The sequence below is a fragment of the Argopecten irradians genome, chromosome 11 (genome assembly GCF_041381155.1).
Source record: "Argopecten irradians isolate NY chromosome 11, Ai_NY, whole genome shotgun sequence".
In the NCBI taxonomy this organism is placed as follows: domain Eukaryota; kingdom Metazoa; phylum Mollusca; class Bivalvia; order Pectinida; family Pectinidae; genus Argopecten; species Argopecten irradians.
Window position 1 is genome coordinate 41,690,277 of NC_091144.1, and position 51,312 is coordinate 41,741,588.

The following is a 51,312-nucleotide window of genomic DNA, read 5'->3' on the forward strand; positions in this document are numbered from 1 at the left end:
AAGTATGCCGGGTGTACATTATAGTGATGTGTAATTATAGTAAGTATGCCGGGTGTACATTATAGTGATGTGTAATTATAGTAAGTATGCCGGGTGTACATTATAGTGATGTGTAATTATAGTAAGTATGCCGGGTGTACATTATAGTGATGTGTAATTATAGTAAGTATGCCGGGTGTACATTATAGTGATGTGTAATTATAGTAAGTATGCCGGGTGTACATTATAGTGATGTGTAATTATAGTAAGTATGCCGGGTGTACATTATAGTGATGTGTAATTATAGTAAGTATGCCGGGTGTACATTATAGTGATGTGTAATTATAGTAAGTATGCCGGGTGTACATTATAGTGATGTGTAATTATAGTAAGTATGCCGGGTGTACATTATAGTGATGTGTAATTATAGTAAGTATGCCGGGTGTACATTATAGTGATGTGTAATTATAGTAAGTATGCCGGGTGTACATTATAGTGATGTGTAATTATAGTAAGTATGCCGGGTGTACATTATAGTGATGTGTAATTATAGTAAGTATGCCGGGTGTACATTATAGTGATGTGTAATTATAGTAAGTATGCCGGGTGTACATTATAGTGATGTGTAATTATAGTAAGTATGCCGGGTGTACATTATAGTGATGTGTAATTATAGTAAGTATGCCGGGTGTACATTATAGTGATGTGTAATTATAGTAAGTATGCCGGGTGTACATTATAGTGATGTGTAATTATAGTAAGTATGCCGGGTGTACATTATAGTGATGTGTAATTATAGTAAGTATGCCGGGTGTACATTATAGTGATGTGTAATTATAGTAAGTATGCCGGGTGTACATTATAGTGATGTGTAATTATAGTAAGTATGCCGGGTGTACATTATAGTGATGTGTAATTATAGTAAGTATGCCGGGTGTACATTATAGTGATGTGTAATTATAGTAAGTATGCCGGGTGTACATTATAGTGATGTGTAATTATAGTAAGTATGCCGGGTGTACATTATAGTGATGTGTAATTATAGTAAGTATGCCGGGTGTACATTATAGTGATGTGTAATTATAGTAAGTATGCCGGGTGTACATTATAGTGATGTGTAATTATAGTAAGTATGCCGGGTGTACATTATAGTGATGTGTAATTATAGTAAGTATGCCGGGTGTACATTATAGTGATGTGTAATTATAGTAAGTATGCCGGGTGTACATTATAGTGATGTGTAATTATAGTAAGTATGCCGGGTGTACATTATAGTGATGTGTAATTATAGTAAGTATGCCGGGTGTACATTATAGTGATGTGTAATTTATAGTAAGTATGCCGGGTGTACATTATAGTGATGTGTAATTATAGTAAGTATGCCGGGTGTACATTATAGTGATGTGTAATTATAGTAAGTATGCCGGGTGTACATTATAGTGATGTGTAATTATAGTAAGTATGCCGGGTGTACATTATAGTGATGTGTAATTATAGTAAGTATGCCGGGTGTACATTATAGTGATGTGTAATTATAGTAAGTATGCCGGGTGTACATTATAGTGATGTGTAATTATAGTAAGTATGCCGGGTGTACATTATAGTGATGTGTAATTATAGTAAGTATGCCGGGTGTACATTATAGTGATGTGTAATTATAGTAAGTATGCCGGGTGTACATTATAGTGATGTGTAATTATAGTAAGTATGCCGGGTGTACATTATAGTGATGTGTAATTATAGTAAGTATGCCGGGTGTACATTATAGTGATGTGTAATTATAGTAAGTATGCCGGGTGTACATTATAGTGATGTGTAATTATAGTAAGTATGCCGGTGTACATTATAGTGATGTGTAATTATAGTAAGTATGCCGGTGTACATTATAGTGATGTGTAATTATAGTAAGTATGCCGGGTGTACATTATAGTGATGTGTAATTATAGTAAGTATGCCGGGTGTACATTATAGTGATGTGTAATTATAGTAAGTATGCCGGGTGTACATTATAGTGATGTGTAATTATAGTAAGTATGCCGGGTGTACATTATAGTGATGTGTAATTATAGTAAGTATGCCGGGTGTACATTATAGTGATGTGTAATTATAGTAAGTATGCCGGGTGTACATTATAGTGATGTGTAATTATAGTAAGTATGCCGGGTGTACATTATAGTGATGTGTAATTATAGTAAGTATGCCGGGTGTACATTATAGTGATGTGTAATTATAGTAAGTATGCCGGGTGTACATTATAGTGATGTGTAATTATAGTAAGTATGCCGGGTGTACATTATAGTGATGTGTAATTATAGTAAGTATGCCGGGTGTACATTATAGTGATGTGTAATTATAGTAAGTATGCGGGTGTACATTATAGTGATGTGTAATTATAGTAAGTATGCCGGGTGTACATTATAGTGATGTGTAATTATAGTAAGTATGCCGGGTGTACATTATAGTGATGTGTAATTATAGTAAGTATGCCGGGTGTACATTATAGTGATGTGTAATTATAGTAAGTATGCCGGGTGTACATTATAGTGATGTGTAATTATAGTAAGTATGCCGGGTGTACATTATAGTGATGTGTAATTATAGTAAGTATGCCGGGTGTACATTTATAGTGATGTGTAATTATTGTAAGTATGCCGGGTGTACATTATAGTGATGTGTAATTATAGTAAGTATGCCGGGTGTACATTATAGTGATGTGTAATTATAGTAAGTATGCCGGGTGTACATTATAGTGATGTGTAATTATAGTAAGTATGCCGGGTGTACATTATAGTGATGTGTAATATTAGTAAGTATGCCGGGTGTACATTTAGTGATGTAATTATAGTAAGTATGCCGGGTGTACATTATAGTGATGTGTAATTATAGTAAGTATGCCGGGTGTACATTATAGTGATGGTGTAATTATAGTAAGTATGCCGGGTGTACATTATAGTGATGTGTAATTATAGTAAGTATGCCGGGTGTACATTATAGTGATGTGTAATTATAGTAAGTATGCCGGGTGTACATTATAGTGATGTGTAATTATAGTAAGTATGCCGGGTGTTATTATAGTGATGTGTAATTATAGTAAGTATGCCGGGTGTACATTATAGTGATGTGTAATTATATAGTAAGTATGCCGGGTGTACATTATAGTGATGTGTAATTATAGTAAGTATGCCGGGTGTACATTAGTGTATGTATTATTTGACAGACCATTAAGTAATGTGTATTATTTGATAGACCATTAAGTAATGTGTATTATTTGACAGACTATTAAGTGATGTGTATTATTTGACAGACCATTAAGTGAAGTGTATTATTTGACAGACCATTAAGTGTGTGTATTATTTGTATTATTTGAGACAGACCATTAAGTGAGTGTGTATTATTTGACAGACCATTAAGTGATGTGTATTATTTGACAGACCATTAAGTGATGTGTATTATTTGACAGACCATTAAGTAATGTGTATTATTTGACAGACCATTAAGTGATGTGTATTATTACAGACCATACGGGAGTCGGGATCTTTATTACACGGAGGACAATGATGACTCTGGGTCTCTGATGGACAGTGTTGCCACAGTGGAGAGTACACACACAGGTAAATACATCTAACGTGTTGTTTTCTCTCATCTTGGGTATAACATTTTAAACAATTTCCACAGATGGTGGTTGTCTTTATGAAGTCACGCAATTTCAATCTGTTCAATACAAATTAACTAGGCACCAACCCCTAAGTTTCTGATAAGACTTTCTCAGCAGAGTTCTGGATCATCTCTCCTAGCTAGTTTAAAACTTAGAATCTAGAATCATGCAGACATGAAGTAGAGATGTAGAGACAAAAATATTCAAAACAAATTTAAGTGTGTTTTTTTTCAATATTCTAGAGACTGGTGGCCAACCTAAGTGCAAATATGATATATTTATATAAAATTGTGTTATTTTTTTGTACAGCATACTCTGAAATGCTTTGTTCCGTTTGCATACAATGTCATGTAGAAAGTTTTAAAGGATGAACAATTCTTAGCTATAGAATAGATTGGAAGAGCCTGATAGGATCTAACATTCTTTTCATGACCATGTCTCCTACATTTGTTTTCCTATGACCTGCTACATCTTTGTATTTCTCTGCCTAGATAATCTTGTTTATTTTATGTCTGACGGTATGTATATCTAGTTTGAGTTAAGTTTTCCTTTTTCATGTCAATCCCAAAAATATTTTATTATTCAAACATTGATGTCATGATTTTTTAATTTCATCAGAGTATTAATGAAATTTTGATCGTAAACTGTGTGAATCTGCTGCAAAATACAACAGTGGATTCCCACAAAAGTTTACAAACAAAATTTAATATTTCATAGCGCGATGAAATTAAAAATTAGTGACATCAATGTTTATGATAAATTTTCCAGACTTTTTAGCTCGCCTACTCGAAGAATAGGGGGAGCTAATGTTGTCACCCCGGTGTCGGCTTCGGCGTCAGCGTTGGCGTCCCATTTCACGTTAAAGTTTTTGAGCAAGTTTCTGTTTCGTCAATTGTTTAAGCTTAAGTCATCATAAATGTTTATGATTTTATTTTCCTAATGTGTATAGATGCTGAACGTGATTATACAACCAATTTGGGGCCCTTTCGGGGGTTTTTGAGTCTGTTAATTTGTCATATTTCCATGTTTAAATAGTAAATACTTGAACATCAACTTCTTCTGAATAGGCGAGTTTTGCTGTTCTCCAACAGCTCTTGTTGATAAAATAATATAGTTTTTACTACGATTCCATTGATTTTCCAAGGGATTATTTTTCCAAATCAATACGCAACATCACTGTTTCTATGGCCTCAGGTTAACGTCGGGTTTCCATTTTCAAAATTAACAGATTGAAAGTTATAGATATGTGTATAATTATAAGTCCAAGATATCATTTTAATATCTATCCATATAGGCCCTGGTTGACCTCCTGGGGCCAGAGGGGTGGCGCCAAAAGGGGCAAAATCATTAAAAAAAACTTCTGAATTCACAGATGTAATGGAATCAAATACTCTTCAGAAATTAAAAGGTCAGATTGATAAAATCACAGACTGACTTCAAGGGCCTGATGGACCAATATATAGTGTTTATATATATGTCTTTGTTTCCTTCTGTATCCAAACTCAGATGACCATTACATTGAAGCCCATGGGCCTCTTTTTTTTCATCATGATTGTAGTATGAGAAAATAATTCAGGCAATCAGAAAGTCAGATTTAGTATAAAACAAAGGAAAATTTATTATAGTGGTATTAAGAAAAGAGTCAGCCAATCAGAAAGTCAAAGGTGGTGTTCAAGTTATGTTAAAAATCCCATAGAAACTGCCCACAGTCCAATTTTCTTGAAACTTTGCATATTGTAAGTACTACCATTTGTCCCTTTAAAATGACACTTCTTTTTCCTTTTGTGATTTTAAAAAGGCCCAAAGGGCCTGAATTCTTTGTAGTCATTTTCATTAAAACTACCTGCACAAACATGCCAAAAAAGGTTAGCCTTTGTTAAATATTCTACATTTTGTATTCATAAATCATTTGATTAGATTGTATACTTTGTATTTAAGTCATTTCTTTTAGATTTTTAACGGAAAATTTTGTTTGAAATAAAACTAACACTTTTTGGAAAAAACGAAAACGAAACTTTGCTCTTTGTCATCTTATTTCACCCTGTTACTGGTTTTGTCCACAATTTTACCCCCATTTAAAAATACTCCCATGACATTTCCTGTCTATGTGTAAATCAGGTTCAAAATTAAAATCTTGGAAAACTGTTTTTGAGTGACTTCAAAATAGAGAGTGCATGTAGTAACGGAACACTTCTTTGTTAGTATACCTAGTTATACATTTCCAGTTTATGATTCCAGAGTCCGATATAAGTAAAAATCGGTGTACAGTAATAATTTTTGATACTTAATATCATGGTAACACCTTTTAAAATATTGGTTGCCATGGTAACAGAACGGAGGCCTCTGATTGGCTGAAATTTAAATGATGTCAGAATTAAGTGAACATTGGTATATCTGTGTTACAAGGTATGCTGAATAACATGGTAACACTTTCAAAAAGATCAGTTGCCATGGAAACAAAAGGAGGCCTACGATTGGTTGAAATTTAGATATTGTCAGATTTTAGTGAAAATTGGTATATATGGGTTATAAAATATGCTGAATAACATGGAGTCCCTTTTTAGACGATTGGTTGCCATGGAAACAAAATGGAGGTCTCTGATTGGATGAAATTTAGATATTATCAGATATTAGTGAAAATTGGTACATATGGGTTATGGGGTAGGCCGAATGAGAAAGTAACAGTTTTAAATACATTGTTGCCATTGTTTCGAAATAAAAGCCATCTGATTGCTCAAAATTAAGATTGTAGCCTTTGTGGTGCTGGTATTATTTTTAAATTATACATACTTTATTTGAAATTCAAATGTACCTCTGTTTCCCTCTTTAATCGTTTTTAATTCAATTTAAAATAGTTTCTATCTACATAAGAGAGATGGATAATCTTAATTTGTATCTTTTGAGTTTAAGTTGCTGACGAAAAATATATTTCTTTCCAATAATTATTTGATTTCTGATATGAAAAGAGAAACTATTTGTTTCACCCAAGAGCATATCTAGTTGTTAGGTTTTTTTATACTGGTAGGGAAGATGCATGAATAGAAATGCAATAATTTTAGAGTACATATGTTAACTAACAAAAATTTTTATCACTAACTGTTGTTTTATTATGGTGTCTATGATCAATTTGAAATTTATGGTCAACTAGGGCAACTATTGATTTTTTTTAGAAAATTCTCGTCGCTACATTTCAGCCTATGAAATGCTGTTTTCCCGGATTTCAATTTTTTTGAAAAAGTATCTGTTATAAGATTATACCTAAAGCATGTTTTTAAAATGGTTTAAAAGAGTGGACAAAATCGATAACATGCCAAATATTTCGAGCAAACCCAATATCCTCAATTTTTTATCCTGACAAAAATCTGAGGTTTTTTTGCTTCAAAATCAATTTGTCGTAAAAATAATTCATAAATATCATTATAAATGGATATGAAATAAAGAATGAAGTATATTTTATTAACAAAAATAATTAAAAAATAAAAATTATGTTCCAAAGATGGACACAAGGGGTCCCCTTGCCACATACCCAAAGTAATTTTAGAAAATATCATTTCAGGCCCTTTTTAAAAACATACAAAATAAATAAACAGCACATAAAAAGTAGTTATTTACCTAGACCTTTAACACTGCAAAATTTGAAAAAATCGACACGTGGGCGGATTTTGCAACCCCACCTTTAGTATGAAAACAAAGGAAAATTAATTATTTCTGTTGTTAGTTTGGCATGAGAGTTTCGAATCTTTAATGGATTATTTTTATTAGTGTTGTAGTTTTTGCAGTTGTTTACTGTAGAATATGTGTTGTTTGTACTACAGACAGGAACTGGGACCATAGTGACGACACCTTTAAATATCTCCATGACGACCAGACTAATCCTGGCGGTACTCATTTTAGCTACCCCACAGATTATAATTACAACAACAAATATAATGTTTATACATCAGATTCACATAACTTATTTAGCAGGTCTGGGGCCGATTATCACAGTAAATATGATAGTCATAAATATAATCATGATTACTATGTTAATGGGAAACGTGAGATTGTTAGTGATATTCATGCTGAGACAGATGGTAAATCACACAGCACAGAGAGGAAGGAATTTCAAAGAGATTATCGCAAAATTGATTATACTTCTGATTATATGAGAAAATATCGGAAAAGTTATCAGAATGGTCTTGGTCGTCATGGAGATCACAGGGAATGTCCTAATGGTTTCCAACGCAATGGTGGACAAATTACATGGAAGGATTTACGAGGTATCCATATGTTGGACGTGATGAAAGGCCTTACATTTCAATAATGCTACACATCATTGTAATTAACATCTTTGTAATTAACATCGTTTTATTTTGATTTTAGCTTCTTAAAATTGTGAAATAATGTATGTTGGAAAAGTTACTGAATAATACTTACATAAGAACAAGAGTTAAATGCTAGGTAATGGTTTTTTTTTGATGTTTTGTAAAGGAAATGGATCATGTGTGAATATTCCTACAAGTTAATGATTTGTCTGTATAACCAGTACTTCTTTATTGTATATTGTCTTTTTATGTTTTGTGTAAAAAAAACGATATCCACTCTTAGACTAATGCATTGATATCAAAATTTGTGTTTATAATGATTATTTTAAGGCTTTAGGAGTTGTTATTTCAAGGCTTCAGAAGTTCTTTTAATGCTTCAGAAGTTGCTATTTCAAGGCACCAGAAGTTACTATTTTAAGGCTTCAGAAATTGCTATTTTAAGGCAGAAGTTGCTATTTTACAGCAGCAAAAGTTGCTATTTTAAGGCTTCAGAAGTTACTATTTTAAGGTTTCAAAAGTTATTACAGTCGAAACTTGTTATCTCAAAATCAGTTGACTCGAAATTCCAGTTGAGTCGAATTAATTTTGAAGTCCCTTTTTTTCCTTCTTTGTATATGTATTTTAAGATCGGATGACTCAAATTTCGATAACTCGAAACTCTGGTGGAGTCAAAGTCAATTTCCTGGTCCCTAAAACGGATTTTCAACGAAAAAAATAGTTGCTATCTCGAATCTAATTTCAGTCAAAATTTCAAATTAAAAAAAAAAAATTGCGTAAATATAACATGTATACAAACAATTGAAATTCCCTTGTGTTTTGTCGTAACACATGATGGTTTACCTGCACATATCACGATCGGTATACGCAGGACAATGACTGCTAATTATGAATTAATAATTTGGTAATCCTCTCAAGTCTGGCTTCCTAATTAGTGTCACTTTACAATTGTGACTTACCTGTACATAGACATGACGCATGTTTACACAATCACACACAGCATGGCTCGATCAGCGTGGCTGATAATAGAATATTGATAGTGCAAAATAATTCAACAAACCATCAATGTTTAACTGTATTTTAATGCTTCAGAAGTTGCTATTTCAAGACTTTAGATGGAAGTTGCTATTTGAAGGCTTCAGAAGTTGCTATTTGAAGGCTTCAGAAGTTGCTATTTTACGGCAGCAGAAGTTGTTATTTTAAGGCTTCAGAAGTTGTTATTCAAGGCTTCAGAAGTTGCTATTTTAAGGCTTCAGAAGTTGTTGTTTTAAGGCAGTAGAAGTTGTTATTTTAAGGCAGTAGTTGCTATTTTAAGGCAGCAGAAGTTTCTATTTTAAGGCAGTAGAAGTTGTTATTTTAAGGCAGTAGAAGTTGTTATTTTAAGGCAGTAGAAGTTGTTATTTTAAGGCAGTAGAAGTTTTTATTTTAAGGCAGTAGAAGTTTCTATTTTAAGGCAGTAGAAGTTGTTATTTTAAGGCAGTAGAAGTTGCTATTTTAAGGCAGTAGAAGTTGTTATTTTAAGGCAGTAAAAGTTGTTATTTTTAGGCAGTAGAAGTTGTTATTTTAAGGCAGTAGAAGTTGTTATTTTAAGGCAGTAGAAGTTTTTTATTCTAAGGCAGTAGAAGTTGTTTATTTTAAGGCAGTAGAGAAGTTTTTTATTTTAAGGCAGTAGAAGTTTTATTTTTAAGGCAGTAGAAGTTTCTATTTTAAGGCAGTAGAAGTTGTTATTTTAAGGCAGTAGAAGTTGTTATTTTAAGGCTGTAGAAGTTGCTATTTTAAGGCAGTAGAAGTTGCTATTTTAAGGCAGTAGAAGTTGTTATTTTAAGGCAGTAGAAGTTGCTATTTTAAGGCAGTAGAAGTTGTTATTATTTTAAGGCAGCAGAATTTGTTTTATTTTAAGGCAGTAAGAAATTGCTATTTTAAGGCATTTTAAGGCAGCAGAAATTGCTATTTTAAGGCAGCAGAAGTTGATCAGACAAATATTTCAGTGAGATCCTCTATTATGATCATTTACAGTCTGTAGCTGTATAATCTTGTGTTCAATTCTTTAAGCTTTAAATGTCATACTATCAATATTTGCTCTATCTTCTGGGCCATATTTATGTGTGGTTAGTCCTGTTGGACCTGTATAATAAAAGTACCAGGTGTGTTTTTGTACATAATCCTATTTTGTGCATGAATGTGATGTTCTGCAATTAATATATCTAATTATGAAAAAAGTCAGTTAGCCCAGCTGTTTGTGTACCATCCTGCTGTCCACAGTATGTGTATGTACTTGTCAATGTGGCTGCTGCATGCTAGAAAGGGATGAAAAACTTCATTTAATTTGTTTGATTAACTTTCATTTTGGCAAAATTTGCTTTGTCAAACTAACTTTAACAATATGATTATGTGATATTTTGTTGAATGGTTCAAGGTGACTTTAGTACAGATAGATCATGACAATGATTAGCCTTTCATTAAACATTGATGTCACTATTTTCTAATTTCAAAATTAATTTCATAACCGGATAAAATTGAAAAATAGTGACATCAATGCTTATGATTAACTACTTGATAAAATGAAATACTTTCCAATATACGAATCCATTGATTTTCCAATGGATTATTTTTTCCAATTCAATATACGACGTCAATGTCTCTATTGTGACGTCACGATAATGTCAGGTTTTTCCGCCAATCTCTGATTTTTAGCCCACCATCATCAGATGGTGGGCTATTCAAATCGTCCTGCGTCCGTGGTCTGTGGTCCGTCGTCCGTCTGTAAACAATGCTTGTTATCACTATTTCTTAAAAACTACTGCAGGGATTTTGTTCAAACTTCACATGAAGGGTCCCCTTGGTCCATATTTGTGCCATACAGATTTTGTGGCTGATCGGAAAAACAAGATGGCCGTCAGGCAGCCATCTTTGATTTTGGCAGTTGAAGTTTGTTATCAATATTTCTTGAGAACTACTGAATGGATTTTGTTCAAACTTCGCATGGAGATTACCCTTGGTCCTTAGTTGTACCATACAGACTTTGAGGCTGATCGGAAAAACAAGATGGCCGCCAGGCAGCCATCTTTGATTTTGGCAGTTGAAGTTTGTTATCGATATTTCTTGAGAACTACTGGAGGGATTTTGTTCTAACTTCACATGGAGGTTACCCTTGGTCCCTACTTGTGCCATACAGATTTTGAGGCTTATCGAAAAAACAAGATGGCCGCCGTACAGCCATCTTTGATTTTGGCAGTTGAAGTTTGTTATCGATATTTCTTGAGAACTACTGAAGGGATTTTGTTCAAACTTCATATGGAGGGTACCCTTGGTCCCTAGTTGTGCCATACAGATTTTGAGGCTGATCGGAAAAACAAGATGGCCGCCAGGCAGCCGTCTTTGATTTTGGCAGTTGAAGTTTGTTATTGATATTTCTTGAGAACTACTGAAGGGATTTTGTCAAACTTCACATGGAGGTTACCCTTAAGCTTGGTCCCTAGTTGTGTCATACAGATTTTGAGGCTGATAGGAAAAACAAGATGGCCGCCAGGTGGCCATCTTGGATTTTGATAGTTAAGGTTTGATATCCCTATTTCTCAAAAAGTGCTGAAGAGATCTTTCTCAAATTTAATATGTAGGTTCCCCTAGGGCCCTAGTTGTGCATATTGGATTTTTGGACCAATCAGTATACAAGATGGCCACCAGGCCGCCATCTTGGATTTTGATAGTTAAAGTTTGTTTTCACTATTTTCTCAGATAGTACTAAAGGGATCTGTCTCAAATTTCATATGTAGGTTCCCCTAGGGACCTAGTTGTGCATATTGCATTTTGGGACCGAACGGTCAACAAGATGGCCGCCAGGCAGCCATCTTGGATTTTGTTATTCAAAGTTTGTTATCGCTATTTCTCAGAAAGTACTGAAGGGATCTGTCTCAAAATTCATATGTAGGTTCCCCTAGGGCCCTAGTTGTGCATATTGGGATTTGGGACCGATCAGTCAACAAGATTGCTGCCAGGCAGCCATCTTGGATTTTGATATTCAAAATTTGTGTTATCGCTATTTCTCAGAAAGTATTGAATGGATCTTTCTCAAATTTCACATGTAGGTTCCCCTTGGGCCCTAGTTGTGCATATCTAAGGAGTCATCTTGGATTTTTAATTTTGATAGTTGAAGTTTGTTACCGCTATTTCTCAAAAGGTACTGAAGCGATCTGTCTCAAATTTTATATGTAGTATGTTTGAAAAAGTTTAAAAAGTAGAGAAAAGATCCATCTTTCCTTTGTCAGATATAGATCATTCTTTGGTGGGCGCCAAGATCCCTCTGGGATCTCTTGTTTCTTAATACAAGAAAAAGAATCGACTGATCAGAAAAGTCTTATTTATTATGAAAACCAAAAAAAAAAAAAAAAAAATCATTGTGATTTAAAAATTGGCAGAATATTGATATGTTGAGATAATCTATTCATTTGGTTAAAGTTGTAAACACAATTCTTTTCAGGTATTCTATCTTGATCATAGAATCTCACATTTAATTTGCATCAATAAAAAAAATTATAGTCAGAAATTATTCATGATAAAATGATAAATGATGCATGTTTGTAAATCTGATACACTAATTGAACTGAAGTTTTGTTTTTTCCTCAGAATCAAGAAAAAATGAGAAAAGGATGATAACCTTCAGCGATATCAAGAGTTTTCTGTTAATGTTACAGGTTCTGACGATGCCATCGCTCCGTCATTCCCTCCTCATTGTCTGGGATCCCGACCAGACGCACCCCAGACCGGCGGAGTTTACAGTAGTGATAAGGGACTGTCCACTATAGAGGAGAAGTCAGTGGTGGTAAGTTTTACATGCCTAGTCACATGTTTCTACATGCCCAGTAACATGTTTCTATATCCCCAGTCACATGTTTCTACATACCCAGTCACATGTTTCTACATGCCCAGTCACATGTTTCTACATGCCCAGTCACATGTTTCTACATGCCCAGTCACATGTTTCTACATGCCCAGTCACATGTTTCTACATGCCCAGTCACATGTTTCTACATGCCCAGTCACATGTTTCTACATGCCCAGTCACATGTTTCTACATGCCCAGTCACATGTTTCTACATGCCCAGTCACATGTTTCTACATGTCCAGTCACATGTTTCTACATGTCCAGTCACATGTTTCTACATGCCCAGTCACATGTTTCTACATGCCCAGTCACATGTTTCTACATGCCCAGTCACATGTTTCTACATGCCCAGTCACATGTTTCTACATGCCCAGTCACATGTTTCTACATGCCCAGTCACATGTTTCTACATACCCAGTCACATGTTTCTACATGCCCAGTCACATGTTTCTACATGCCCAGTCACATGTTTCTACACCCCAAGTCACATGTTTCTACATCTTCAGTCACATGTTTCTACATCCTCAGTCACCTGTTTCTTCATCCCCAGTCACATGTTTCTACATCCCCAGTCACATGTTTCTACACCCCAAGTCACATGTTTCTACATCCTCAGTCACATGTTTCTACATCCCCTGTCACATGTTTCTACATCCTCAGTCACATGTTTCTACATCCCCTGTCACATATTTCTACATCCCCAGTCACATGTTTCTACACCCCAAGTCACATGTTTCTACATCCCCAGCCACATGTTTCTACACCCAAAGTCACATGTTTCTACACCCCAGTCACATGTTTCTACACATCCCCAGTCACATGTTTCTACACCCCAAGTCACATGTTTCTACATCCTCAGTCACATGTTTCTACATCCCCTGTCACATGTTTCTACATCCTCAGTCACATGTTTCTACATCCCCTGTCACATGTTTCTACATCCCCAGTCACATGTTTCTACACCCCAAGTCACATGTTTCTACATCCCCAGTCACATGGTTCTACACCCCAAGTCACATGTTTCTACACCCCAGCCACATGTTTCTACACCCCAAGTCACATGTTTCTACATCCCCAGCCACATGTTTCTACATCCCCTGTCACATGTTTCTACATCCCCAGTCACATGTTTCTACACCCCAAGTCACATGTTTCTACATCCCCAGTCACATGTTTCTACACCCCAAGTCACATGTTTCTACACCCCAGTCACATGTTTCTTCACCCCAAGTCACATGTTTCTACATCCCCAGTCACATGTTTCGACACCCCAAGTCACATGTTTCTACATCCTCAGTCACATGTTTCTACATCCCCTGTCACATGTTTCTACATCCTCAGTCACATGTTTCTACATCCCCTGTCACATGTTTCTACATGCCCAGTCACATGTTTCTACATGCCCAGTCACATGTTTCTACACCCCAAGTCACATGTTTCTACATCACCAGTCACATGTTTCTACATCCCAAGTCACATGTTTCTACATCCTCAGTCACATGTTTCTACATCCCCAGTCATCACATATTTCCACCAACAAGTTTGTATACAGTCCTTTAACTTGTTTCACCAAAGTTGTAAAAACAAACTATTGTTGGTTATAATTTTGTAACATGAATACAAGGAAATCTTTGAGATCTTATTTCTTGAATGTATTGATAAAATTTGTTGACAGGATGATAAGTCTTGGACTGACAGTGGCTTAGACCGACCATCCTCTCAGTCTGGCAATTCAAAGGGAGACGGCACTGTCTCAACAGAACGTCATCCAGACAGTGGCCTTGACCTTCACTCCGGTCGCTTGGGACAACAGGAGAGTGTACAGTACAGGAGCTCAAGGTCTTCTGCTGAATTACGTTCACGGAGTGATCTGCCCTTGAAAGATCAAGGGTATCGAGGAAGTTACAATCCCTCCAGATTAACCTCAGAAAGTTGGCACAGGGAAGAAAGTGATTTCCGTAGTGACCGATTAGCAAGTGATACAGGTTATAAGTATAGAAGTATTGGACCAGACGACTCTGAGTTTACGCGACACAAGGACAGAACTCGCACAGAAAGTATGGATGATCCACTATCAGCCACTACTAGATCTGATCCTGGCGATATCTTCACTCCGTGTCCAGGACGGGTGGGCGATCTTTCAATGTACCCATTGGACAGGCACTCAGAGGGACGCAACTACTATCAACAAGAGCATGTCGGCCCCACAAGGTCAAGGTCAAAGTCAGAGACCGATCTTATTGCTATCAGTCCAGAGAGTCATAGAAACTCTTCACCAGTTCACAACACCAAGTTAATGGAGTTGTCATGCCAACCGTCCCCAATTTTCTCTCATCACACAACAATGGATTCTCCAGCGATTGTCGGTGCAAGAGGAAGTCCAAAGCCAGGCCAAGCCCAAGACCACATGGCCAAGTATATGGAAGAGAGGCTACAGCAGAGGTCATTAGAACGAGGAAAGGACTATAGAGAGCTAGAGAAAATTGATCCTTTGGACAAGGAAATTGATTACAATCCTAGATTAAGGTCAAGGTCACTGGAGCCAGGAGAAGACTATAGGGACCTTGATGTGAGAGACATTTATCAGAGACCGTCTGCTAGAGAGCACTCCGATATCTACCGGAGCAGGCGGGAGACTGCACGCGACATCTCAGGTATGGATGATATATACAAAACAAGGGCAGATACTGTGCCAGTAGAATATGTTACTGAAGCTGAACGGAGGCGATTAATGAGTCCATCTTGGGCAAATAGTAACCGTGCTGATGGCAAAGTTGATGTAACAGCTACTTACTGTGATAAAACTGGACAACCACTGGACCATGGTTACAGTCCGGGAGCTGATCGTCCACTGGAACCAGGCCTTAAAGCCCAACCATTGGAGCCAGGACCAGATTTTGCTGAGGTGATGGGTTCAGACCATACTAGTTCACGGAAGTCTGCTTACTTGGGTCAGGATGGAGAGAGTCAGTTTAAAGAACTGGAACAGGTAATAATTCACCTATACAAACAGTCATTATAATCAATATTCAAAAGCTTATAACATATAGTGATTCAACAAACAGAGGATTACAATCTTATCAAACACATACATAGATTTTTTTTCTCTGCTGAGTAACACACAAATTCTTTTAAAGTAGCGTCAGTTGTAAAGTAGCGTCAGTTGTAAAATAGTGTCAGTTGTAAAGTAGTGTAAGTTGTAAAGTAAAGTAGTGTCAGTTTTGAAATTATGGCATATAACATTGAAAGCTTGTTCAATCTAAAGGACTCAATATGATAAATATATTTGATTTAACATAGAACTAGCTAGGTAAAACAGAAGCATTACATATATATACAGATGACTAATACAGATAATATATTTATGTTATAACATTGAATGCTGTGAAAGCTTGACCTCAATCTAACCTTGTGTGCTTTTCATATATGATTTATATATTTGATATTAGCAACTAGCTAGGTAAAACAGAAATGCATATATATACAGGACTAATACAGATAAAATTTATAGTAAAAACATATGAAAGCTTGTTCATATCTAAAGGACTCAATACTGATAAATATATTTGACTTTAACATTACCTAGCTGTAAAACAGAAGATTCTGACTTTGAAGATGCTATAAACGAGGAGAAAGAAAAACTTCTGATGGAGAAACCGCGGAGAAACTGATCCAGGGACTTTGAGAGGAGAGCCAGGTCAGTGCATAATCCGAGGTCATATGTCACTTATAGTAGCACATGATGTGTACTGTAGATAATCAGAGGTCATAGGTCAGGCATAGTGCACATGCTTAACTTACACATATAAGAGTTTGGCTTTGACTGATGTTCAGTGATTTATTAAGTTGTTATTTGTAAAGGCAGAGGTTCACAGTTCTTAATTAGTAGAAACAGCAGCTGTAAAACATGGTTCATTTACTGTAAAACATGGTTCATTATACTGTAAAACATGGTTCATATACTGTAAAACACAGTTCATATACTGTAAAACATGGTTCATACTGTAAAACTGTAAAAACATGGGTTCATATACTGTAAAACACAGTTCATATACTGTAAAACACAGTTCTTAAATATACTGTAAAAACATGGTTCTTATACTGTTAAAACACGGTTCATATACTGTTAAAAACACCGTTCATATACAAAAACACAGTTCATATACTGTAAAACATGGTTCATATACTGTAAACACAGTACTGTAAAACACAGTTTCATATACTGTAAAAACAGTTCATATACTGTAAAACACAGTTCATATACTGTAAAAACACGGTTCATATACTGTAAAAACATGGTTCATATACTGTAAAACACAGTTCATATACTGTAAAACAATGGTTCATATACTGTAAAACACAGTTCATATACTGTAAAACACGGTTCATATACTGTAAAACACAGTTCATATACTGTAAAACACAGTTCATATACTGTAAAACACACGGTTCATATACTGTAAAACATGGTTCATATACTGTAAAACATGGTTCATATACTGTAAAACACAGGTTCAGGTTCATATACTGTAAAACATAGTTCATATACTGTAAAAACACAGTTCATATACTGTAAAACACAGTTCATATACTGTAAAACATGGTTCATATACTGTAAAACACAGTTCATATACTGTAAAACACAGTTCATATACTGTAAAACACAGTTCATATACTGTAAAACACGGTTCATATACTGTAAAACACAGTTCATATACTGTAAAACACGGTTCATATACTGTAAAACACAGTTCATATACTGTAAAACACGGTTCATATACTGTAAAACACAGTTCATATACTGTAAAACACAGTTCATATACTGTAAAACACAGTTCATATACTGTAAAACACGGTTCATATACTGTAAAACACAGTTCATATACTGTAAAACACAGTTCATATACTGTAAAACACAGTTCATATACTGTAAAACACAGTTCATATACTGTAAAACACGGTTCATATACTGTAAAACAGGTTCATATACTGTAAAACATGGTTCATATACTGTAAAACATGGTTCATATACTGTAAAACATGGTTCATATACTGTAAAACACGGTTCATATACTGTAAAACACGGTTCATATACTGTAAAACACTGTATATACTGTAAAACACAGTTCATATACTGTAAAACAGGTTCATATACTGTAAAACACAGTTCATATACTGTAAACTGTTCATATACTGTAAAACATAGTTCATATACTGTAAAACATGGTTCATATACTGTAAAACACGGTTCATATACTGTAAAACAAGGTTCATATACTGTAAAACATATGGTTCATATACTGTAAAACACAGTTCATATACTGTAAAACATGGTTCATATACTGTAAAACACGGTTCATATACTGTAAAACACGGTTCATATACTGTAAAACAAGGTTCATATACTGTAAAACACAGTTCATATACTGTAAAACACGGTTCATATACTGTAAAACACAGTTCATATACTGTAAAACACAGTTCATATACTGTAAAACACGGTTCATATACTGTAAAACACAGTTCATATACTGTAAAACAAGGTTCATATACTGTAAAACACAGTTCATATACTGTAAAACATAGTTCATATACTGTAAAACATGGTTCATATACTGTAAAACATGGTTCATATACTGTAAAACACAGTTCATATACTGTAAAACACAGTTCATATACTGAGTTCATATACTGTAAAACACAGTTCATATACTGTAAAAACACGTTACTGTAAACTGTTATATACTGTAAAAACACAGTTCAATATACTGTAAAACATGGTTCATATACTGTAAAACATGGTTCATATACTGTAAAACACGGTTTCATATACTGTAAAACATGGTTCATTATATACTGTAAAACACAGTTCATATACTGTAAAACATGGTTCATTATACTGTAAAACACAGTTCTTTATACTGTAAAACATGGTTCATATACTGTAAAACACATGGTTCATATACTGTAAAAACACGGTTCATATACTGTAAAAACATGGTTCAATTTTCTGTATAAACATGGTTCTTATACTGTAAAACATGGTTCATATATACTGTAAAACATGGTTTCTTATACTGTAAAACATGGTTCATATACTGTAAAACATAGGTTCATATACTGTAAAACACAGTTCATATTACTGTAAAACACATGGTTCATATACTGTAAAACACAGTTCTGTATACTGTAAAACAACAGTTCATATACTGTAAACACAGGTTCATATACTGTTAAACAATGTAAACATGGTTCATATACTGTAAAACACAGTTCATATACTGTAAAACATGTTCAATATACTGTAAAACACGGTTCATATACTGTAAAACACAGTTCATATACTGTAAAACACAGTTCATATACTGTAAAACACGGTTCATATACTGTAAAACACGGTTCATATACTGTAAAACATGGTTCATATACTGTAAAACATGGTTCATATACTGTAAAACATGGTTCATATACTGTAAAACACAGTTCATATACTGTAAAACACAGTTCATATACTGTAAAACACAGTTCATATACTGTAAAACACAGTTCATATACTGTAAAACACGGTTCATATACTGTAAAACACGGTTCATATACTGTAAAACATGGTTCATATACTGTAAAACATGGTTCATATACTGTAAAACATGGTTCATATACTGTAAAACATGGTTCATATACTGTAAAACACAGTTCATATACTGTAAAACACAGTTCATATACTGTAAAACACAGTTCATATACTGTAAAACACGGTTCATATACTGTAAAACACAGTTCATATACTGTAAAACATGGTTCATATACTGTAAAACACAGGTTCAGTTCATATACTGTAAAACATGGTTCATATACTGTAAAACATGGTTCATATACTGTAAAACACAGTTCATATACTGTAAAACATGGTTCATATACTGTAAAACATGGTTCATATACTGTAAAACACGGTTCATATACTGTAAAACATGGTTCATATACTGTAAAACATGGTTCATATACTGTAAAACACGGTTCATATACTGTAAAACACAGTTCATATACTGTAAAACACAGTTCATATACTGTAAAAACTGGTCATAAAACACAGTTACGTTTCATATACTGTAAAACACGGTTCATATACTGTAAAACATGGTTCATATACTGTAAAACACAGTTCATATACTGTAAAACACAGTTCATATACTGTAAAACACAGTTCATATACTGTAAAACACGGTTCATATACTGTAAAACACGGTTCATATACTGTAAAACACATGTTGTTCATATACTGTAAAACATGGTTCATATACTGTAAAACACTGGTTTCATATACTGTAAAAACACAGTTCATATACTGTAAAACACACAGTTCATATACTGTAAAACACGGTTCATATACTGTAAAACACGGTTCTATACTGTAAAACATGGTTCATATACTGTAAAACAGGTTCATATACTGTAAAACATAGTTCATATACTGTAAAACATGGTTCATATACTGTAAAACATGGTTCATATACTGTAAAACACATGGTTCATATACTGTAAAACACGGTTCATATACTGTAAAAACATGGTTCTTATACTGTAAAACACAGTTCATATACTGTAAAACACAGTTCATATACTGTAAAACACGGTTCATATACTGTAAAACATGGTTCATATACTGTAAAACATGGTTCATATACTGTAAAACACAGTTCATATACTGTAAAACACAGTTCATATACTGTAAAACACAGTTCATATACTGTAAAACACGGTTCATATACTGTAAAACATGGTTCATATACTGTAAAACACACACGGTTCATATACTGTAAAACACGTTCATATACTGTAAAAAACATGGTTCATATACTGTAAAACAGTTCATATACTGTAAAACACGGTTCATATACTGTAAAACATGGTTCATATACTGTAAAACACGGTTCATATACTGTAAAACATGGTTCATATACTGTAAAACATGGTTCATATACTGTAAAACATGGTTCATATACTGTAAAACACGGTTCATATACTGTAAAACATGGTTCATATACTGTAAAACACAGTTCATATACTGTAAAAACACGTCAGTTCATATACTGTAAAACACAGTTCATATACTGTAAAACATGGTTCATATACTGTAAAACATGGTTCATATACTGTAAAAACATGGTTCATATACTGTAAAAACATGGTTCATATACTGTAAAACATGGTTCATATACTGTAAAACATGGTTCATATACTGTAAAACACAGTTCATATACTGTAAAACACAGTTCATATACTGTAAAACACAGTTCATATACTGTAAAACACGGTTCATATACTGTAAAACACGGTTCATATACTGTAAAACATGGTTCATATACTGTAAAACATGGTTCATATACTGTAAAACATGGTTCATATACTGTAAAACACAGTTCATATACTGTAAAACACATGGTTCATATACTGTAAACACACTATACTGTTCAAATACTGTAAAACACAGTTCATATACTGTAAAACAGGTTCATATACTGTAAAAACAGGTTCATATACTGTACATGTTCATATAAAACATGGTTCATATACTGTAAAACATGTTCATATACTGTAAAACACGGTTCATATACTGTAAAACATGGTTCATATACTGTAAAACACGGTTCATATACTGTAAAACACAGTTCATATACTGTAAAACACAGTTCATATACTGTAAAACACGGTTCTTATACTGTAAAACACGGTTCATATACTGTAAAACATGGTTCATATACTGTAAAACACAGTTCATATACTGTAAAACACGGTTCATATACTGTAAAACATGGTTCATATACTGTAAAACACGGTTCATATACTGTAAAACACGGTTCATATACTGTAAAACATGGTTCATATACTGTAAAACACAGTTCATATACTGTAAAACACGGTTCATATACTGTAAAACATGGTTCATATACTGTAAAACATGGTTCATATACTGTAAAACAAGGTTCATATACTGTAAAACAAGGTTCATATACTGTAAAACATGGTTCATATACTGTAAAACACGGTTCATATACTGTAAAACATGGTTCATATACTGTAAAACATGGTTCATATACTGTAAAACATGGTTCATATACTGTAAAACATGGTTCATATACTGTAAAACATGGTTCATATACTGTAAAACATGGTTCATATACTGTAAAACATGGTTCATATACTGTAAAACATGGTTCATATACTGTAAAACATGGTTCATATACTGTAAAACATGGTTCATATACTGTAAAACACAGTTCATATACTGTAAAACACAGTTCATATACTGTAAAACACAGTTCATATACTGTAAAACACAGTTCATATACTGTAAAACACAGTTCATATACTGTAAAACAAGGTTCATATACTGTAAAACACGGTTCATATACTGTAAAACATAGTTCATATACTGTAAAACAAGGTTCATATACTGTAAAACACAGTTCATATACTGTAAAACATGGTTCATATATACTGTAAACACGGTGATAAATAACGAATATTTGCACAGAGAATGACCACCTTACAAACAACTGATAGGAGTCTTGACCGTGAATGTTATTTCTGTGTTTTACCTTGACAGAGAATGTTATTTCTGTGTTTAACTGTGTTTTAGACTGACAGAGAATGTTATTTCTGTGTTTTACCTTGACAGCGAATGTTATATCTGTGTTTTACCTTGACAGAGAATGTTATTTCTGTGTTTTACGTTGACGGAGAATATTATTTCTGTGTTTTACCTTGACAGAGAATATTATTTCTGTGTTTTACCTTGACAGAGAATGTTATATCTGTGTTTTACCTTGACAGAGAATGTTTTTTTCTGTGTTTAACCTTGACAGTGAATGTTATATCTGTGTTTTGCCTTGACAGAGAATGTTATTCCTGTGTTTTACCTTGACAGTGAATGTTATATCTGTGTTTTACCTTGACAGAGAATGCTATTCCTGTGTTTTACCTTGACAGAGAATATTATTTCTGTGTTTTACCTTGACAGAGAATGTTATTTCTGTGTTTTACCTTGACAGAGAATGTTATATCTGTGTTTTACCTTGACAGAGAATGTTATTTCTGTGTTTTACCTTGACAGAGAATGTTATTTCTGTGTTTAACCTTGACAGAGAATGTTATATCTGTGTTTAACCTTGACAGAGAATGCTATATCTGTGTTTAACCTTGACAGAGAATGTTATTCCTGTGTTTTACCATAGACCTCTTATTTTCGTTAGATCACAACACAAATTTGTACCCCTGGTGGATGAAGAGACTGACTATGATGAAGAGTTTGATAAAAGGCCTCCCAGCAAGCGTGCCATCATCCTCCGAGAGAGTCTTGAGAAGGAGTACAGAGAGTCGGTCCATCCAAACCTAAATGACATGTGGCAGCGATTTAAAGATTTTGATCCCAATAATGCCAGTGAAAGTAGCTTGAACACTCCTCGAATGGATACACTTACAAGCTTAATTAAAAACCCCACCAAGCATGTGGTTCAGAAATACATGGATGACGTCACGTACGAACGTGTGAAAGAAAACCGCTTGATGAAAGAGCTAAACACTCTTACTGAAGAGGCTGAAACAGAAAAGCCTGTGCAGAAAAAAGATGGTGAGAAATCAGCAAAGCAGAGAAAGGAGGCCGAACGAATGCGGCGCGAGGCAGAGTATAGGAAACGGTTGAGTGGTGACGATGAAAGTAATGGTAGTTACGCTGAGATCCTTGCTCATCAAGAAAAGAAGAAGCGAGCGGAGAAGGAAAAGAAGAATAAGGAGAATAAAAACCGAAATAAAGAAACAAAAGCAGCTGGAAACGAGAAGCTGGGAGAGAGTGCTGATACCTTATATTCCATACCAGAAGATACAAGCTTTGAAGCGACGACACCAAATGCACTAAACGACATGGATCTGTTGTTGAAGGCGAAACGTAATCGGCGGAGACACGTTATAGATCCACTGATGGCTAAACTTCATGACAAGGTCCGTCACCAACGCGATAAAATTGACAAGGAAAGAAAGAGGGAGTTACATAGGATGGATAAGCTTAAGAAATTAGAAATGTTACTGAATGCTAAAAAGAAGGGCAAACTATCAGACAGAGCTATTGGTGTGGAACTAGACTTAGTGTCTTCTACAACATCTATATCTGTATCGGATTCCTCAACGCTTTTGGACACTGACTCAACAATGACGACACAGGAAGATTCTAATATTGCTGTCGCCGATACATCCTCTAAAGACAGTAGTACTGATGTCCAGTTCTCTAATAAAAATCGTCAAGTGGCATTTCAGAATAAAGTCAGGGGGCAAACGAATGAGAGAATACAAGTTCAAACTGATGACTCAGAATCTCAAAATGAATCTAGTATTTTTCATCGGCCATTTTCTGCAAAACAAAGAGGCAGTGAGAAGAAAAGAAAGGAGAAAGTTAAGACAAGTACTGGTGATATCTTCCAGCAATCAAAATTCAACAGCAGAAATAAAGAAAATATGGAGACGATTGAAAAACCAAGAAAATCAAGATCGCCTTCTTCACGAAAGAAAAAGTCGGTATCAACGATGTATCCTTCTCCAATTCATGTTAGTCCGCCACGACAACACAGCAAAAACTCAGGAAGGGTGACCATGGTGTCTGAAGCCGTCCAGACTAGTCCTTATATCCCTTCACATAACGATAGAGGAGTCATTCCTGTCCCTCTCATGTCTCCAGAGCGACGGCGAAAACAGCTCTCACCCAATAGGTCAACTTCCCGCTCTCCTGTCAGGCAAAGATCTGCTCAAAAACATTCACCTCAAAGGTCAAGGTCAAAATCTCAGGAGAATAAGAGGACAACTTCGTTTGAGATTAATATGTCTGTGGACAAAGAGGCCAAAAGGAAGCCAAGATCACCATCCACTGATCAAATAGATTATGGCTATTTGTCCAAGGCAGTACCACCTCCAAAGTCGCGAATGTTTACCCCAGAAACCCCAGAGGACACTTGTATAGCAAAACTTCAGGACAGTCCAAACAGTGAGTTGTTTTCATACTTTAAACCGATTTTTTTTGGTGTTCATTTAAATTCTAGGAGATTAGAGTTACGAAAAATAAATTGCCACAAATTAGCTGTGAGAATTTTTTAGTATGAAAACACAAAATTTAGTGGCCACAAAAATAGGCTAATTAACATTATTACCAGTGATTATAGAATCAAATTACTCTGATTTTGTGAGAATTTCTAAAAACTTGACAAATTCCTAATTTATGCCATACTGCAGCGTCATGTGTCATCTATCAACAATGAACTTCTTCCTAAATGCTGGTCGGAACTTAAGTAAATTTGACTGGCCTTATGGGGTGTTGACTTGTACACATGGTTAGGCTGACCTCCTTTGGGCCTGAAGGATAGGCCTGAAGGATGGGCCTAAAGGGCTATTTTCATTTTAGAAATTGGAGCCATTGATTATGAGAAATTATGTAATATGTGTTTCAGGAGGTATATCATGGTATATTCCGGTGTCTGAATCTCGACCTTGGAGACAGCCTCTCAAAGAACAACAAGCTCATGCTATCAAACAGAAACCATGGCAACCAAAGTCTGTGCACCCAGCTGACTGGAAAGCTGTTGTCAGTAGTGACATCCTCAATAAGTCACGTGACACAAAGTTTGACCTTGACCCCAAAGGTCAACGGATAGATGATAAGGATGCCGACAGCTCTGATGAAGAAAATTATGATCCAAAGCCTTTGAAGAAAATGTCATTGCAGGTTAGTACAATATTATTATCCCCCGCCCAACGAAGTTGGCGGGGGATATACAAATGGGTTCCGTCAGTCCGTCTGTCCGTCCGTACTAATGGTTTCCGGAGCATAACTCTAAAACCAGTAGAGATATTTCCACGAAACTTCATAGACACATTAATCTTATGGTCTAGTAGTGCCTTTTGCTATTTTTAGGTTTTCATTTTTTGCATTTTTTCCGTAACCATGGAAACATTGCTGAAAATGTCATATTTTTGTACCAGGTTCGTTTCCGGAGCATAACTCTAAAACCAGAAGAGATATTTCCACGAAACTTCATAAACACATTGGTCTTATGGTCTAGTAGTGCCTTTTGCTATTTTAAGGTTTTCACTTTTTGCACTTTTTTCTGTAACCATGGAAACATTGCTGAAAATGGCAGATTTTTGTGTAAGAATCATTTCCGAAGCACAACTCTAAAACCAGCAGAGATATTTCCATGAAACTTCATAGACACGTTGGTCTTATGGTCTAGTAGTGCCTTTTGCTATTTTTATGTTTTAATATTTTGCACTTTTTTCGTAACCATGGAAACATTGCTGAAAATATATTTTTGTACCAGGTTCGTTTCCGCAGCATAACTGGAAAACCGGTTGAGATATATGCATATAGCTCCATAGGCACATTAGTCTTATGGTCTAGTAGTGCCTTTTGCTATTTTAAGGTTTTCACTTTTTGTACTTTTTTCTGTAACCATGGAAACATTGCTGAAAATATCATATTTTTGTAGCAGGTTCATTTCTGGAGCATAACTCTAAAACCAGCAGAGATATTTACACGAAACTTCATAGAGACACATTCTTTTTATGGTCTAGTAGTACCTTTTGCTATTTTTAGGTTTTCATTTTTTGCACTTTTTCCATTACCATGGAAACATTGGTGAAAATATCATGGTAAATGGTAAATGTTACTTTGCAAAACTCCACCCATCTTTGTGTATATAGTCTAATTTAAATGTCAAGGCTGTATACCTGATTCAACAATTGCAGCCCCGCTCTACTTGAATTATACTCCATCCTTCTTTAGCTCAACTTCCTTTTTCCTGGTTTTTTTCATACAGATAAGTCTCCACAATCAAACTTACTTCAGCTTTGATATCTCCATTGGCGGGGGATCTGAATGACTATGTCCTTGTTATCATCAATATTAACTTTACACTATTTATCAAAAAACTAAATCAACCTTCCATATATACATTATAATTATTGTAGTTACGTGTGCTACATAATGTGCTCTCAATAGGTCATCTGACCCAAAGAGTCGGCATAATCAACAGTCGTTGTGTGACGTCCTTAAACTTCTCATTCAAATTACTTCACAAGAATCAATAGGCCCAAATTACTTATATTGGGACTGTAAAATATACCTGTTCAAAGTCTACGTGTCAAAACAACTATTCTGTACAACATTTGCAATTCCAATCAATATGAAATTTATTTAGAAAAATAATTCTCCAATTTCTGCGCTTAATCATGCTTTTGAAAACGCATGGTAACTACATCAAAATAGCAGAAAAAATGATACCATTCACGATATTTGGACCAAATTGCAAACGAAAAGCAGACAATGTTTACTTTAAATCAACCTTATGTTAAAGATTCATCCAAATTTAGTATATTGCTTAATATAAATCAGAACTCAGTTGAGTTCGATAATGTTCAAAATCAGTCAATATTTGTAAGAGTTACGGGACTTTATAACTTCACCTAATTATTAACAATATTTTCAACTGTAAATAAATATTTTTTGTGATGTTTTAAACTGCTGTGCAGGCGACACATCCACTTCGTGGAATTCTTGTTCATAATAAAATAACTTAAACATAAACTATTTACAACAGGAGGCATTTAAGACTTTTAAGCAAGACACAATATCTCGTGTTGGTGAGCGTCAGAAACGAGTGTTGTTGGCAGCACATGAGCGTCAACTTCAGCATTATTTGGAACAGGAAAGGAAGGAACTCTTCAGTAACCAGAACAACAAGAAAGAATCGAACCCTGATGCACACCCCTTTAGTGGTAAGTAGAACCAACCGTATGGTGTGGTAGGTAGTGGGGGACGGGTGATATATAGTGGAGGATTGAGGGGGACGTGAGATATATGGGGATGATGGTGGGGGATGTGTGATATGTGGAGAGGGTACTCTTGTTAATAATTGTTTTGACATTTGATTGCATTAACCAGGAATTATTTTGATTTTCAGAAAATCTACACAAGCCAAAAAGACGATCAATGTCCAAAAAAGAAATGAAAGAAGTAACAAAGAGGTTAGTTTATATAACGTTTGTTTTAGGAACTTTCTAATCTATTTAAATCGTCTTTTATCCATGGTCCATCGTCCATCTGTTACTGCAATTTCTCCAGAAGGGATCAGTCCCAAACTTAATATGTAAATTTCCCTAGGGTAGTTTTGCATGTTGCATTTTGGACTCGATCTGTCAAGAAGATGGTCGACACAGAGCCATCTTGGACTTTGATAGTTGAAGGTTGTTACTTCACTGCTCTTTCTCAATTTGATTTTTAGCTCACCTGGCCCGAAGGGCCGGTGAGCTTATGTCATGCGCGGCGTCCGTCGTCCGTCGTCCGTCCGTCCGTCGTCCGTCGTCCGTCCGTCAACATTTCCTTTAAATCGCTACTAGTCATAGAGTTCTGCATAGATTGTAACCAAATTTGGCCACAAACATCCTTGGGGAAAGGGGAACAGAACTTGTATAAATTTTGGCTCTGACTCCCCGGGGGCAGGAGGGGCGGGGCCCAATAGGGAAAATAAAGGTAAATCCTATAAAACGCTACTTGTCCTAGAGTTCTGCATGAATTGTAACCACATTTGGCCACAAACATCCTTGGGGGAAGGGGAACAGAACTTGTATAAATTTTGGCTCTGACCCCCTGGGGGCAGGAGGGGCGGGGCCCAATAGGGGAAATAGAGGTAAATCCTATAAATCGCTACTTGTCCTTGAGTTCTGCATGGATTGTAACCATATTTGGCCACAAACATCCTTGGCGGAAGGGGAACAGAACTTGTGTAAATTTAGGCTCTGACCCCCTGGGGGCAAGAGGGGCGGGGCCCAATAGGGGAAATAGAGGTAAATCCTATGAATCGCTACTTGTCCTACAGTTCTGCATGGATTGTAACCAAATATGGCCACAAACATCCTTAGGGGAAGGGGAACAGAACTTGTATAAATTTTGGTTCTGACCCCCTGGGGGCAGGAGGGGCGGGGCCCAATAGGGGAAATAGAGGTAAATCCTATGAATCGCTACTTGACCTAGAGTTCTGCAGGGATTTTAACCAAATTTGGCCACAAACATCCTTGGGGGAAGGGGAACAGAACTTGTATGAATTTTTGCTCTGACCCCCTGGGGGCAGGAGGGGCGGGGCCCAATAGGGGAAATAGAGGTAAATCCTATGAATCGCTACTTGACCTAGAGTTCTGCATGGATTTTAACCAAATTTGGCCACAAACATCCTTGGGGGAAGGGGAACAGAACTTGTATAAATTTTTGCTCTGACCCCCTGGGGGCAGGAGGGGCGGGGCCCAATAGGGGAAATAGAGGTAAATCCTATAAAACGCTACTTGTCCTAGAGTTCTGCATGGATTGTAACCAAATTTGGCCACAAACATCCTTGGGGGAAGGGGAACAGAACTTGTATAAATTTTGGCTCTGACTCCCCCGGGGGCAGGACGGGCGGGGCCCAATAGGGGAAATAGAGGTAATCTTATAAATCGCTACTTATCCTAGAGTTCTGCATGGATTGTAACCAAATTTGACCAGAAACATCCTTGGGGGAAGGGGAACAGAACTTGTATAAATTTTGGCTCTGATCCCCTGGGGGCAAGAGGGATGGGGCCCAATAGGGGAAATAGAGGTAAATCCTATAAATCGCTACTTGTCCTAGAGTTCTGCATGGATTGTAACCAAATTTGGCTAGAAATGCATCCTTGGGCTAAGGAGAACAGAAAATTGTATAAATTTTGGCTCTGACCCCCTGGGGGCAGGAGGGGCGGGGCCCAATAGGGGAAATAGAGGTAAATCCGATAAATCGCTAATAGCCATATAGTTCTGCTTGGATTTTAACCAAATTTGGCCCAGAAATATCCTTGGGGTTAACAGAATTTGTATAAATTTTGGCTTTGACACCCTTGAGCAGAAAGAGTGGGGCCCAATAGGGGAATTAGAGGTAAATATTCAAATTCCTTCAGAAAAGAAACAATGAACTTGTATTCAGAACATTCCTAGGCATTACAAACCAGGTGAGCGATACAGGCCCTCTGGGCCTCTTGTTTTTTTATATTAGGGATGTCAATTTAAACAATTTTGAACAAAAGATTTCAATTAGTGACAATGTTACTACCATCGGTGTTAGTTACCAAACATCTCACCAAATTTATTGAAATATTGTATGCACACTAACATTTAAAAAATCTCAAGCCATTGTAACTAACAAAGTTATTGACCCTTATCGACCGTAAACAATTTACATTTTCGACTTTTTCTCCAATACTGCTGGAGCAAATTCAATGAGATTTGGGACAAACCTTCTTAGCTGAAGACCCAATCAAAATTGTGAATTATATGACCTCCACCCCGCCCCCTCCTGCGGGGGGCTGTTGGCTTGCTACAATATTGTGAATTTCATGGCCCTGGGGTTCCAGATTTTCCTCTAAGGAGAATGTCAAATTTACTATAGTTTATCTAGAGAAACATTATATTGAGTATTTTTTGTTCAGTTTATATGATAGGAAATGAGTCAAACTTGGATAGGATTATTGGCCTGAGATAGCACTTGTACATCATATCCGATTATTTAGCCTGACTGACCCACAGGGGCCAGAGGGGTGGCGACGAAACGGGTCAAAAAGCAAAAACTTCAAAATTCTTCTCAATTCACAGATGTAATACAATCAGATACTCTTCATAGATTATTCATTAAAAGGTCAAATTGATAAAATCACTTCCTTTATGTAGACGTTGTTATCCCCCACCCAAGGAAGTTGGCGGGGGATATACAAATGGGTTCCGTCCGTCCGTCCGTCTGTCCGTCCGTATGAATGGTTTCCGGAGCATAACACTAAAACCAGTATATTTCCACAAAACTTCATACACACATTGGTCTAATGGTCTAGTAGTGCCTTTTGCTATTTTAAATTTTCATTTTTGCATTTTTTCCATAACCATGGAAACATTGCTGAAAATATATTTTTGTACCAGGTTTGTTCCGGAGCATAACTCTAAAACCAGAAGAGATATTTCCACGAAACTTCATAGACACATTGTTCTTATGGTCTAGTAGTGGCTTTTGCTATTTTTATGTTTTAATATTTTGCACTTTTTCCGTAACCATGGAAACATTGCTGAAAATATATTTTTGTACCAGGTTCGTTTCCGCAGCATAACTGGAAAACCGGTTGAGATATATGCACGGAACTCCATAGGCACATTAGTCTTATGGTCTAGTAGTGCCTTTTGCTATTTTAAGGGGTTTTTTTTTAGACACATTTTATGTAGGACTTCTAATTTTGTATTATGCTTTACTTTTTATTTAATATGCATGCAGTAAAACTCAGATATATCAAACTCAATTACTATGAACATTCACTTAATTCCTATGTAACTCGTCGCTGTTTAAAACAAATCAAAAATCGCACTGTTAGCTGCTGAACTTTGTTAAAGCTAAGATCAATTCTGGTATTTTTCAAAGAAGCAAATGTTTTCAAAGTTGGTTTCACTTTGTTAAAAAAAACATAAATATGTTTTGTATATATTCTTCAATTGCAGTTGGGTTTTAAAATACTTTCCCTATACTCTTACTAGCATATAAAATTAATGCATTAATTGATTTAGCTCTCCATTGGCGGGGGATCTGAATGACCATGTCCTTGTTATTTTTTGTTTTACCAAAGGTTTGTATTTTGACACTATATAATGTTGCTCACATAATATAAATGTTCTGACTGACTATAAGAACCTGATGGGTGCAAGGTTTGTGCATCTGTATCAGAACTTAGGTGAGCATGTATTATTTTTCTCATTTTTAAATGCTATAATTTCTTTCTTTAAAACATTTTAGATAAGAAAATATTTTAAATGGCTCATATATGAAAATGTGTACGTTGTCAGTAATAATGGTATTTCCGTCTCAAGATGAAATCTATTACAATACTGCATTTTAGGATTTAACAACTAGATTACTCCCCTTTTTGGAATTCTTTTTATTGTTTATAAATCTATGGAACATGTTTTGTTTTAGGTTGTATAAAAAGCTCCCTGAAGTCCAGGCCATGAAGCATATAAAGAAACGTGATGAGGACTACTCGTTAAATCGTCTTCGAGCTCGAGTCTTCAATAGGGTAGGTTATAACAATGTCAAAATGTCCAAAAACAAAAATGGTCAAATGTTCTTATTGTTTTAACAAACTTTCTTTGTCCAGTAATTTCTTCCATCTCAATAAGCATTAATCTGCCATTTTTTGAGGCCACAGTTTCACTAACGTTGACTGAAACCAAGAAATTTGTGGTTTTTTTTTCTATTTGGTCCCTTTCGGATCTTGACTTATGGCTTACTCTGTGCAATAACTTTGTGAAAGATTAGCCCATCATATTCTACAAACATTTCAATATTTGTTATGAAAAAACTCAATTTTGTTTTTGCAGAAAGTCCAGACGAATGTCTTAAAGAAATCTGGCAAAGACAGATAGCGACTTGAGTGGATGGATTGTTGTAGAATGTCCCCACAGATAGCTACTTGAGTGGATGGATTGTTGTAGAATGTCCACGGATTGATAGCTATAGCATATTTAAAGTAGTTTATTTATTTTTGAAGTTAGTATATAAATATGCAGGATATGTGAATCCTTCGTAAAATATATTTTTAATCTAAATGACTACAGTATTCACTGGTGTCTTTGTATCTATAGGAGTGTCATTCTTAAATATTTTAAGTTACTTTCATATCAAAAAACTTAACATTAGTCAGTTTGAAAAAAGAAAAAGTGGCAAAAGTAAAAATAAGAATCTAGTGTATTTTACTACAAAAATCATGAATAAATAATGTGCCATATATGAAGTAAAACCAGTTATGGCTGGTGATGTGTGTATAAATATATTAAAGATGCTCCACCACCGACAGAGCATAATCAATATTTATTATTAAAGATGCTCCACCACCGACACAGCATAAACAATATTTATTATTAAGACAACAACTGATGTTAAATTGTGTATATATAATTCACACAAGATACAGATAAAATAATCTGTTTTACTTTTGTTGTCAGTACTCCATTCCATATAGGGCATGGTGTCATGGATTTTTGTTGGGATGTAATTACTTATTTTGAATACTTATTGAAGTAAAATAAGAAGCTCAAACATTTCAATGTTATGTAGTGTAAAGTAACTTTTGTTAGTAAAAAAAACCCACCAATAGTTTGTCTGCTCCTGATGAAAATTACAATCCATTGGTGGTGTAACACCTTGGAATTTTATTATACATTTTTTCTTTTCTTTTTTTGATGTAACAATACCTATTAGTATTATTTTTTTGTTTATACAATTTTCAACCAATCAGAGGCTATCATGTCGTAACCATGTCAAAAAATCTTTCCAGAAATGCTAGTGTATAACTTTGACAATTCAAAGGCCCCAATTTTGATACTACATGGCCACAATTTTCTTCCAAAATTGCAGCATGTTACTCGGCATCCCTTAAAGTTTCCATAAATCAATTATCTATGAAATCAGAGACCGAATATTAAATGAAATGCCAAAATCTTTACAAAAATATTAATGCTAAATAATTGCTGAATTTTACCAGCACATGTAGTGCTTCATAGACTAAATAAGTTACATACAAGGTATATAACGTCCCGTGCGTTCCATTTGCAGATTCGTACCAGTTGTATCGATACAAATTTGTTGTATCTCAAATGGACCGTGCCGTACCAGCAGAACTGTGCCGGTACAAGTTGTTCCTTTTCAGAAGCGTACCACTTGGATCCAAGATGACGGACTCGAGATTTTTCATTTGTGATCAAAATGGTTTTTTTTGTTGAAAACAAGACAGAGATTATTTATATCAAATCAAATTACATGGATTATTTATTTCAATCTATTCCGAAACTATTTAGGTATTACTTTTATATCAATTTCATTGTAAACAACGAAAATTCTTGTCTTTTTTATTCAAAGCGTATCTTTTATATAGGTGCCGCCATCATGGAAAAATCCATACGCATTTCATTTGGCGGTGCCCTATCAATTTAGTACAACTGGTACGAATCCGGAAATGGAATGCACGGACTGTTTTACCAGCACATGTAGTGCTTTATAGACTAAACAAGTTTGGTAACACTGATCAACAGTTCATTGACAGCTATCACCAATAGATTGATTTGTACAATTTAGTTGTCTTTGATATAGGAATGAGAGTGATGAATCACCTCTTCTTTTGTATAAGTATTGGGTATTATCTGGTAAGATTGGCTTCGTCAGGTATACACGACTGAGGTTGAGGGAAACAGATGATTTGTTGGACCCTCACAAACTGTTGCCCGAGACCAAAGGCCGAAGGCAACACTTTGTGTGAGGGTCCAACAAAACATCTGTTGCCCGAAAACCCATTCGATAACTATTTTGTTATACCCCACTGTGACGTCACTCCGGTCCTGGTGAAATGATTGCTACATATTTCAACTCTTAGTGCCAAAACATATCTCAAATTATCTAAGTTAACTATAGGTACTCCAAGAACTATCTGAGAAAGAATCATTTACTGTATACATATAGTGTTAATATGCTTAGTAATAATGAAAAGGTGTTGGATGAAATTTTGTCAACTGGTGGTAATCTGGGGCCAAATCTTTGTTTATCTACCACATGCAGAACAGACTGCTGATATTCCGAGTAATAAATATTTGTAGGATTATCAACACCAGTCACGTACATTGTAATCTGATTATACATTGTATAGCTAGGTAATTATTATCTTGCCATAATTGGAGTAGTTCATATTATTTATTTATTTTACATTACACAGATTTCAAGTGAAAAAAAAAGACCAACATTATTCATAGGCTAGGTGTCGTGTTGTATTTATTACTTTTCGAATACAAAAAATTGTATCTGTAAGCTGTCATGTGACTTTTTCATTTTGTGTTTTTATGAAGCAGAATAATCTTTATGTAATTGTATAATGAGTGGGTAGATAGCAATACACCTAAAACACCTAAACATATGTATATTGCAGCATTTAACAAAATAAAATGAATTGAAGATGATATTGACTTTATGTTATCTATCATTTAACAAAATAAAATGAATTGAAGATAATATTGACTTTATGTTATCTATCATTTAACAAAATAAAATGAATTGAAGATAATATTGACTTTATGTTATCTATCTTTGACCAGCTATATGTACAGATATTAGTGAAGGGAAGTAACTCTGGTGGATCAGAATTACAGAAATCCAAAAAGTCTGCTCAGTCAGTGAAGGGCTATGCCAGTAAAATATAATGTTAAATTATAATACATTATGAAGCCTTGAAGCATCAGATGGGCTTGATGTGTCAACATCTTTAGAATATGTTATTTACGGAAGGTTATAATTCATTTGTTTTTTTAGCTCACCTGGCCGAAGGGCCGGTGAGCTTATGTTATGGCGCGGCGTCCGTCCGTCCGTCCGTCCGTCCGTCCGTCCGTCGTCCGTCCGTCAACATTTCCTTTAAATCGCTACTAGTCATAGAGTTCTGGATGGATTGTAACCAAATTTAGCCAGCAAAAATATCCTTGGGGGAAGGGGAACAGAACTTGTATCAATTTTGGCTCTGACCCCCAGGGGGGCAGGAGGGGCGGGGCCCAATAGGGGTACAATAGAGGTAAATCCTATAAATCGCTACTTGTCCTAGAGTTCTGCATGGATTGTAACCAAATTTGGCCATCCTTGGGGGAAGGGGAACAGAACTTGTATAAAATTTTGGCTCTGACCCCCTGGGGGCAGGAGGAGCGGGGCACAATAGGGGTTTGTTTTTTTAGCTTAACCAAATTTGGCCAGTAAACATAAAAAAACAAAACTTGTATTATTTCCTGTGGGGGAATTGGGAACAGAAACTTCCTAAAAAACTTTCTAGACTTCTGCATTCATGTAACTTTTTCAATTTGGCCAGGAAAGTCCCTTGGGGGTAAGAGTTGAGAAGGGCGAGAAACAGGTTAAAATTTTTACGTGCCTGGTTTCAAATAGCCCTAACAGGATGGGCATGTGTTGTAAACCTATAATTATCGCTAGCTTTGTCCTAGTAGTTACTGCATGGATTGTAACCCAAGGATTTGGCGTAAAACAGAATGACTTGGGGATTTTGGCAACAGAATATTGTATAAAGGCTCTGAATCGATAAGAAAATACAGGTGGACCCAATAGGGGGCTATCTTATTGCAATCTAAACTTTGTCCCATGTTCTGATTTTAAAGTGAAATTTGGCCAGAAACATTTGGGGGAAGGGACAGAACTATAAATTTATGGCTAATGATTTGGAGGAAAGTTTCAATGGGGTTATTCACCAAATCCTTTTAAAATATATATTGTCCAAGGATTCTTTTTAAAACCAAATTATTTTGCCAAAACATCCTTGGGTTGGGGAACAGAATCTTGTATAAATTTTGGCTCTGACCCCCAATAGGGCGGGCCCCATAGGGGTAATATGAGGTTAAATCCTATAAAAAATGCTAATTGTATAGAGTTTCATGGATTAGTAACCAAATATGGCCACCATAAATCCTTGGGTTTTTAAGGGAACATAACTTGTATATAATTTATGACAATAGGGGTAATTTTCAATCCTAATAAAATTCCTACTTTTCCATTGGGTAGAGTTGCTAGCCCCCTTTTTATTTTTACTATTTGGGGGAATTAACAGGAACTTGGTAAAATTTTGGCTTGACCCCACAAGGGGGCAGGAGGGGGCGGGGGCCCAATTAATATAGGTAAATTATAAACGCTTTTGTTGTCAGTAGATGTTCTGCATGGATTTGTACAAATGGTCCAGATTTTTTGTTGGGATGGTAAGGGTAACTTATTTTATACGAAATTTTATTGAAGGGTGTAATGAATTTAATTAGACTTTAGTCGTATTAAATATGGACTTAATAATAAGTTCTGCATGGTAAAAAATACAAACATTTGGGGGAAAAACAGAACTGTATAAATTTTTGTTTGTTACCCCAAAATTGTGCCATCAAAGTGGGTACATAATATAAATATTTAATGGACTTTCCTATTTTTTTAAAATGATGTAACAATTTCCAAAAACATTTATCAAAAATGGAAGTTTCTGTTTATAAATTTTCATCTTTATCCCCCTTGTTTTCAGTCCCCATAGTAATAAAAATCTTACCCGCTACTTTTAGAGTTTCTTTCAATTGTTTTAACACCCAAATTTGATACTAAAACATCCATTTTTAGGGCTTCCCCTCGTGGGCATGTTGTCTTCTTAAAAGAGGTTCCATATTCGCTACTTGTCCTAGAGGTTCTATGTTTAATCCATGTTTTTCGACATATGGGCAGAAACATAAATCGTAAACTATAATAAATTTATGGCAGCTGTCCCAAAATTTACAGTGGTAGCAGGAGTGTGGAAATAAGTATACAATCCACTATATAGGGGTTTGTAATAGATAAGATTTACAATATCCTTATAAATGAGAGTGATGAATCACCTCCTAGAGTTTTGCATAAATTGAACCTAAATTTGGTGGGTAAAACATCTGATAAGATGGTTCAGAAAATTTATAACATTTACTGGCTGATTTCCCCAGTTGAGGAAACAGATGAAATGTTGGTTTCCCTCACAAACTTGTTCTCTGCCCGATTTGACCAAAGGCCGAATCATCCTTGGAAGGGGAAAAGAACTTTGTGTTGGACTGAGGGGGTTATTTGGCATCAAAACATCTGTTGCCCGAAAACCCATTACGATAACTATTTTGTTATACCCCACCTGTGACGTATTAAATTTTGGCTCTCCCCCCAGGGTGCAGTCAGTGCTGGGCCCAATAGGGGTTAAATGATATTTCGTATTTCACCTCAGAGTTCCAAAATGTGATTGTCAAAATTTGGCTAAGTAAACATCTTTCAAGGGGAACAGATGTGTAAAACTTTTTTACTTTTTCCCCCAGGGTGGCAAAATTTGGTAACACTGAAATCACTATAATTCGCTACACTATAGTATTCCCATTTGTGTAACCAAATTTAGGCTTTGAACTATCCTGGGGAGGTGAATGAATTGTAAACATTTTGTCTGATACCCCCCTGGGGGCCCAATAGTGTTAGAGGTTTAAATCTGAATAAATTGCTAATTGTCAAGATTTCTGCATGTTATTGTAACCAAATTTGGCCACATGCAGAACATCCTGATAAATTGTGTGAGAACTTGTATCCATAAATTTTGGCTCACCCCAAGGGGGATAATAGGGGTATGGTATTATAAATCCTACTTGTCCCAGTTATGTACATTGTAATCAATTTGTCAAATATATCTTGGGGGGAGGGGAACAGTTTTTATAAAAAATTTTGGCTCTTACCAAATTTGTGGAGTAGTATAATATTCCAAAACTATAAATTTTATTGTCCCTAGAGCGTTTATTACCTTAAACAAATTTCGGCCACAAAAGCTAAGAAAATGGTAACAGAACTTGAACACCAGTTGTACCTTGTAATCCGATTATACATTGTATAGCTAGGTAAATTATTATCTTGCCATATTTGGAGTAGTTCATATTATTTATTTATTTTACATTACACATATTTCAAGTGAAAAAAAGACCAACATTATTCATAGGCTAGGTGTCGTGTTGTATTTATTACTTTTCGAATACAAAAAATTGTTATCTGTAAGCTGTCTTGTCACTTTTTCAGTTTGTGTTTTTATGAAGCAGAATAATCTTTATGTAATTGTATAATGAGTGGGTAGATAACAATACACCTAAACACATGTATATTGCAGCATTTAACAAAATAAAATGAATTGAAGATAATATTGACTTTATGTTATCTATCATTTAACAAAATAAAATGAATTGAAGATAATATTGACTTTATGTTATCTATCTTTGACCAGCTATATGTACAGATATTAGTGAAGGGAAGTAACTCTGGTGGATCAGAATTACAGAAATCCAAGAAGTCTGCTCAGTCAGTGAAGGGCTATGCCAGTAAAATATAATGTTAAATTATAATACATTATGAAGCCTTGAAGCATCAGATGGGCTTGATGTGTCAACATCTTTAGAATATGTTATTTACGGAAGGTTATAATTCATTTGTTTTTTTAGTTTTCTCTATACAGAGGGAAAACACTTTGAACAATTAATCTGTAATTATTACAAGCGTGTGTATTAACACTATTATGATGCCGTCACATTTAGTTTAGAACTGTTAATAAAATCTATAAAAGACGTCGCAATCATATAGTCTCCGTAGTATTGGAAACGCCACATCCGAGCCCAGATTTCAACTGTTGTCAAGTATCGCGTAACTAAAATCACACGTCTTGAGACTAAATATCAATCTTTTAACAGAACAGTATTACTGTGTGAAAACATCTACACAAACACTCGTTGCCTAAGTGGATGAAGAAATTTATCACAACTTCTTTCAATAAAGGCTTCGTGGCATATCAATATTTTAAACTCGTTTGAATAAAATTCATATCAGATAGCCACTCAAGTTAAGATCCACTAATCATGGGAGAGATAATCTTACAAACATAACTGCACAAATATATGTAAGATGTTGCAGCCATCTAGGACTGCAAGGGATGCTAGTACCAAACCAATCCATTTTGCGTTTAGATGATAAATATGGGAATTATGCGTGCGCACGGATCAAAATAGGAGGCTATTAAAAGTGTCGATGGCGGACACTATGTCGAACCTACCGGGGTAGTTCACGGTTGTTGAGTGTAAACATCGATCAACACGTGTTGACAGCATTTTTTATTTGTAAACTCTCACAATTTAATCAAAGGTAACCAGCAAAGATGACGTTGTTAATATGGAATATTGAAGAATTGCTGTTTGATACGACAACATAAAAAATATTTGGTTCTATGTAAAAAAAACTATACCCACATGACATCTAGCCTACCGATTTATCAACGCCATTGGCACACGTTTTTCTTATTTTTAAGCATCTATTTGTCAGATTGCAGTATTATTCCAATTTTTGTACCAATCTCATAAATAGAGCCTATCATCTGTCTGTTGGTCTATGTATGGAATTCTTCCTGCACGTGTTTCAATAAATAGCATCCTTGGATACAGGCCGGAGCGCACCTGTTATCAACCAGGTGCGGGTACCCAGATTGGCACACCCAGGTAAAAACAGTGAGCATAGAAAAATATCGGGATATTTCAAATATAATTCGACTTTTATTGAAACTACAATACAAATATCAACAATTATTGCCATTGAACACTTTTCTCCATATGTATTTTTAGAATGATTTACGTCAAAATCAATGTTGTCAATAGGCAGGTAAAATTTCATCTTTATGGTTATCACTTGCCTTTCTTACATGATTTTTACGACAATATTCATGCATATTTTGCCTTTTGAAGCTTTGTGTGTGTGGTACTGTTAAATAAACATATAAATGGTATAAGGGAGGTAACTCTTGGATTTATAAGTGCTATTCGAGCGCACCTTGGTTTCATTTCGCATGCGCACATTATCGCAGATGAAAATTTCCATACTAGAAAATCGACATCTATGGAGGATAAAACAGCTCTGAACTATGAAGCTACCAAATAACTGACAACTAAATTGATTAAATTTGTATTCTAGACATAGTTTATACCATTTCCCCACTTTTTAGAGCAGACTTTTGAGCGAAAAGAGGAAAACTAGAGTCGTCGCACGGGGCAATATTTACAGTAACACTTGATTTCAGGTATTTTCTCAAGTTTATCTCTGTACAAAATTCCTCCTAGCAATGGTCATGTGGAAATATCACCATTAAAATATTTCATGATGATCAAGGAATAATTATAGCAACAGCTAAAAGAAAATTTCCAAAGTGAATTGAAACGAAAGCATTATTATCAAAAAGTGTGCCATTGTAACGTATCGGGGGTCCGATCTCAGTCTGTCACACCAAAGATCCCAACAGTTATAAGTATTCATCAACTAACAAACTAACAAAGAGCCCGTTTGCCAATATATACAGAAAGGGCCTACCTAAATGTACAGAGTGAATATCTACAGGACATGCTGCTTACATGAAATACTAATATACTTGTTCTACACACTAAAATGGTTTCCTTAAGCTATATATTCTAACTAACAAACATAACCAAAATACAGTACATACATTATGTACTACAACCTAACCTATGACAATAGAAAGTATATATTTACAGGTATGGACAAGCATGTCCTTGCTCGGCCTCCATATACCATCTACCAAGTATCTCACCTAAATAATAAAATGAGCTCTCAAATAGCTGCAGTGCTGTTCTAAATACCCGTGGTGCTTTACCACACCACAACGGACCACTAAGTACTTAACACCCAGTACTATAGCTACCGCTCCCCCACAGTGTTAAACCACACTGCTGTACCCTACAGTCACAATGTACACTCGTACTGTAGCCAGCCCCTGTCCTCTGTGTATTAGCCCCAATACACACCTGACCCCGGCTGCACCGCTGACCACTACAGGCCAAACTGAGCTCTCAAAACTCCCTACAGTGACTACATGCAATAGTACTGTAGCCAGCGCCGTGTCCTCTGTGTATAAACATACACACACTGACCCGGGCTGCACTGCTGGCCACTACAGGCCAAAATGAGCTCTCAAAAACTGAGCTCTCACTTTCACCCCATGCATACACATGCTCCGCCGTTACAGCTCTATACATGTACCCCAGCCTACAAACTCAGGCTCAAGGAGACACTGGCGACAACTAACTACAAGTAAGCATGCAAGGTGTATACAGAGGAAGAGGGAAGCCTTGTTCAGGCAGGTCTCTATACTCTATAACATACCCGCTGTGCCTTTCCTTGTATAGTTCCAGTATTACTGTAATGTATCAACCAGGTGAAAACAAATCAAAGCCGAGAGAAAAGAAAAAAAAATCTAGCCACTGCTTCTCCCTTATATACTCATTGGTGAGTCCAAGGTGAGAGGGAGGAAAGGTTATTGGGCGAGTCCAAGTGTTCGGCCATCTCCGTCATTGTCCGGAGAGATAATGCCTAGGGATTCCATACACCTATTTATAGAATTCAGTACCAGGTCAGCAGCCTGCTCTAATGACCCCGATAAGATACTGGACCTCCCCATGACCAAGTCAATGTTTACGCCCAATTAGGGTTTGTGTATTGCCATATTCATCACATTACCCACGCCTCCGAGCAAGCGTCCTCGCGTCCCATAAAAACAAAACAAAAATCATTTAAGTGCAATATATACAAATATTTATCAAAAATAACTTCATGTAAAGAACAATCAAAAGTAATAATATCAACAAAATAACAGGAAATCTATTCTAAGAAGGATATGTATGATATAAATACTGACTAAACAAAATATCAATAGAGTACATTTTCAATGGAATGGCATGCAATTATCAAAAATAACTATAAAAAGTTAAATGTATATGTAAGATATATATATATATACTTTAACGACATGTTTAATAACACAACTCCTCGACAAAAATAAAATGCATCAAAAGTAAAGTATGTGTATCAAAAGTTGACTAGCTATAATAACATTTTATATAAAAAAGATAACAAAGAAGCACCTATCTTCAATATTGCAATGACTACAACCTACAATCTGTGTGCAGTAGCTATATACATTTTTAGATGAATGTCTCCTCAAATTCAATGATCTCGTGATCTTGACCATTCTCAGAGTACCTGGTGGTCTTGGTCACCGTTTTCCTGGACCTTGACTCAGTCTGTGTTCCTACATGAGAAACCTTGGTCAATCTGACCTTCTTTGCACCTGTCATAGCTATAGCAGCAGGCCCTACTGGCTTCGGGTCCATGTTAGCTGGATCCTTTGGATGTAGACATGTCTGTGACCGCTTCTTTCCAGCGAACACAGGGGCCGGTTCCGTTCTTTTCCTTATTGTCCGACCAATATTGCTACTGTCCTCAATGTCGGAATCTTCGGACGCTGACAATTCAAGGTCACCTATCAGCGTTCCTGGGTCCTCCTCACACCAGCTTACCTCATCATCAGATATATCTCCAGTTTTGGGACAAGCAGATGAATCATCTGCGCTGGTTTTAACGCTGCTGCTTTCACCTGTTTCATGCCGCTTCTTATGTCGGCGCAAATTTGCTGCTTTATAAGTGGTGTATGCACAACTACCACATTTGAGTACGTTGTTGACGGTCTTCATCCCACATTCCATAAGATGAAGCTTCATTGCCTCCATAGTCGATATTTTGGTCAAACAGATGGGGCACGTGTGTCGTTGTAGTTTCACCGGAGTTGTCTTGGATTTGGCCATTTTCCTGGAAAGAGAGAAGAGAGACATGGCATATAGTGATTTGCTTTGGACAAGGTATACCGGAGTAAAATCAGAATGCCATTTGGGAGGACGCCGTTGTCTCCTGGAGCCTCTTTCCCCTTTCTGAGAATCATTCTCAGGAAACCAATCCCCTTCCTCCATTGTCTCACTTTTCTGACTACTTTCTAACTGAAAACTGGTCTCATCTACCTGCACCTGAACATCTCTCAGTCCTGACACTTCACCTTTCTGCTCACCACGCAACACCTGTGATTTTATTCCCCTTATTCTATCCGCATGCACTACCTGCATTCTGCCTTTATAACCACCTCTGATCTTGTAAGTTACCTCCCCTACCCTGGAAATTACTTTGAACGGCCCTTGCCATCGTTCGGAAAGTTTGTGAGATTTCCCCGGGCGCACGTTTGGGAAATATACGTAAACCCGATCACCTGGTTTAAAACATTGCCATGACACCTTCTGATCGTAATATTTCTTCTGCCTATTCATCGCTCCCTTTGCATGTTGCCTGACATGTTTGTGCGATTCCTCCATTTGCTCTTTCAATTTCCACACCCATTCATTCCTAGGAATAGATTTAAGGTGCTGGGGCATTTGAAACTGGATGTCTAGTGGAGTAGTTACTTCGCGACCTAGCATCATTAGGTTAGGAGAGTTGCGGGTTGTTTCATGCTCTGTGGAACGGTACGCCATAAGGACATACGGAAGATGTTCATCCCAGTCAGTTTGATGACTGTTAACAAATGCACTTAACATTGTAACCAGTGTTTTGTTAAAGCGCTCTACCATTCCATCTGACTGAGGGTGATAGGGTGTAGTGCGTGTTTTGGTAATACGAAGGAGCTCGCACATTTCCTTAAACAACTCGCTCTCAAACTGAGTTCCTTGGTCTGAATGGATTGAGTGTGGTACACCGAATCTGCACACCACTTCCTCTACAACTATCTTTGCCACAGTGGCCGCCTCCATATTGGGCATAGCAAAGCATTCTGTCCATTTGGTATAATAATCGGAAATAACCAATATATGACGGTTACCGTCCTTGGTAAAGAGGCAGCTCACATAGAATATCTAGAGCTATCCTCTCCATTGGAAATCCCGACTCCACCATTTGCATTGGCGCTCTCTTGCTCGGTATAGGAGCTTTCCGCTTGTTGCAATGTGGACACCCAGCAATATAACTCTTAACATCCATTTGTAGTCCTGGCCAATAGTATCCTTGTCTGATACGAGCAAGCGTTTTCTTGACTCCAAGATGGCCAGCCGTTCGGTTGTCGTGACAAAATCCTAGTACAGTCCGACGTAACGATGCCGGTATCACTGCCTGCACCGACTGCAGCAGCGAAGTCTTCCTACACAAGATCTCATCTTGCACAACCAGCGACTCAAATTGTGACCAGAGTGCCTTAACAACTATATTCCTACCAGCAATTTCCTGATACTTCGGTTTGCTACCTTTTATTACCCATTCCTTTACCTGTGATATATCATCATCAACAGTTTGTGAATCCTGGAGGGTGCGATGGATATTGTGTTCTTTTGCTTTACTATCCACCTGTGCCGAGTTAACCATTGGTGCAGGTTCCTCTTGTGGATCGATGTTATCCTCCCATGTGGGAGGAAACCCACATTGTTTGCAAGGAATGCGACTGAGACCATCCGCGTTCCTGTGCTGAACACCTGGGCGGTGTTTGATTTCCATGTCATAGCTACTAAGGACTTGTAACCAGCGAGCCATTTGTCCTTCCGGCTCCTTGAAGTTCAATAGCCAACGTAGGGAACTGTGGTCTGTTCGCACAGTGAACTTTTTGCCATAGAGATAATGTTTAAAGTATTTGGTAAAATGTACCACAGCAAGTAGTTCCTTCCTTGTCACACAATATTTCCGCTCCGACTTCGTAAGAGTTCGTCCTGCATAAGCGATTGGCCTTTCAGTGCCATCTATTACCTGCGATAATACAGCTCCTATAGCCTCATTGCTAGCATCAGTATCCAGCAAAAATGGTTGTGTGAAATCTGGGTGGGTCAGTATTGGACTGTTAGTGAGCCGATATTTAAGCATATCAAATGCTTCTTGACATTCTTTTGACCATTCAAACTGTTTCCCTTTCTCCGTGAGTTTGTGAAGGCATTTTGCAATACCAGAAAAGTTTTTAACGAACCTCCGGTAATAACTGCAAAATCCAAGGAAAGATCGAAGCTCCTTGACATTTGTAGGTAAGGGCCATTGTTGGATGATTTCAATCTTATCTGGGTCTGTGGCTATCCCTGTTTCTGAAACAATGTGTCCCAGATACTGGACTTGTTTCCTGAAGAGTTGACACTTCTTTGCCTTCAATTTCAGTCCTGCACCTAGCAGTCGGTCAAACACAGTCTTTAAGTTTGCCATCATCTCCTCAAATGTCCTGCCTACAACTATAATATCATCCAGATATATTAGACAGATTTGCCACTGGAGACCAGCCATAACCGTTTCCATTAGTCTTTCAAACGTGGCAGGCGCTGAAGTTAAACCAAATGGCATAACCAGGAATTCATATAACCCTGTTCGAGTACTGAAGGCCGTCTTCGGACGATCTCCTTCTTCTAACTCAACCTGCCAATACCCGGAATTCAAATCAAGTGTAGAGAACCATGAACAACCTTTCAACTGATCCAACGCTTCGTCTATCCTAGGAAGTGGGTAGGCGTCGTGCTGACTTACGGCATTTAGTTGTCGATAGTCAACACAAAAGCGCATTGTTCCATCCTTCTTTTTCACTAAAACAATACCGGAAGACCAAGGACTGACTGACTTCCTTATAACATTCCTATCTAACATATCCTGAACCTGCTTGTCTACCTCATCGCGTAACTGAGCGGGAACCCTCCGTAAGGGTTGTTTAATAGGTTTTGCTGAACCTGTCTCTATGCGATGTTTTCACAAGACTTGTCCGGCCCAGATCTGCGTCATTCTCTGCAAAGACATGACGGTATTGCCTCAACAGGTCTTCAACTTCCTTGTACTGCTTTTCATCTAGACTAGTCATGGATCGTTCTAGTAGCTGTTTTAGGTCAGTTCTTAATGAATCCGTTTCTCCGTCAGGGAGATCACCTTGACAAACTACATCAACAAGACTGGCGGTGGCTATAGTTGTGCCCGTGTATATCACTTGGGGCTTGTCCTGTACATTCATTAATCTAAGTGGAACTACACTAGCAGCAGTCACCAATGATCTGGCTACCAGTGCTTTTTCTCCTTTCACAAAACTTACTGATCCTTCTACCAGCAGAGAGTCACCCGTTAGTGTTTCTCCTGCATGAGTATGCAATTTTCCCGGTATGATCACCTCGCTATTCGGAGGAATTATTCTCTGCTCAGTTGCAGATACCCTGAAGCATCCAAGAGTTCCTTCATATTTCATGTCCATTGGAGTATCATCCAGAGTCAATTTACCCATTCTGAGGTCTAGCACTCCATTTTTCCTAGCCATGAAATCGAGTCCAAGTAAGCCATCTGTGCTAATCTCGGCCACTACCGCTTCAGTGTACATATCATTACAACCCTCCGGCTTCAGCAAGAATTCCCCTTTCCCGAGTACTTCTAGTTCAGCGCCGTTTGCAGCAACAATATCCTTTGTTACTTCCTGTAATTTAGGACGATCCTCCTCCGGGATGCTCTCATATACTGCTTTCGATAAAATAGTCACTGTAGCTCCAGTATCTACCAAGAGCCTAACCTTTACATGCTGTACTTCAGCATTTAAATAGAGCCCAGCCTCCAAAGCTGCAGAGGAGACTCCAAGCTCTGTCTTCTTATTTATCCCCTTTATTCTGGTGCTGACTGGCTTGGCGGTATTGTGTGGATTATTTTTGAGCGTTCGCTCTTTACTCAACTGAGGACAATCCCGTTTAAAATGTCCAGTCTCCCCGCACTTGTAGCACGTCTTGGTAGTTACAGTTTGATCTTTCCAATGACTATTCGTTGACTGATCTTGTTGCTTTTTAACCATTTTTAGGGAATGTAGTTCCTTTTGTAATTCCTCAAGCTTTTTCTGTATTTGACCAAGCATATCTTTGGCCATTGGTGTGTTTTTATTTCCTCTCTCCGTTTCCGACTCATTTTCTACCACGGTCCCTCTAACATGTGCATATCCGTCCCGCTTATGTTTTTCTGCGCGGTTATACGCTTCTAGCTCCACTGCAAGTCTGATTGCGTCATTCAGGTCCTGGGGTCTCCCCTGTTTAATCCTAATACGCATATCCGAGTCTACAAGAGCCTCGATAAACTGTTGCTTAGCTAGCGTTTCTCTAACATCACTAGGGACTGTTCGGTATGCCAAGTTTACCAGTCGCCGGATTGCCTGGCCTAACTCTGGTAACGATTCTGTTGCTTTCTGTCTTCTCTCCAGTAGCTGTATTCTGTACAACTCATCTTGGTTTGGAGGAGCAAAGCGATCCTCCAAAGTTTTCACCAACGAGGAGTAATGTTCCTGTCTTCCCTTAGGTAAGTCTCCGAGGATTCCTTGTGCATGTCCTCGTAGGCTTACAGCAAGGTAGAGACCTTTTTCTGTGTCAGACCATCTATTGATCCTAGCACATGCCTCGAAATGTGACAGATAGTCCTTCCAAGGTGTTGAGCCATCATAAGTCGCAGCCCTGACAGATATTGTCTTTGGTCTCACTAAGAGTGGGCCCAGCTCATCATCGGCCTCGCTATCGTCTGGTTGCAAGCCCAAGGAAGCAAAACCTAATTTAGGAGCCTTCCTCTTGGTTACATGCTCTCCTTTTATCACCTTAGGTGTGGAGTTGACAATTTTTCTAGATTCTGAGAACCGAAACACGTCCGGGGACCTAGTATGCTCTAGACCTTCGGCCGACGCGATGGCTGATGGTAGCGTGTTCTGGTGTCGCCTTTCTGTTCCTTCAAATGGTCAGTAGTGTTAGAATTTTGATGTCTCGAGCAAGCGCGAATCTTAGCTCATCCTGCAATGTGTTCCTTATTTCGTCGTCAATTATCACCTTTCATTGACTCTTCCAGTGCTCAACGTGCGCAATTATATCCTGTACAAAGCAACTGTCAGGGGTAGAAATATCCCCTGAAGTGTCTGCATTGAGAATGCAAAACCCAGAGAATCTCAATATCTACGACCTACACAAAATACCGACAGTATCATCAGGATATCTTCAACCATGATTTTACTGTAAAGGGGCTGAATGAAAATGGACCTAAGTATTGCCCGCTCCCGAGGGCAAGGTGCACCATAGTTGGGCAAGTCCTCATCCGACATACTGCCGTTCTGTCGATAGTTACTTCCCAACGAAATGTTTATCAAAAAACAAAAACAAACAAAACAAAACAACCTAGATACCTGGACAGTTATGTTGCTCTCCAATTTTCACATAGGAATAACAAGCCTGACACTCAATGTAGTCAGCTATTCGAATGTACTTCTTTATAACCCAGTTACCACTATCATCAACACCCCATACGGGAACAAATCCTATTTCTATTGTCATAATACTAAGGCAAAATAAAAAATAAAACTGCATGCACAAATCTTACTATAACCTATTGGAATCCCACCGCTGCCACCAAATTGTGTAAACGTATCGGGGGTCCGATCTCAGTCTGTCACACCAAAGATCCCAACAGTTATAAGTATTCATCAACTAACAAACTAACAAAGAGCCCGTTTGCCAATATATACAGAAAGGGCCTACCTAAATGTACAGAGTGAATATCTACAGGACATGCTGCTTACATGAAATACTAATATACTTGTTCTACACACTAAAATGGTTTCCTTAAGCTATATATTCTAACTAACAAACATAACCAAAATACAGTACATACATTATGTACTACAACCTAACCTATGACAATAGAAAGTATATATTTACAGGTATGGACAAGCATGTCCTTGCTCGGCCTCCCTATACCATCTACCAAGTATCTCACCTAAATAATAAAATGAGCTCTCAAATAGCTGCAGTGCTGTTCTAAATACCCGTGGTGCTTTACCACACCACAACGGAACACTAAGTACTTAACACCCAGTACTATAGCTACCGCTCCCCCACAGTGTTAAACCACACTGCTGTACCCTACAGTCACAATGTACACTCGTACTGTAGCCAGCCCCTGTCCTCTGTGTATTAGCCCCAATACACACCTGACCCCGGCTGCACCGCTGACCACTACAGGCCAAACTGAGCTCTCAAAACTCCCTACAGTGACTACATGCAATAGTACTGTAGCCAGCGCCGTGTCCTCTGTGTATAAACATACACACACTGACCCGAGCTGCACTGCTGGCCACTACAGGCCAAAATGAGCTCTCAAAAACTGAGCTCTCACTTTCACCCCATGCATACACATGCTCCGCCGTTACAGCTCTATACATGTACCCCAGCCTACAAACTCAGGCTCAAGGAGACACTGGCGACAACTAACTACAAGTAAGCATGCAAGGTGTATACAGAGGAAGAGGGAAGCCTTGTTCAGGCAGGTCTCTATACTCTATAACATACCCGCTGTGCCTTTCCTTGTATAGTTCCAGTATTACTGTAATGTATCAACCAGGTGAAAACAAATCAAAGCCGAGAGAAAAGAAAAAAAAATCTAGCCACTGCTTCTCCCTTATATATACTCATTGGTGAGTCCAAGGTGAGAGGGAGGAAAGGTTATTGGGCGAGTCCAAGTGTTCGGCCATCTCCGTCATTGTCCGGAGAGATAATGCCTAGGGATTCCATACACCTATTTATAGAATTCAGTACCAGGTCAGCAGCCTGCTCTAATGACCCTGATAAGATACTGGACCTCCCCATGACCAAGTCAATGTTTACGCCCAATTAGGGTTTGTGTATTGCCATATTCATCACACCATTTTGGGTAGCGTGCCAATTTGGGTAACATGACGTTACCGATTTATCAACGCCATCGGATTCTACATTCATCAGTTGTTCACTCGGACAGGTATGTGTAAAAATATAACTTACTAATCAATGACAAGAGTTCTAGTTGAAACTCATTTTGATATAGTATCAATTTACAAACAGGATGTGTATAATTACCGCGTAGAGAGTGAGAGATGCATATGCCTAGTCCCGGATTCCAGCTGACTTCGAGACGTGTGCTTTAATCAATATAATACTGTACAATAAGTTTACAGGACATATACCTGGTCAGATGTGATTTATTAAAGGCAGCTTAATTAACTGGTGTACTTAATTGTGTATGAATGTCAAGTGAGCAAAACTACAGCCGCTAAGTGTTGATTTATGATCAGATGATGGTCTATACCTTTACCTGTTTACCTGGTGTCGGACATGTTGTAATATCGAGGTGTGAAAAACACCGCATGTGTTAATCGAAATTGTAGCCAGGGATCGTTGACAGGTGTCATAGATCAACATTACATAAAATGTACACCCACTAGCTCAAAAGTAATAAATGAAAATATAAATTACCAATTTTAGGATCAGAGACAGCTTGTCATGATAATATAATTTATTTTATTGGCATATGTATTAAATCATAATTCCTCACATGCATGATCAAGAGGTACTTACTGGATATAGAGCATATAAATTATTATTTTATTCAATACAAAACAAGTGGTGATAGCATTTGCTGAATAATCCTATAACTCCTTTTTACTATAATTTTAGTAATGGATGACTCAAGTTCTGATGAAGACACCAGAGATGGCCCACTATCTTTAGAGGATTTGAATGGATGGTCTAAAAAATCACTTCAACAATGGCTGATGAAACGGGAATTAAAGAAAACTGGAAACAAAAATATTCTTATAAATAGAATTTACAGAGCTATCAATTTTGGTGAAAGTGACATTTCAAGCTCGGATAACGACAGTACCTCCAATGATCCAAAATCAGACCTCCCCAATAAAAATGAACTGTCATTAGATTTGGAGGACCTTACCACAACAAATTGTCCACCAATCCGCAAAGAAGATGTTCAGAACTATTTCCTTTATGAAAAGAATCCAATCACTGGGATGAATAAAAATTGTAACCGACAACTACGGAAAGCAAAAAAGTTTTCAAGTGAACAATATATTAATAACATTCAGTTCAACAATGTGGATGAGACATCACAATTTTGTATGGTTAAGGCATTGTGTAAACCAAGTATGCGTCTGAAAGTTTC

The 51,312-nt window shown here is 36.7% G+C and overlaps 2 protein-coding genes across 4 annotated transcripts; both read left to right on the forward strand.

The window, feature by feature from the left end:
- Window positions 1–3,385: 3,385 nt before the first annotated feature.
- On the forward strand, window positions 3,386–15,854 carry LOC138335597 (uncharacterized). Of its 3 annotated transcripts, XM_069284765.1 has the most exons (4): window positions 3,386–3,590; window positions 7,450–7,893; window positions 12,627–12,754; window positions 14,493–15,854. In XM_069284765.1, exons 1-4 carry the CDS (start codon window positions 3,554–3,556, stop codon window positions 15,837–15,839), a joined length of 1,956 nt encoding a protein of 651 aa, XP_069140866.1. In that variant the 5' UTR covers window positions 3,386–3,553; the 3' UTR covers window positions 15,840–15,854. The 3 variants fall into 3 exon arrangements, with proteins under 3 accessions (XP_069140866.1, XP_069140868.1, XP_069140867.1); XM_069284767.1 differs by lacking the exon at window positions 7,450–7,893 and having other exon boundaries at window positions 3,391–3,590; XM_069284766.1 differs by lacking the exons at window positions 3,386–3,590; window positions 7,450–7,893 and adding an exon at window positions 4,128–4,152.
- A 562-nt stretch (window positions 15,855–16,416) lies between these two features.
- On the forward strand, window positions 16,417–34,834 carry LOC138335596 (DNA ligase 1-like). The gene is made up of 7 exons (XM_069284764.1): window positions 16,417–16,514; window positions 23,068–24,845; window positions 25,306–25,580; window positions 27,454–27,631; window positions 27,817–27,880; window positions 31,867–31,966; window positions 32,271–34,834. Exons 2-7 carry the CDS (start codon window positions 23,216–23,218, stop codon window positions 32,313–32,315), a joined length of 2,292 nt encoding a protein of 763 aa, XP_069140865.1. The 5' UTR covers window positions 16,417–16,514; window positions 23,068–23,215; the 3' UTR covers window positions 32,316–34,834.
- Window positions 34,835–51,312: the final 16,478 nt, after the last annotated feature.

Excerpts from the sequence above, each read along its gene's own strand:
- LOC138335597 (XM_069284765.1), top strand. The coding sequence starts at position 3,554 with ATGGACAGTGTTGCCACAGTGGAGAGTACACACACAG. Across the intron at positions 3,591-7,449 it reads AGTGGAGAGTACACACACAG|ACAGGAACTGGGACCATAGT; the intron begins GTAAATACATCT and ends TTTGTACTACAG. Across the intron at positions 7,894-12,626 it reads TACATGGAAGGATTTACGAG|GTTCTGACGATGCCATCGCT; the intron begins GTATCCATATGT and ends TTAATGTTACAG.
- LOC138335596 (XM_069284764.1), top strand. The coding sequence starts at position 23,216 with ATGTGGCAGCGATTTAAAGATTTTGATCCCAATAATGCCAGTGAAAGT. Across the intron at positions 27,881-31,866 it reads ATGAAAGAAGTAACAAAGAG|GTTGTATAAAAAGCTCCCTG; the intron begins GTTAGTTTATAT and ends GTTTTGTTTTAG. Across the intron at positions 31,967-32,270 it reads GAGCTCGAGTCTTCAATAGG|AAAGTCCAGACGAATGTCTT; the intron begins GTAGGTTATAAC and ends TTGTTTTTGCAG.